Raw genomic sequence first — 72089 nt, 5'->3', positions numbered from 1 at the left:
TGCATCTGAATCCTCATCTCAGGCTTTGCTTCTGAGGAGTCCATCTTAAGAAAAACGACAGCCTAAAATACTTAAAGACCTTAGAGAATACAAGGTACTTAACAAAACAGGCAACAGCAGACTTTTATTTGTTTCAAAGTGTCTTTATTTTAGCGTTGTTTTTTATTTTTAATTCATTTTTTTTGGATGGATGTAGAATTATTCTTGTTTCACATTTCCTTCTCTTGTACTAACTTAAAGATGTTGTTCTGTGTCTCCCAGCCACCATGATTCCTAATGAGAGGTAGGGTATAAAATGCACAATTTGTTCTCACTATGCAATCTATTTTTTTTCTTGGCTGTATTCACTTTTTCTCTTTTTCTTTGTTGTTCTGAATACAGAAAATTGTATTCTTAGGGTTGATTCCTTTGTTTCTATCCTCCTGGTGGGTCATTGCATTTTGGGGTGTAGGTTCAACATTGCAGACAACATGCACTGGGGTGTCTGGTTATATACAGTCTTACCTTCAAAACACATAGACTTCCGTCAGGACCCTTTCAGGTTTTGTGAGATTAGGTTTTATTCTTTGATGAGAAGAGTTCATTTTGATTTGGAACTTAGTTTTTGGTGATGACACTTCCTTCAGGACAGGGTCCATAATCCAAAGGTTTGGCATTTCCAGGGCATAACTGAATGCTCAGAGTTTTCAGCCTGGTCTCCTTACTATTGATAATTCAGCATTCCACTTTCCCCTTGCACACTGTCACCTCTGACGGCACAAAACAGGTCTCAGCCCTTAACCAGATAATCTCTAATAGAATTCATGGAGTTTCATAATTACCACAGCAGCCATTAAAACTTCAAACATCCATCAAAATGCATGAGCAAGATCACTAAGAATTGACAAGTAAGAGGCCTTCATCCTAACTGAGTAATTTTTGAAATGTCACTGTTCAGAAATTCTGGTTAATCATTTTTTCTTACATTATAAGACTGTAGCTTATGCTAATTTCTTAAATTACTAAAATATTCCACAGCAACGAATATGAAAATGTCCAGCCATAGCTGGAATTATGTAATAGTTTCTTTCCTTCCATGAAACTTTCCTCATTCCTCTCTAATTAAAAAAATAAAAATAAAAAAATGCTATAGGAATACCCAATAGTGGTAGAGGATGATTTGAATTGTCATCTTCCCAGCCATTTTCCTAACATCAGCTACTGGTAGTAGTTAGTTTTGACTCAGATTTAAACTTCTATAATGAAGCAGAGATCTACACAAAAGATCACTTCCCATGGGGAGATCTCATCCTGTCTTGGCCCAAATTCCTGTGTAGGTTGTCTGTCTGGTCTTATCTTTCTAATCTGTTATGTGAAACTGTGAGCAATAAAAAATATGGCTTAGAGAAATTAACTTTTAAATTTCTCTAAAATTTAATTTAAAGAAATTAAATTTTGGTATTTACAACTGCAGAGAGAAGCATTTTTCTCCCATATTAATTTGTATCCCTAGGATATGGCTCTCACTGGACATATTTTAACAGAAAAATATGTTAAACTGCATGTCATAAAAATCAGGGTTGACAACATTCATCATAACAATTAATCAGTACTTATTAAGCACCTACCATAGAACAGAACAGTATCAAGTCACAGGTTGTCCCTGTGGATAGATCTTGAAGTAGACAAGAACACTAAATTAAAAGCTAGGGCTTGGGAGATTTTGTTTTTTACTTTGTCATTGATAAGCTTGGTGGTTTAGGCATGTTGCTTACTACTTCTGAGTCTCAGCTTTTATATCTATATAATTAAACAAATAAAGAGATTTTGAGAGAATGAGGGGAAATTATGTATAGAAGCCTCCTAGAAACAATTTCTTAGCTCATTCCAATAACTACAGTAACTTCATTCCAATAACTACAATAACTTCTTATTCTTCATGTTAGTGATTGGTTTAAGAGTATTCATGCAATTGATCAAAGAAATATAAGGGGCTTCATTGAAGCTAATAAACTAAACATGAATTAAAAGTTCTGGAAATACCAACATAGTCTAGGTGTAACCAACATGGCCTTGGTAAATAGTCAATTGACATGCAGCTTTTGATAATAACAGTGACGAGAGAGAGATAGACAGATAGATGAAAATTAAATAATGTTATATCATCTCCTTTTTAGTGTCTGCCATGTATGCAAAAAACCAACAGTGTTAGTAATTTTTCTTTATGATAAAAGTATATATGTTTTTTCTTTATTTGACTGATGCTGAGAGGGATTGGGGGCAAGAGGAGAAGGGGACGACAAAGGATGAGATGGCTGGATGGCATCACTGACTTGATGGACGTGGGTCTGGGTGAACTCCGGGAGTTGGTGATGGACAGGGAGGCCTGGCGTGCTGCGATTCATGGGGTCGCAAAGAGTCAGACACGACTGAGCAACTGATCTGATCTGATCTGATATATAAATTTATACTTAACCATAGATTCTCGGGTAAAAATTTTTAAAACATTGGCAATAAAGATATTTAAACTTGAAAAGAAATCCACTGAGATTAAACTAAATATTTCCCACTCCCAATAACAGGTCTCATGCATACACTTGTGAGCTTTATAACTAAGATAGATTAAATTTAAGAAAAATTCCCCCTATCACAAAGATGATCATATAATGATTACATCTTTTCTACTCACTGCTGCTGCTGCTGTTAAGTCGCTTCAGTTGTGTCCTACTCTGTGTGACCCCATAGATGGCAGCCCACCAGGCTCCCCCATCCCTGGGATTCTCCAGGCAAGAACACTGGAGTGGGTTGCCATTTCCTTCTCCAATGCATGAAGGTGAAAAGTGAAAGTGAAGTCGCTCAGTCCTGTCCGACTCTGAGCGACCCCACTAGGTAGTAGCAAAAGTAACGAAATGACCTGTAACTTATTGGCCTAAGTGACTTCCCTTCATGTATCCCTTCAGTGACAGGGGACCCTTTAATCGAGCGATTCCTCCATTCCCTAGGTCTTGTATGTTCTTTACTGCATTCTTTATATTTGGCTAATAGACATCAAGTGAAGGAAAAAAGAGGCAGCGGGGTGAGGGGGGAGACTATGGGATCACGTGGGAGGTTCTGGGGCCACAGCTGAAAGTAGCATCCTGGTTTCCACTTGTCAGGAATGCCACACAGTTATGTCAACATAACTTTTAGAAATAAGGGGCTTTCTATTTAAGAAACCATCTCTCAGTGTGGCTTAGCAGCTACCTACAATGCAAATGTACAAAATTTTCAAACTTACCATTTGTAACAACTCTAGAGCAGTACACATTCTCATTGGGATCCTGTCCATAAAGTGATGGGAAAGAATGATAATCTAAGGGACTAGAAAACTCTGACATCCTATTTTTCAGCATATCAAAGAATAATAGTTTGGGACTAAACTATCTCTAAATGAATATATCAAATTCATTCAGTCTCTAAATGAACCTAAACCAAGTGCATAGATGAGCACTTGGTTTTTCCACAATGAGGAGTTGTCCATCACAGAGTTATAGTTGGTCTTCCAGGATCAGAGGTGAAGATAAACTTGTTAAAAGCATCACTGTTATAACAGGCGACCTTGAACAACACAGGTCTGAACTACACAGGTCCCCTTATACACAGATTTTCTTCACTAAACATGTACTATAGTCCTTCACTCTGTGGTTGGTTGACTCCATGGATGCAGGAGTTGCTGATATGGAGGGCCAATAGTAAAGCTGTACTGGGATTTTTGACTGCATAGAGAGTTGGCATCCCTAACCACCACATTGTTCAAGGGTCAGCTGTAGTATCTTTAAGTATTATTGGGTGAGAAAGAACACCTCTTTCTTAAAGACCCTCTATTTTTACTTTAGATCTTTATGGAAATCAGACTTTATGAAATGATGTCACAGTGATTACTTATGCTAATTTTTTAAGAATGGGCTTTCCGACATGCCTTTTGAAAGAGTCATCATTTTTCATCCAGGAACACAGAAATAATATGATAAACTCTAAATATAATCACATATTATTTTAACATCTTAATTAAATTAAAAACCTCCATGCTCCACAGACAGTCCATAAGTACTTAACTAATTAAGCACCTCACTATTAAGCATTAATGTGCTTGGTATGTACTTGGCAAAATAAGGTATAATCATTTGACATGGTGGCATAATCTTTCCTAAAATATAATCAAGTGTTTTATTAGAGGATTGTTCAGGAATGATTAGGGTAGGAAAGAGATAGAAAAAACAAACTGGATAATTTGGTAAGAGTTGAATAAAAGGGCTATTTGCAAAGCATATAAGGGTTCAAGTAAACCAAAAAGAGATAGTGCAGAACCTTTAAGGCTAGTAACATTGAAGATCTCATCATCCCAAACCCTGAAAGGAAAAGTTATGCTTATTGAAACATGGACCAGATGACAATATGAAGAGGTCACCTAAAGGTCTTTATAGAGAGGCAAAGCTATGCTCAATTATTTGACAAGGATGGAGCCAAGGTAATCAGTTCTATAACTGACTTTTCAGAAAAATATACCTTCTCAAATTCAACTACCTGCAGTTAAACTTTAAATATATCAAAAATTGTCTATGTTGGAAGGTCATTGTAGGTTTCAATGTTGTTATTTTTTTAAAGTTAATTTCATATTCAAAATACAATTTCATGGCTTAATTTGAGCTCGGATCCCACTCTCTTCTCACTCTTTCATTTCTTGATGGTGTCTCACATTGGCTCAGTTCTGACCTTGGGGAAATGTCCTAACCTCCCTCAGTCTCAGTTACCCTATCCATAAAAGCAAGTAATGGCATAAATTATCTTGTGAGACTGCGTAAGGAACAAATGAGGAACAAACCTATAAACCACTTAAGACATACCTTCCATACAGTAGATACTTAGAAAGGGCTGACTGCCGGGAGCCGGCATATTGCATATTGAGTGCATATTGCATATTGCATATTGAGTGCAGCACTTTCCACAGCATCATCTTTCAGGATCTGGAATAGTTCAACTGGAATTCTATCACTGCCGGGGGCCAGCGTGAGGAACTCCGCCCATGACAAAGGTCATGAGGAAAGAGGCTCGGCATACGCAAAGGCGGGATCGAGCCTCAGGAGTCCCCCTGGAAATTCTCGAGCATCTACCCCCAAAACCAGAGTCTGCCTACTTTCTGCTTTGTGCTTTCACCTACACCTCTGACTTTATGGGGGCTGTCCCCCACTACTCTCTCTGAAAAAAAGAGTTAGCTTACAGCTTCAATTAATAATTCCTGGGTGTGACAGTGTTTCAACCTACAAACTCCTTTGGAAATCCTCTAGCCTGCCTGAATAGGTTTTTCCAGCCACATGTGATTGTTCAGAGCCTCCCAACTGTGAGAGGCAGGAGATGTTCTAAACTGTCTAAACACAGATTCTTTTGAGTAGTTAAAAGATTGATTAGAAATTGTGTTGGTGAAGGGTTTTTCACTTATTCAGCCAATGTTTGCTGCTAAGTCTCCATACTCCTTACCTACTGTGTCCTTGGCAGTGTATTGATTGATATAATGGGTGTATAGAAATGTAAAATGCAGCTTTGTCCAATGCTTTTTTGGAAGCTGGTGCCTGACTTTGGAATAATCACCTTTAGAGAAAAATAAGTTTCTTAAAATATTAACAGGCCTCCTGGCCAGAAGATGATGTCAATCACCTGAACTTTTGCATATGATAAGTTTGAAAGCCTGGCTTCAATTAGGACCAGGAACTGCTGTCCTTGCATGACTCCACCCCTTCCCCCCTTATCCTCTATGCACAACTTAAGGTATAAAAACTACTTTGGAAAATAAAGTGCGGGCCTTGTTCTCTGAAACTTGGTCTCCCCATGTCGCTCGCTCTCTCAAATTCTGGCTGAGTCTCCATCTAGAGTGCGGAACCCGCCATGCTTGCTAATTATGCCTGGGCTTCTAAGATCCGACCGGGGAGGCCTCAGTGTCTCCTCTCCTTCGGGAGAATGGAAGGACGCCTGCGGCCTACATAAGTGGTGCAAACTTCTTGTCTTGAAGTTTTATTGGTCTCCCACGTAAACCAAGCTACTCAGCCTCTTTTCTCCACTGAGTTTTCCTACTGAGCTATCCTCATTCTATTTCTCTTTATATCCTTAATTAACGTTTAATTAAGCAGTTATTTCCTGACCCTCGCCTACGCCATGTCTCCTTCGAATACCCTGGATCAGCTGGGGCTGGACCCCGGCAGCTGACTATTTTTGATACTTGGCTTTACAACTATAGCTCTCTGGTTTGCTTATCTGAGGTACTTAATTGATTACATTTCCTTATCCAGTGTATTTTTTTTTAAGAGGTGCTCACAGATTCTATATTCCTTAACCACCTTGGTGTTTGTAAATGTCCACTTCATCTTTATCCTTGAGTCACTTTGAGGTTGAATTAATATTCCTTGCTCATACCTCCTATGATTTGAAACTATTGGCACATTACTACTTCATCTTCTTGCATTGAATGTTGCTGGGTGAAAGCTCTAAGCCAGTTTGGTTGTCCCCAAACTAAGCAGAGGGGAACTCTTTTTCTATCTAAAAGTTTTCAGGATTTTTTCCTATCTTGATATTCATTAATTTATCCAGACTATTTATTATAGCTGGGCATTTTGAGTATTTTCCTGCATACCATGCCATATTTTCTCATGTAGATTGGGGGTATGTCTTCAAACTAAAATATTTTTTTGGCTAACAAAGTTCAATAACTCCAAAAATTGTCCTAAAAATTCCCTGAATGATTGATTACTGCTTATCCTTTCAAAATAATTTTCTGTCACTCAACTCCCTCTGTTGCTAGTTCAGTCAAAATGACCTCTATCTTCTGCAAGTAATCAGGTAGTTTACATGGAAGCTCACTTCCTGCATCCCGTTTACTGATCACTTCCTTCTTCTCTTTCAGGTTAAGTGACACTTGCTCAAAGAGCTATTCACTCATTTCCCACTCTGCAGGTTATTTCACTGATAATTCTTTGTCAAAACATCCTGTCTTTGGCATTTATAGTGTATATTTCAGTTATAACTATTTAGTTACTTGAAATTAATTGTTTAATTTATTCCTCCAAAGAATGTAAACTTAGTGATGACAGGGACTGTATTATTTTATTCATGCAGAATCCCAGCATCCTACCACTCACAAAGAATTTTTGTTAAATGGGTGGATGGGTATATACTTGCATAGATACATGGATGAATGAACCCAAGAATTCAGTGAATACTTTTTAAAAATCTGTCTAAAGTCTGGAATTTCTTTTTAACACTTATATTGCCATTTTGCATTTATTTTTACTTGATTACTTAGAAATCATTAATTTCTTCACACCCCATTTACTAGTATAGCTTCCTGTGCACTGTGATTTTTTTTTTTTTAATTCAAAGCACTACACCCCACGTAGACAAAATGCACTATTGAGCTGAGACCTCTTCCATTCAGTTCTGCCCAGCTCCTTACTCCATTCCTGTTTCCACCCCATACACATTATTTTGTGCTCATTCCACTCCTGAATACCTCAGGATCTGAGCTGACACCAGCCTGCTTGGTCAGCACCCTAACTAGAACTAAGATTTTCAACTTCCTCACCTTAAAGAATAATTTAGAAACTTGAAGGTAAAAAATAGCCATCTTCCTGTTCCAGGCTTTTCTTTCATTTGAAAAGGTCCATGACCCCCATTTTCCTTCATTTTGAAATGCAAATTACCATCCCTTTCATAGTTGTTTTCTTAAAAAAAAAAAAAAAGGGCTCTGTGTATATTAAGACAACCTAACCCTTTAAATGCCTGGGTGATTATATCTACATTTTTGACTCTTATCTACCATTTCTCTGGGTCCGAAATGAAGGTTAACCCACAGCTGTCAGGTGAGGAGAAATCACACCAGACCACTTATATCTTTCTTCTGTACTAAAAGGAAATCGCTTTTTTGAAAACTAGGATAATTTTTGTGAAAACGTCACCTTTCAGAATCATGTTTTAATAACACTAATAAAATAAAAGGCATTAATAAAATTAAATATGAAAAAAATATGCTGGTTCAGTTCAGTTCAGTTGCTCAGTTGTGTCCAACTCTTTGTGACCCCATGAATCGCAGCACGCCAGGCCTCCCTGTCTAACACCAACTCCCAGACTTCACTCAAACTCACGTCCATTGGGTTGGTGATGCCATCCAGCCATCTCATCCTCTGTCGTCCCTTTCTCCTCTTGCCCCCAATCCCTCCCAGCATCAGAGTCTTTTCCAATGAGTCGACTCTTTGCATAAGATGGCCAAAGTTTTGGAGTTTCAGCTTTAACATCAGTCCTTCCAATGAATACCCAGGACTGATCTCCTTTAGAATGGACTGGTTGGATCTCCTTGCAGTCCAAGGGACTCTCAGGAGTCTTCTCCAACACCACAGTTCAAAAGCATCAATTCTTCGGTGCTCACTTTCTTCCCAGTCCAACTCTCACATCCATACATGACCGCTGGAAAAACCATAGCTTTGACTAGACGGATCTTTGTTGGCAAAGCAATGTCTCTGCTTTTTAATATGCTATCTAGGTTGGTCATAACTTTCCTTCCACAGATTAAGCGTCTTTTAATTTCATGGCTGCAATAAACATTTGAAGTTATTTTGGAGCTGCCCCCATCCCAAAAAAGTCAGTCACTGTTCCCACTGTTTCCCCGTCTATTTCCCATGAAGTGATGGGACCAGATGCCATGATCTTCGTTTTCTGAATGTTGAGCTTTAAGCCAACATTTTCACTCTCCACTTTCACTTTCATCAAGAGGCTTTTTAGTTCCTTTTCACTTTCTGTCATAAGGCTGGTGTCATCTGCATATCTGAGGTTATTGAAATTTCTCCCGGCAATCTTGATTCCAGCTTGTGCTTCCTCCAGCCCAGTGTTTCTCATGATGTACTCTGCATAGAAGTTAAATAAGCAGGGTGACAATATACAGCCTTGACCTACTCCTTTTCCTATTTGGAACCAGTCTGTTGTTCCATGTCCAGTTCTAACTGTTGCTTCCTGACGTGCTTACAGCTTTCTCAAGAGGCAGGTCAGGTGGTCTGGTATTCCCATCTTTTTCAGACTTTTCCACAGTTTCTTGTGATCCACACAGTCAAAGGCTTTGCCATAGTCAATAAAGCAGAAATAGATGTTTTTCTGTAACTCTCTTGATTTTTCCATGATCCAGCGGTTATTGGCAATTTGATCTCTGGTTCTTCTGCCTTTTCTAAAACCAGTTTGAACATCTGGAAGTTCACGGTTCACGTATTGCTAAAGCCTGGCTTGGAGAATTTTGAGCATTACTTCACTAGCGTGTGCTGCTGCTGCTGCTGCTAAGTTGCTTCAGTCGTGTCTGAGTGCAATTGTGCAGTAGTTTGAGCATTCTTTGGCATTGCCTTTCTTTGGGATTGGAATGAAAACTGACCTTTTCCAGTCCTGTGGCCACTGCTGAGTTTTCCGACTTTGCTGGCATATGCTGGTTGCTGCTAAGTCACTTCAGTCATGTCCGACTCTGTGTGACCCCATAGACAGCAGCCCACTAGCCTCCCCCGGCCCTGGGATTCTCCAGGCAAGAACACGGGAGTGGGTTGCCATTTCCTTCTCCAATGCATGAAAGTGAAAAGTGAAAGTGAAGTTGCTCAGCCGTGTCTTGACTCTTAGCAAGCCCATGGACTGCAGCCTACCAGGGTCCTCCATCCATGGGATTTTCCAGGCAAGAGTACCGGAGTGGGGTGCCATTAGAAGAATGCAAATAATAATATGGTTTTCTCTACTGGTTCTGTCTCTAAACCACATGCATGCTGATTTAATAATAATTTCATTTGTATTGTTAGATATCACCCAAATCATAGTGTTCATTATTTTTATGTTTAAATCAAAATAGCAAATGATCATGTATCTCCCTAATTACCTTCTAATTTAGGTTTCATGCAGATATCATGACTCTGTGACTTATGATTGTTTCACATGTCTTACAAACTGTAACATAGGATTCATGATATGTACAAAATGATAAATGAAGTTAGTAAATTCTGAAACTCACCATGGCATTTTAGCTTAATAGCAAGTATGGGCACTATAGATCAAGATGGCTGGTTCTACATCTTCACTGCACATTTACTAGCTACCTGACCTTGGGCAAGTAACAGTTTGATCATTTCCTGGAAAATGGTAATGACAATAATACTGAAGTGTGAAGACTGAGTTTGCTAAGAAGATTACTTGAGATTAAAAGAAAGTGCTATTCACATAGAAAGTTCACAATAAGAGAGTCCCATTACTTCCATTAAATATGATTTCTTGCTTATGTTATCCCAGTCTACCATGTGGAAAATTAAAGTAAATACAGTTTATTAATTCAATTTCAATTTCTCTTTACTCTTTTTTAGGACAACAGTGATTTTGCTTTAAAAAAGGTCAGAAAGGAAAATAACCCACCTGAGCTTACATTCAATATTACTCTTTCTTCTATAAAAAATATAAAGTGTAATAAGAAGGACTGGTTAAAAGGGGGTAAGAGCATAGTGATATCATTGTTTCTCTCAAAGCATATTTCAATCAACATGACTGACAATATTTTTAAAATTATATAGAAGATTATTGTTGTTCTGTTGCACATTCATGTCCGACTCTATGGGACCCCATGGACTGCAGCATGCCTGTCCTCTCTGTCCCTCACATCTCCCAAAGTTTGCCCAAGTTCATGTCCATTGCATTGGTGATGCCATCCAGTATTATTCTCTGATACCCTCTTCTCCTTATGACCACAATCTTCCCCAGCAGCAGGGACTTTTCCAATGAGTAGGCTGTTCATATCAGGTGACCAAAATTTGGAGCTTCAGCTTTAGCATCAGTCTTTCCAGTGAGTATTCAGGGTTGATTTCCATTAAGACTGACTGACTTGATCTCCTTGCTGTCCAAATAACTCTCAGTAGTCTTCTCCAACACCACAGTTCAAAGGCATCAATTCTTTGTGCTCTGCCTTCTTCATGGTACAGCTCTTACAATTGGACATGATCACTGGGAAGACAGTAGCCTTGACTCTACAGACCTTTGTCTGCAGAGTAATGTCTCCACTTTTCAACACACAGATTTGTCATAAATTTCCTGCTAAGAAGCAATTGTCTTCTGATTTTGCAGCTGCAGTCAACATTCACAGTGATTTTAGACCCCAAGAAGAGGAAATCTGTCACTACTTCCACATTTTCCCCTTCTATTTGCTATGAAGTAATGGAGCTAGATTCCATGATCTTAGTTTTAAGCTGGTTCTTTCACTCTCCTCCTTCACCCTTATCAAGAGGCTCTTTAGTTCCTCTTCACTTTCAGCCATTAGAGTGGCATTATTTGTGTATCTGAGGTTGTTGATGTTTCTCCCACCTATCCTGATTCCATCTTATAACTCATCCAGCCCAGGATTTATCATGATGTGCTCAGAGTATAGATTAAATAAACATTGTGACAGCAGACAGCCCTGTCATAATTCTTTCTCAATCCTGAACCAATCAGTTGTTCTCTATAGGGTTCTAACTGTTGCTTCTTGACCCACATACAGGTTTCTCAGGAGACAGTAAGATGGTCTGGTGTTCCTATCTCTTTAAGAATTTTCCACAGTTTTTTATGGTCCACACAGTCAAAGGCTTTAGCATAGTTGATGAGACAGAGGTGGATGTTTTTCTGGAATCCCTTGGTCTTCAGTCAAGTGTATACGAGTAGCTGTGCTCCCCTCCTAAATCCTCCAAACATTGAGAAGACAGCAGAGTTTAAAGTGGTTTATTCTTGGTCTTGATCATTTTCATTTGCTTTGAGAATTTCTTAATATTTAGTGTCTAGTATATAAAATTTGGAGAGAAAAGTTTTATATAAGATTTCATTAATATAAAGTCTTATGAAAATAAGACCTTAATTTTGATAATGCCAAGTCCATAATGGGAAGCTATATCAATCAAACCTATGATAATTCTGATGCCAAAAATCAAACTAACAATGAAAACCAAACCAAAACTTTTCAGAACATTAACCTTTTAAAAACAACATTGAACCTACAGTGGCCTCCTAATCTTAACAATTTTGAGATGTTTAAAGTATCACAGCAAGTAGTTGAATTTTAGGCATATTTTTCGGAAAAGTCAATTACCAAAATGTGTATTCTATTACGATTCATCATCAAGGAGAACCTCTGTTATACAACGTGTCTGAGAAAGAAAGGAAAAGTGAAAGATAGAGCTAGAGACACTGAGAAAGCAAACAAATCTAGGACTGTATTCAAACTAAAAGAAGATCATGTCAGGGAGAGGGAGCATTGCAATACTTATAACTGCCAGTGTGCAGCAATATTTCCAACCTGAACGGGTCAGTGTATCAGCTCAAGCAGTCCATCAGAAATTTTACTGCTGAATCATCTCTCCTGAAGCATGTGATGGATCAAAGACACTGAGGAGGAGATAAAGGTAAAACAAACAAGCAAAAACACAAAAACTATGGCAACTTCCCAGGATACGTTGAAATATACTTTGTTCTTCATAAGACCCTTCAAAGTAGGTCAACATCCAACCTAAGACACCATAATCAACCATTGGTGTATTTTCATGATTAGTACGATGTAATGGAACCAGCCCAGAATTTAGAGTCAGATTATCTGGGTTTCCCTGGTGGCTCAGAAGGTTAAAAAAAAACCTGACTACAATATGGGAGATGTGGATTCTATCCCTGGGTTGGGAAGACCACCTGGAGGAGGGCATGGCAACCCACTCTAGTATTTTTGCCTGGAGAATCCCCATGGACAGAGGAGCCTGGTGGGCTACATTCGATGGGGCTGCAGAGAGTTGGACATATCTGAGTGACTAAGCCCAGCACAGCACAATCTGGGTTTAACTTCTTGCTACAGTTTATGAGCCCTTTAAAAAAAAATCCACCCAAGCATATTTGAGAAAGTTACTTACCCTTTATTAAGGTAATCATTCCTTAACTGTTAAAAGAAAAGAAATTTCATGCAGTTCATGTGAGAATTTAGTTGAGATCATATCCCATAGGAAATGCACATTTCTCCCATAATGAGGCACATGTAAGTAACATGGACTGAGGTATCAGTAAATGGTTATCAACCATTAATGGTTAACTTGAGGTTGTTATATGTGGTTTTATTGTAAAATATTTAAAATAAACTTTATAAAACCTATTTATAAGAGAAAGGACTATTTCAAAATCAAAGTTTGCCATCACTATTGATCCAAATATTATTCTAGGAACATCAAGGTCAATGAATTGACCACAAATTAAACAAGTTAGCTACTTTAAGATTTACAATTGCAAATTTCACTTCAATCAATCTTAGCTAAAAAAGAAAACTTAAAGAGATTGTAGAGTTCAATCACTTAAATTTCTGGGGAATAAATTAGTCCAAGAAAAGCATTATGTGGCATACTTCATGTGATAAACTAATGTTTTACAGAAGATATTAGAAACAATTTTTTAAATATTTTATTGTTGTAAATTCACATAATATAAATCATATTATTTTAACCATATTTAACTTTACAGTTCATGGCACTAAGTACATCCATATTGTTGTGCAACTCTCACCAACTTCCTTCTCCCAAATTCTTCACCTTCCTTGACTGAAACTCTGTCCCCGTTAAACACTAACTCCCCATTTCCCTTCCCCACCTCCACCCTGAGGCCCCAGGCATATATCAGTGTACTTTCTGACTCTATGAATTTGACGTTGGAGGGCTCTCATATAAGGGGAAATCAAACAGTATGTCTGCACATTCTCTGGTGACTCAGATGGTAAAGAATTACCTGCAATTTGTGAGACCCTGGGTTCAGTCCCTGGGTTGGGAAATCCCCTGGAGGAGGTCATGGCAAACCACTCCAGTATTCTTGCCTGGAGAAGCCCCATGGACAGAGGAGCCTGGTGGGCTACAGAGCATGGGATCTCAAAGAACCAATACAACTGTGTGACTAAGCACAGAACAATGTATACTGGTGAAGGTCATGACAACCTATTCCAGTATTCTTGGTTGGAAAATCCCATTAACAGAGGAGTCTGGTAGGCTACAGTCAATGTGGTTGCAAAGAGTAGGACATGACTGAAGTGACTTACCACAATGTATATTGGAGGGTCTTCCCTGGTTTCTCAGCAGTAAACAATTTGCCTGCAAAGCAGGAGATGCTTTCAGGAGATGTGGGTTTGGGGTCAGGAAGATCCCCTGGAAAAGGAAATGGCAACCCTCTCCAGTATTCTTGCCTGGAAAAGCCCATGGTCAAAGGAGCCTGGTGGGCTATAGTCCATGGACTCATAAAAGAGTCTGATATGACTTAGCAAATAAACAGCTACACTATGTATTGGAATGTATTTTTTAAGGTTAATTTAATATATGGCCTACAAACAGATTGCACCTTCCTTTTTTCTCCCCCTTGTGCTATGCAGTAGGTTCTCATTAGGTATCTGTTTTATACATAGTAGTGTATATATGTCAATCCCAATTTCCCAGTTTATCCCACGCTGCCCCCCACCCATCTTGGTGTCCATATATTTGAGCTCTATGTCTGTGTCTCTATTTCCACTTTGTAAATAGGTTCATCTGTACTCTTTCTAGATTCCACATATATGCATTAATATACAATATTTAATTTTCTCTTTCTGACTTCTTTCACTCTGTATAACAGTCTTTAGCTCCATCCATGGCTGCAAGTAGTTTCATTCTTTTTTATGGCTGAATAATACTCTATTGGGTCTATGTACCACATCTTTTTTATTCATTCTTCTGTTGATGTGCATTTAGGTTGCTTCTATATCCTGGCTATTATAAATAGTGATGCAATGAACATTGTGGTGCATGGATCTTTTTGAATTATGATTTTCTCCTAATATATTCCCAGGGTGGGATTGCTGCATCATATAGTAGTTCTATTTTTAGATTTTTAAGGAAACTCCATACTGTTCTCCAAAATGGTTGTATGAATTTACATTCTCACCCACAGGGTAAGAGAGTTCCCTTTTCTCTATACCCTCTCCAGTATTTATTTTTTGTAGATTTTTTCAATGATGGCCATTCTGACTAATATGATGTGTTACCTCTTGTATTTTTCTAATAATTAGTGATGTTGAGCATCTTCCCATGTGCCTCTTGGCCATCTGTATGTCTTCTTTGGAGAAATGTTTATTTAGGTCTTCCACCCTTTGTTCCTGGTGACAGAAGGAAGTATAGAGCTCTTCAAAATATCTCTTTTAAAAAGTTTTCTTAAAAATAAACCCATATCTGTTTAAAAAGTTCTTTAAAATTTACATTGTCACCTTAAGCTCTACCTCTAGCCTGTGTGCTTTTCCTCTAGAAATAACCACTGTTCTGCACTTGATATATATCATATCAGATATCAGAATGATGTTTTTTTTGGATTTTGGTTGCATATATAAGTACCTATAAAGAATATCATTTATTACTGAATGAAAAGTAAAAAAACTGGTTAATCGTATTGTGTGCATAAACATAGACTTTTGCCACCTAAAGTTTTATACAGTTTTATAAAAATTATTTCTAGATAATAATTTTTTTTGCTATTATGAATTTTGCCTTTTAAAAAACTTCATATTCTACAACTTATTCCCAATTTAAGAAATAGAATACAGTTTTTAAGTATGGATCTTTCATCTATCAAACTTTTTGAGATTTTTTTTGATATCTTCTTTAATTATATAATTTTTGAGCTTTATTCATTCATGGATTTATTTCTCTTGATTTATTCAACTGACCACCTCCAGTACATTGCTGAAAAATAAAATATCATTAACAGGAATTGCTACCATGTTACAAAATTAAATAATTTGCTTCGAATATCAGTTGTTTCCATTAAGAACTATAGAAATAGAAATAAAGAATGGTGGGGGATATGTAGCAGTTGATTTATTTTGACAAGTTAAGGATCTTAAGCCTTACATCCTAGTTAACAAAAGGTTTTGCTTTCGATTTCCTCAGTCCCAAGAGAAATCTGAGTAGCTCAACTGCTCTTTGCAACTATCAAATCATTGTGGTCAAATTGATTATATGATTTTTCTCCTTTAATGTTGAGATTTATATTAATGGATTTTTTATTGCTTACAAGTAAATCTAGTCATGTATCTTTTTCTTTTTGAAATATTTTTTAATTTCTTTTTCAATGTGCTTACGGGATTTTATACTTATATTGAGTGATATTTTCTATAATTTTCCTTTCACAGTTTAATCTCTTTTTTGTTTCAAAATTATATTACATCCAGTAAATGAGTTCATGAAATTTCTGCTTTTATTGTGTAGAGAACTTATAAATGTTAGGACGTGTATCTCTCTTGATATGAGCTTGCTACTAAAAATTGTTTGGAATTTAGGGTAGGGAAATTTTAATTAGGAATGCCTTTGGCATTTAAAAATTTCTTTTAAAACAATATTTTAAAATGACATTCTCAAGGAAACATCTTTCCTTCTGATCTCTCAAGCTTAATTATAGATGCAAAGTTGTTATTGTAATCACTTGTGATTTTTAGTTCTATTTTTCATATAGTATTATGTTTTAAAATTATCTTTACTACTTTTTTTTGTCACTTCTCTTTTCTCTTAATTAATATTGAATTAAATGTGTTCATCAACCTCTCAAACAATCAGGTATTGTTATGATAATCTTGTCTATTTGATACTCTTTTCTTTTTTATATTTTTTCTGTCATATTAATTTATCTTGTTATTTTATTGATACTGTCTTCTTTAAGTTCATCCAAGATTTGCTCTTCTAACTTTTTGAGTTGATACATTATGAAATCCAAAAAGCAAAGGAGAAAAGGTGACATCAGCTATCTTCATTATGAAACAAAAAGAAACCCCACAGTTAGCAAACGCACAACAAAGCATTTTTTTCTCGTGTCATTGCCAAAGCACAGAAAGTCATTTGAAGTTTTTTAGCTTATGAGGTTAAATGTAGTGTGCATTTTCTCATTTGGAGTTTTGTGACATGTGAGAGTAAATGTACTGGGTAGTTTATTAACCAAGTTTTCATCATATTTTATGAATATTTTATTAATACACAATTTTTAAACTGTTTTTTGTTATTTTCAATAATGTAGAAAATATAGCTCTGTATTTTTTCATAATGACAATCTTCAGTAGTTATTTTAGTTATTCTGTATACCTATAGTTAAAAATTCTTCGGGTTATGGAACTGAAAGATGGTATGACTTCCAAGGTCATTGAAGAAGCTCCATTCAAATATAAATAAAGTCAAATACATTTGAAAAGCATTGTTTAACCCAATAGTCAAATTTTCAAATATAGCATTTAAGTTTTTAAACCCCAAAGGAGCAAAAATAATCTACGGAAAAACAAAACAATGATCTATTCAAGAAACAAATACATTTCAAAATCTCCATGTGCTTCAGAGAATCACAGTACATATTGCCATATCAAAGATTTTGGGAATTCCTATTGTAGGTTGAATGAAATAGTTAAGTAAACTCTTGTTTAACTTTTTTTAACTCAATTTTTTTAATTGAATATAAAGCAACATTTCAGAAAATTATTTGCTAAAACACAAATGCTACATGGAAATGCTGAACTAAATCTCTGTACACATTGTTTCTGTGATCTCTAAGATGACCAAATAAATAACATCCTCAATTCCTACTGGATGTTTTATAAATTGAGAAATAAGACAAATGGGTACACTAACTGAATCCTAGAATTAATAAGACATATTTACCAAATTACAATAGTGTTGGAGTAAGACAGGTTTCTAACATATGAAGAGAACAGGCTAGGACAAAACGAAGACCACAGATCTCTGTGAGCAAGTGGGCTTCCAAAGAGTTTAGAAGACTGAGGTTGAACCAAACTTCCAGTTAAGTTATTCTTCTAAAATATACCAACCAGGTAAATCATCCCACTGTTCCATTCCAGAGGAGGAGGATTGAGTCAATGGGAGGAGAAAGACCATGTGTAATAAAAACTGGACTATCTCAACAAGGAGGAAATAGAACTGGGGGAGAAACTTTTCTTAATATCCCCCAGCTTTTAGTTCTGTTGACCTATTGGATAAATCCTTACTCTACATCATTTTTTGTCTACACAGCCCTCTTGTGTAGATTCCCTCCTTCCCACAGGAGAAGGAACCCATGTTACATCATCCATGGGTCACTGTTTCCTTGGGGAAATTCCTCTCTCCACATTTCCTGTTTATCTGCATGCTCAGTTGGTAAGTGGTGTCTGACTCTTTGCTACCCCATGGACTGTAGCCCACCAAGTTCCTCTGCCCATGGGACTTTCCAGGCAAGAATACTGGAATGAGTTGCTATGCTCTCCTCCAGGGGATCTTCCCAACCTAGGGATTGAACCCACATCTCTTATGTCTCCTGTATTGCCCATCAGGTTCTTTGCCACTGAGCCACCTGGGATTTCAGCTTTATTTTTCTATTAACCTCCACACTTCAGAAATGACTCAGAATAGCTCATTAAATCCAAGACTAGTCTTTAGTCAGAACTGAAAAATATTTTCTAACTCTATTTCCATTCCAACTAATATTCAGCTACATTCACTAATATCTCAGAGTCCCTTCAATTAGATTAAATGGCAATTAATACTCTAATTACAAAATGCATAAAGACATTTATCTCTCCTCCAATAGTAGCATTGTAAGCATGGAAATAGCAACCATTCCAGTATTCTTGCCTGGGAAATCCCAAGAACAGAGGAGCCTAGCAAGTTACAGTCCATGGAGTCACAGAGAGTTGGACATGGCTTAGCATCTAAACAGCAAAACAAAGCATGGTGCACTAGTCACAAAGTTTTATTTGAGAAAACTTTTGTTCTTGTGGTAGGATAAACAATGATCCCAAAGATAAACACATACTAGGTCCTAATCTCTGGACCTATAAGCTTATTACTTACATGGCAAAGGGACTTTATAGATTTTATTAAGAGTCTTGAGATGGGGAGATTATCCTTAATTATCCAAGTAGACCCAAAGTAATCACAAAGAGTCCTTGTGAGAGGAAGGTTCCTAATAGAAACTTCCTTATGAGCAAGAGGTTCCTCTGAACCTTATGATCAGGAGGTTCCTAATAGGAACAAGAAGTGATGATGGAAGCACAGACTGGACTGATGCACAATCTGAAGATGAAGGAAGGGTCCATGAGCCAGAAAATGCAGGCAGCTTCTAGAATCTGAAAAAGGCAAAGACACAGATTCTGTCCTAGGGCCTCCATATGGAACGCAGGTGTACCAACATCTCAATTTTAGCCCACCAGACTCAGACTTGTGACCTCCAAAACTATAAGATTATAAATTTGTGTTGCTTTAAGCCACTAAAGGTTTGGTAATTTGTGACAGCAGAAATAAGGCACAAATACATGTTCAATCCAGTATATTCAAATCACTTCCTATAAACTATGGGTTCATTATTATTCTGCATTGTAGATTGATCTTATTAGGCTCTGAAATCCCTTGTGGGAACAAAAAGCATTTTTAGTATGTACCCCACAGAAATATCTGTGATTGTCTCTTGTTAAGGAAATGTTTAACCTAAGATGTATGCCTCCTGGATCTAACTTTCTCCTTATCTTACTGCAAAATCACACTGAACAGATTTTCTGAATGGAAGCTGGAAGCCACTACTGATACTTCTGAAATCTCTGTCTTTATGGACTGTGAGAGCTAAAGAGCCTGCTGTGTGCTCTGTAGATCATTGTCTTTAACTCCATATTGAATTTTAAAAATTTCTCAGTCATGTTCCCCCAGGAAGCAGATGATTCTTGTACCATCACACAAACTATTCTGTTGAATTCAAAAGTGGTCTTTCCAAAGTTTTCCTCCTGGACTTTAATGCAGGACAAAATTGGGGCTCTTGATGTTACAAAGTCATGCTAAGCTTAACACTAACAAAATAAAGCTAGAGCCTCACTGCTGTGTAGTGAACAGGAACACAGCTTCTGGCCATTTAAATCCCTCACTCATAAACCTGTCCAAGGAACTTATTAAAAAACCCCTTTCGTTTATCCTAAAATATTTCCCCTTTCTTTTAGCTTTAGTAAGCTAAGGGTCTTACTAAGCTAAGCTAAGGTAAACAGTTCTTATGTTGCCTCTCAGGCTGCAACCTGAGGCACAGCCAGGTGGGAAATCTTGTTCAGGTCTCTCAGCCTTACCCCAGCTTTAGATTAGACAGATTGTATATCCCTCAACTTTTGCTGCCAAGGAATAAGAGGAATCCTTTACTTGTTTTATGAAGGTGGAGGTCCCCAGAGAAATAGCCATGGGCTGTGGACAGAGTCAATATAAGCACAATCAGCTGCCACGATTAAATGTCAGTGTCCATCTTAAACCTCACAACTGTAAAATCAAACCTAGCCTATGATCAGTATCGACAGTCTGCTAAATTCACAGTTTGCTGTTCACACAGGGAAGTCCAAAGTCACGCACAACAAAACCTCTCCACGTGCTAAGCCTATAAATTCCACTGCCTCTTTCATTTCTTAGTTTTCTCAGAAAATAAAACCAAATGTTGGGGGCTTTGAGAGATAAAAGAAAGACCACCTGTATTACCCTTTCAATTTCTGAACCAAGAGAGAAAAAGAAAAAGTAGCATAATACAGGGCTAAAACATCACCTTTATTGCTGAACAAGTTTAGTTTGGAAGACAGAGCTTCATATGAGGTTGAAATGCATCTGGTACCTGAGACCAAAAACGGATAATCATGTACCTCCAGCCACAGCAGGGCTGGCTCATGCAGGGGGCCTGCCTTCTGGGGAGAATAAGAGGGAGAATTCTGTCTGCAGACTGACTGGCTTCCTTAGAGGAAAGGAAAACAGTGCCAAAACAAGCACAGATCACTCTTCTCAAATTCACCACCTATTTGTCACTCCTTCCCAAGCCCCAGGGATAGAGTGAGCAGGAAGATGAAATGGAAGAGTGTGATGCTATCATAAAATTCTGTTGGAAAAAATATCAGCAGAGTTGGAGAAGCTCTCCTCCTGATACTGTTGCTATAGGTATACAGGCAGGACAGTGTTTTCAGAAAATATGGTACAAAACACTGGGTTATGTGGCCCATATCTGCTACTCTGCTATTCATCTTTGATGTATCTGATAATTTCATTAGTTAGTCATTCAGAGACAAAGTCAAAATAAACCTTATTTGTTTGTGTGTGTGTGTGTGTGTGTGTGTGTGTGTGGTATAATGGTGTTTTTAAAAATGAGGCCCCAAACCAATAGCTTTAAATCCACTACATGTCAAGTACAGAATTGGCCATAAACTTGAAACAAGTGTTTTCTAGAAGACTGGAGAATATATGGATGAGAATGTTCAGGTCTTCAACTAAACTGTACTCCCTTGGGGAACAGCTTATTTGCATCTACTGAATTTTGAAATGAAGACTAGAATTTGAAGCCCAATCCCATTAATTATTTTCTGTGTGATATTTAAGTTATCTAACTTCCCCATGCCTTATACGGTTTCCAAAATGTAAAAAGGCATTAATAATAATACCTATTTTACAGCTGTTTTGAGGATATCATCTAAACCCAGCAAAGTCCTCATAAGTAACATTTGTTTTCTTTCTCTGACATTATTAACCTTCAAGTACACATAGCTGCACGTGCCTGCTGCCCGCTGCTTGCAATCTGAGTTCACGCCCAATGCTACAGAGAGCAGTTAGTTCACTTACAATGTCCTAAAGACCACAGGAAAAAAGGGTGAAGTGAAGAGATCTGATCTTGTGGTTTTATAACCTATATACAATCTAAAAATATCTTTACTACTCTACTAACTACCGAAATCCCTGTCTCACTAATTACCAATTGGACTGAATCTTTTTTTAGAATAAGTACCTTATGGATAGTTTGGTTCAATTAGCCTTTAAGTGAAACCCATAGGAAAATAGCAAATAGTAACAAAAGCATAATAATTCCTGTTTGTTCTGAAAAATCTGCCTTAGTGCCTCAGAGCACATATCTCAAAGAATCAAAAGCAGTTTCTATTCAAGACTGCACTGAGGGTGATATAGTTAAAACAAATATGAACATCTCAAACTAGTAGAAAGATCATAAATATAATTATCATAGAGATACTCTATAATGAATAACTTCAAAGGAATGTATACTATAGTATATAAGAAATTTACCTATATTCCTATATCTTTACCCTCTATTATCTCTTGGAACTCTTTTTTTGTCCCACTTATGTGATTAAATGAAAGAACCTTTTTTTTTTTTTAAAGTAGCTTATCTTCTATTTGCACATTTTCACTCATTTTTCCTACCTCATTCTCTATTGTTACACCCAGTGGTTTGTCCTTTCTTTACTTCATGTTAAATTTTGCAGCAAGTGCTATATTTTAACTTCACATAATCACTGTCTGTTTGGTGGTCTCTAAGCTTCCAAAGTTTTATCTTGCAATTCGTCTCCAATTCTGTGTAGTAAAGAGCAGAATTTGGGCCTCAGGCACAATCAGGGCTTATGTTTTCAGCCTATGGAGCTGTCAATTTCCTCATCCTTAAAATAGGGGCCCCCATGAGATTTAACAAGATAATGTTAAGTTCTTATCACTGTCTCTGGCACAAGAGCAGTGCTCAGTACATATTATCCTGTTTTACTTTGTTAAAAAATGTATTTGTAAAGTTTAAACTCATTATTTATAATGAGCTATGTAATAGCAAGAAGAGATAAGAAAGCCTTCTTCAGCAATCAATGCAAAGAAATAGAGGAAAACAACAGAATGGGAAAGACTAGAGATCTCTTCAAGAAAATCAGAGATACCAAAGGAACAATTCATGCAAAAATGAGCTCAATAAAGGACAGAAATGGTATGGAACTAACAGAAGCAGAAGATATTAAGAAGAGATGGCAAGAATACACAGAAGAACTGTACAAAAAAGATCTTCACCACCAAGATAATCACGATGGTGTGATCACTCACCTAGAGTCAGACATCCTGGAATGTGAAGTCAAGTGGGCCTTAGAAAGCATCACTACGAACAAAGCTAGTGGAGGTGATGGAATTCCAGTTGAGCTATTTCAAATCCTGAAAGATGATGCTGTGAAAGTGCTGCACTCAATATGCCAGCAACTTTGGAAAACTCAGCAGTGGCCACAGGACTGGAAAAGGTCAGTTTTCATTCCAATGCCAAAGAAAGGCAATGCCAAAGAATGCTCAAACTACTGCACAATTGCACTCATCTCACATGCTAGTAAAGTAATGCTCAAAATTCTCCAAGCCAGGCTTCAGCAATATGTGAACCATGAACTTGCAGATGTTCAAGCTGGATTTAGAAAAGGCAGAGGAACCAGAGATCAAATTGCCAACATCTACTGGATCATGGAAAAAGCAAGAGGGTTCCAGAAAAACATCTATTTCTGCTTTATTGACTACGCCAAAGCCTTTGACTGTGTGGATCACAAGAACCTGTGGAAAATTCTGAAAGAGATGGGAATACCAGAACATCTGATCTGCCTCTTGAGAAATTTGAATGCAGGTCAGGAAGCAACAGTTAGAACTGGACATGGAACAACAGACTGGTTCCAAACAGGAAAAGGAGTATGTCAAGGCTGTATATTGTCACCCTGCTTATTTAACTTCTATGCAGAGTACATCATGAGAAACGCTGGGCTGGAAGAAACACAAGCTGGACCCAAGATTGCCGGGAGAAATATCAATAACCTTAGATATGCAGATGACACGACCCTTATGGCAGAAAGTGAAGAGGAACTCAAACGCCTCTTGATGAAAGTAAAAGAGGAGAGTGAAAAAGTTGGCTTAAAGTTCAACATTCAGAAAACTAAGATCATGGCATCTGGTCCCACCACTTCATGGGAAATAGATGGGGAAACAGTGGAAACAGTGTCAGACTTTATTTTTCTGGGCTCAAAATCACTACAGATGGTGAATGCAGCCATGAAATTAAAAGACGCTTACTCCTTGGAAGGAAAGTTATGACCAACCTAGATAGCATATTCAAAAGCAGAGACATTACTTTGCCAACAAAGGTTCATCTAGTCAAGGCTATGGTTTTTCCAGTGGTCATGTATGGATGTGAGAGTTGGACTGTGAAGAAGGCTGAGCGCAGAAGAATTGATGCTTTTGAACTGTGGTGTTGGAGAAGACTCTTGAGAGTCCCTTGGACTGCAAGGAGATCCAACCAGTCCATTCTGAAGGAGATCAGCCCTGGGATTCTTTGGAAGGAATGATGCTAAAGCTGAAACTCCAGTACTTTGGCCACCTCATGCGAAGAGTTGACTCATTGGAAAAGACTCTGATGCTGGGAGGGATTAGGGGCAGGAGGAGAAGGGGATGACAGAGGATGAGATGGCTGGATGGCATCCCTGACTCGATGGAAGTGAGTTTGGGTGAACTCTGGGAGTTGGTGATGGACAGGGAGGCCTGGCGTGCTGCGATTCATGGGGTCGCAAAGAGTCGGACATGACTGAGTGACTGATCTGATCTGATGTTTTATCTGTTTCTGATAATTTTATTAGTCTGAGATTTTATTATTCTGAGACATAATAAAAATAAATCCTTTGTCAAAATAGATTGTCAGAAAGTTTCGATATGAAATATTATCAAAATATCTTTGCTAGGAGAGACAATATATCATGATGATAAGGTAGAGACTTTAGTACTACACTTCCAGGTCTGAATCCCCAATCTACTCTTTGGCTCTCTGTATCTGTTAGTCAGCCTCTCTATATATCTGTTGCTTTGTCTGTTAAAAAAAAAAAAAAAAAAAGTATAATAAGCAATTTATAATTTTGTTGTGAGAATTCAACTTTTTAATGTACTAGGCACAAATAAGCCCTTGATAAGCATTTCAGATGATTCCTTTGCTGGAAGGAATGATGTAAAGATTTATTATTATAAAAATGAAGACAGTCTTTATATTTTCTAATTTAGAATTGCATGCAAAATTCAGCAAGTAGCACATTACTAAAACTTAAACACTATAAAATATATTTTATGGAAATTTCCACATTATCTTGGAGTTCAGAAGATTTTATGTGATAATGGTATCAATATTTGAAAGCTATCATTAAACTAATACTTGTAACATCTGCAATGTATGCTTTAAATTGCTCTCTCTTCTTAAGAGAGCACTGTATAAAGGTTAGGGGAAAATGTTCCAAGATTGATTGTATTCTTCTACAAAACATTTTCTCTATTTAGAGATAAAATAGTTACTCCACTCCTTAATGTCCCCTATTTAATATTCATTTTATGTGTATAACAATGCAAAAGTACTTTCATGATATGTCACTGATGTTTAGTATTTTATATTATGATCAGACATTTAGGATGAGGGGAAAGACAAGATTACTAACTTGTTAATAATTCCAACCATGGCAACACACACGCTCATTCACTCACACACACTCTCACACAATGTATTCTCTCATTTTGCATTTGTAGTTGAAATGAGAGAGATTAAGAAGTAAAGTATAAAACAATATTGTCTAATAGAAATTATATATGAGCCCCAAATGTAAATCATATCTTATTTAAAAAATTCTACTAGGCATATTAAATAGGCAGGAAAAGACTTGTGAAATCATTTTAATATTCTGTTGTAACACAATCAATGCAAAATATTATCTCAAGATTTAGTCAGATTTAATAAATATTACAATATTTGTCTAACTCAGTAACAAATATATTACACTAATTAATTTTTAATTTATTAAATCAAATGATTAGTAAACAAAAATACTAATATATTATTTGTTTTATACTAAGTCTTCAAAACCCAAGGTGTTATTTATATTCAGAGCCTATTTCCATTTTAATTAGCTGCAGTGCTGGTGCTCAGTAGTCACCTGCTGCTGCTGCTGCTGCTGCTGAGTCGCTTCAGTCGTGTCCGACTCCGTGCGACCCCAGAGACGGCAGCCCACCAGGCCCACCCGTCCCTGGGATTCTCCATGCAAGAACATTGGGGTGGGTTGCCATTTCCTTCTCCAGTGTGTGAAAGTGAAAAGTGAAAGTGAAGTTGCTCAGTCATGTCCGACTCTTCGTGACCCCATGGACTGCAGCCTACCAGCCTCCTCCATCTATGGGGTTTTCCAGGCATGAGTCCTGGAGTGGGGTGCCATTGCCTTCTCCGCACCTGTAGCTAGTGGCTGCTAAATTGAACAGCAAGGATTAGAAAGAAAAAAAAAAAAAAAAAACAGCTTTTCTGAAGAGAGATATAGATGAAAATGCCCCCAGTGATCATAGCCTAGTCTTCTTCAATCCCTTCTCTCTCTGTTTCTCAGGAGAAAAATTCCATTGAGATTTTCAAGTTGTTCTCCTAAATCTCATATTGTCTGTGAAAATCTCTAGTTTAAAACTGGAAGAAAAAAATATGTATCTGGAGAAAGGCCAAATCTGATATATTTTAAAAAGATGCAACATCTAACAGGATTTTATAGAACATACACAAGACATATCAGGTAACTTTCAGAAAAGCTTAAAGATAGAAAAGGATAAGTTTTCAAAAATATATAAGTAGTTTTCAACACTTATGCTTTCCAACAGAATTCCAGATGATGTTTTATAATTGGAATCCATATATCCTTTGGGCTTTCAGTGTCACTATTAGTATTTCATAAATCCCAATATCTCAAACTCTAGTATTAAATGCTATCATTATTTGCAAATCTGAAATGTAGCTTCCAATCCAGGGAATCAACTACAACCAGCTCTACTGCAAACAGTGTAAAGAAAACCACTTTTCATGCGGGTCATTGTCAGTTTTGAAACAAGGGCAGCTTAGAGTCTTGACAAGTGTGCTGACCTCTCCAGAAAAAGAAAATTTGCTTGATAACTGTTTACGTCCTGAGATACTCCTTTTATTCCCTTTTATAATGAGGTTTCTGCCTGGAATATTTCTTAGTTATCTGATCTTAGGAGGGTAGAAACTTCAAACACTGCATTTAACTGTTATCCTTAAAGCAAGGACCAAGGCAGACCAATGGAACTCTCGGAGCATTCATCTTAAGCTCACAGTTCACCTACAAAGCAAAATGTATAACAAGCCTTTAAGTCTGCACGTGTCTCCTCCACATAAACATGGGAAAACTCATTATCCTCTTAAAATCACATAACATAAATGTTTATGTCTCACCAAATATATGGAGTCCAGGTCTTTCTTTTAAATTCTGCAGCCAAGTAGCCCATTGATTCTTTGGGCATATTTCTCCCAGACGTGTTGATACTAGGGTGTCTAATCATTTCAATTTCCCAGGAACAGTTGTTAACTCTTGGCAAATATATCCTTGACAGTATTAACCTAATTCCTAAGTCTTTCACTTCAGTTCAGTTCAGTTCATTTGAGTCGTTCAGTCATGTCCGACTCATTGTGACCCCATGAACCACAGCACACCAGGCCTCCCTGTTGATCACCACCTCCCGGAATCAACCCAAACCCATGTCCATTGAATCGGTGATGCCATCCAACCATCTCATCCTCTGTCATCCCCTTCTTCTCCTGCCCTCAATCTTTCTAAGCATCAGGGACTTTTCCAAAGAGTCAGCTCTTCACATCAGGTGGCCAAAGTATTGGAGTTTCATTTCAACATCAGTCCTTCCAATGAACACCCAGGACTGATCTCCTTTAGGATGGACTGGTTGGATCTCCTTGCAGTCCAAGGGACTCTCAATAGTCTTCTTCAACACCACAGTTCAAAAGCATCAATTCTTCAGCACTCATTTCTTTATAGTCCAACACTCATATCCATACATGACCACTGGAAAAACCATAGCCTTGACTAGACGGACCTTTGCTGGCAAACTAGTGTCTCTGCTTTTTAATATGCTGTCTAGGTACGTCATAACTTTCCTTCCAAGGAGTAAGCATCTTTTAATTTCATAGCTGCAATCACCATCTGCAGTGATTTTCAAAGCCCAGAAAAATAAAGTCAGTCACTGTTTCCACTGTTTCCCCATCTATTTCCCATGAAGTGATGGGACTGGATGCCATGATCTTACTTTTCTGAATGTTGAGCTTTAGCCAACTTTTTCTCTCTTCTCGTTCAATTTCATCAAGAGACTCTTTAGCTCTTCTTCACTTTCTGCCATAAGGGTAGTGTCATCTGCATATCTGAGGTTATTGATATTTCTCCCGGCAATCTTGATTCCAGCTTGTGCTTCCTCCAGCCCTGCGTTTCTCATGATGTACTCTGCATAGAAGTTAAATAAGCAGGGTGACAATATACAGCCTTGACATACTGCCTTTCCTATATGGAACCAGTCTGTTGTTCCATGTCCAGTTCTAACTGTTGCTTCCTGACCTGCACACAGCTTTCTCAAGAGGCAGGTCAGATGGTCTGGTATTCCCACCTCTTTAAGAATTTTCCACAGTTTATTGTGATCCACACAGACAAAGCTTTGGCATAATCAATAAAGCAGAAATGGGTGTTTTTCAGGAACTCTCTTGGTTTTTTGATGATCCAGCAGATGTTGACAATTTGATCTCTGGCTCCTCTGCCTTTTCTCAATCCAGTTTGAACATCTGCAAGTTCACGGTTCATGTACTGTTGAAGCGTGGCTTAGAGAATTTTGAGCATTACTAGTGTGTGAGATGAGTGCGACTGTGCAGTAGTTTGAGCATTCTTTGGCATTGTCTTTCTTTGGGATTGGAATGAAAACTGACCTTTTCCAGTCCTGTGGCCACTGCTGAGTTTTCCAAATTTGCTGGCAGATTGAGTGCAGCACTTTCACAGCATCATCTTTCAGGATTTGAAATAGCTCAACTGGAATTCCATCACCTCCACTAGCTTTGTTCGTAGTGATGTTTCCTAAGGCCCACTTGACTTCACATTCCAGGATGTCTGGCTCTAGGTGCGTGATCACACCATCATGGTTATCTGGGTCATAAAGATCTTTTTTGTATACTTCTTCTGTGTATTCTTGTCACGTCTTCTTAATATCTTCTGCTTCTTTTAGGTCCTAAGTCTTTGGATGTCACCAAATCTACCCAGTCACACATGTTATGAAAGCAACCCTTTATTTGGCTCTTCCACTTGTATTTATTCTTTCATTTAGTCAAGTTATATTTATTGACTAGCCATTTATTCATTATAAAACTGATTTTCAAAAAACTGTTTTATGGATTATAGATTTCATTGCATAAAGATAGAAAATAAGAAAATTTAAGTAATAAATAAAATCTCATAAATAGTGATATAAGAACAAAACAATGTGGGGAAGAGGGGGGGTGGGGAAAACAATATGTAAGTGCAGAAACTTCCTATAGTACCTGCAGTACCAAGGCATCCAATATTTTCCATTACGTTTCACTAATCCATGGGAAGCTAATCCTCTTTCTAGATTCAAGTGGACACTTACTTGTCTTGGTCAGTTATGATAATCCCAGATCAGATCAGATCAGATCAGTCGCTCAGTTGTGTCCGACTCTTTGCGGCCCCATGAATTGCAACACGCCAGGCCTCCCTGTCCATCACCAACTCCCGGAGTTCACTGAGACTCACGTCCAATGAGTTGGTGATGCCACCCAGCCATCTCATCCTCTGTCGTCCCCTTCTCCTCTTGCCCCCAATCCTTCCCAGCATCAGAGTCTTTTCCAATGAGTCAACTCTTCGCATGAGGTGGCCAAAGTAGCACTTACCAATACCAAGGAATATAAAACTAAATCCAATTAACTCAGAAAATTCCCCTAGCAACTATAATGCATCCTGGTTTGGACAGTCCAATCAGCCTGAAGGATTTACATTGCTGCTGCTGCTGCTGCTAAGTCGCATCAGTTGTGTCTGACTCTGTGCGACCCCATAGACGGAAGCCCACCAGACTCCTCTGTCTTTGGGATTCTCCAGGCAAGAACACCGGAGTGGGTTGCGATTTCCTTCTCCAATGCATGGAAGTGAAAAATCAAAGTGAAGTCGCTCAGTCGTGTCTGACTCTTAGCGACCCCATGGACTGTAGCCTACCAGGCTCCTCCATCCATGGGATTTCCCAGGCAAGAGTACTGGAGTGGGGTGCCATTGCCTTCTCCCATTTACACTGCAATACTTTGTAAAAGTATTTTTCTGTTCTTATTAGACTTCAACATAGAAACATATTTTTAGCTGCTATTAGTAGCCATCTTGTCAGTTAAAAAAGAAAGTACAAACACACACACACACACTAAGAAAACACACAACAGACTATGAAAACAGATTAAAGAACAGAATCAGAAACTAATTCATAGTACAAAAGGCAGCCACTATATATTTTTTAACATTCTGTTGAGTGAGATAAATTATGGCTTTATTGTCAAAGCCAGTTGTTTTTTGAATTTTTGTAATATGTTACATAAGTGGTACAGACTCTCCCCTCTAAATAACTATTAATGTATGTTTTCTTCTCCATGGTATGTATTTCCTTTGTTCTTTACCTGGATTACTACCACAGCTGGCACATTTGAGATTTTTTTCCTCAAAACACCTTAGCTTGAGATAGCTGCTTCTCTCCTCTGTTTCTATAATACCAGAGTACAGAACTAATCTGTTCAGAACTAAGTACCCAACTAATTGCAATTGTGTTTATGTCAATTTTATTACATCTAAATTGAAGGAAAGTGATTAAATTGTGATTAAAAACACTCCTATCTTTAATATTTTTGTTCATTTAAACAGTCATATTTTAAACTCTAAAACTTGATAGGTTATACCTCCACGATAGTCATAGCCTGTAAATTTTAGCTATACTATTGTACACCAAGGAAAGATAAAATTTAATCTTGCCTCACAGTTGCCACTTATCTATTTTGACAACCAAATATAAAACCTAATTTTTCTCCTGAATGTGACAGTTTTCTGTCTACTGTGAACACAGATTTGAAATTATTTTCTTGTGACACAGATTTGAAAAGTAAGTTAAAACACTTTTATTTCTCTTTTGGGAAACAAATAGGTAATTTTGAAGTTTTTAATAATGTATATTTAAAAACAGAGGTTTTTTCTTTCCCCAAAAGGTAAAGTTTTAAGTCCCCTTCAATATATTCCATACAATTATTGCTTTTTCAAGTACCAACATTTCTTCTAAGTCACATACTTTCGTAAAGAAAATCTATTGCACATTACAATTTTTATAACTGTAAAGGATACTCCAAAAATGTTTTCCCCTTTTATATGATTTTGACATGCTGTGACTCATATCTAAACCAATTACTTTTCTTTATCCATCTAGAGTTTATCTCTGAAATTCTGCTGTGTTCTCAAGTTCATATTGAAACTTGAATAGAAATCAACCTGAAAATGAGAAAACATGCAAATGAATTTCTTCCTGAAACATGCCCTATAAAAATCAGGTTCTACAGTTGCATAGCAATAAAAATTAAAATGGGGAGGAGGAGGAAGGCCAGGTAATTTGTGAAGGAAGCAATAAAAATAATAATTCAGGCTGGACAGAAAGAAAATACAATCCAGTTCTCATACCATTCTAAACTGAATTTCAGTTGGAACTTCAAGATCTGTTTCTCTACCTACAGAAACATATCTGCAGAAAGGTGGTGATTCCTTTGCTGTATGTGTTTTGTTGTGCTTACCTCAAGGAAGCTGCACTTCAACCACAGGCCAACTTCTCCGTTTAGGAAGACAAATGAGAATTCCACAGGAAACAGAGGAGATTAGAACCCCCCAAAGAATGTCAGGAACATCATGCTTATGCCTGATAAGTGGCTATTGAGTGAATTAAAAGCACTAAGACTATTGAAATGATTTAGGTAACAATGAGGGTAGATAATATTTACAGTTATATTTCATATTACATACATTTCTCAATTTTTATGTCTAAATGATGACCAGCAGTAGTAATGGGAAAATAAAATCAGAGGCATGGAATGCTTCATCTCTAGGAAAAATAGCTTTAAGTTTAATTGATAATTCTATTATATCTTATTACATAATTAACATATTTAGACTTACTAAAAGAGATTCCAATGTGACATGGTTAGCAATCATAAAGAGCAGAAAATGTCTTCACAAAAAATTCATCTCCCATCCCAATATTCCCTAATCCCAATTACATTTTCCTGAATCAATTTCTTTTAAAATTATTTCTTTTTCTGTTTTCTAAAGGCTTAAGGCTTTATTTCCTGCTTTATCCATTTCAATAATATATAATTCCTTGCTCATAAGAGCTGAAAGTGAGACATTCATCTTACTTAAAAAATCTAAGTGAAGTGTCTCTACCTTTACAATTGTCCCATGGTTATACCAGGGATGTGCAGGTAAAATTTTAACAATGTTTTCACTGAGGAGAAAAGAAAGCCCCTATTTATAGCCTTTGCTGATTTACATGATGGGACTATTTTGCAAATACTTCCACCATGGTTAATTTCAAGTTATCAGAGAATTGACTTGAAGAAATCCTGAAAATTTAGCAATTAGCTCTAGCAATCCGTACAGGCCAGCTATATTACATCACTAGACAATAAATCTATTTACATTGTCAATTACCTTTTTAACACTCAACAATACATTTCTATTTACTGATGAAAGATCTTTATTATCTTGACTCAGTCCTTTCATCCTCCCTTCCACCTTGAACTTTGATGATCAATTTCTTTAAAGATAATATGTACATCTAAATACAAAATCATGAAGTCTTCTGTTTCAGTCCTTAAAGCTGAAAACCTATGAACAACAGTATATTAGTAAATTTATGTAGCTATTGATTGTTATAAAGCTAGATAATGTGTTAGTATTCCAATATCCTGACACCGGGATACTCTAAAAGGCATGTTCTTGGCATCAAGATCACTGCAAGCCCCATTTGTAACATGCCACCAACTGCTTGAAATGATGAAACACCTTAATTTTCTCCATATATAGAACATGATTTTCCTAAGTAGGTCTTTTGCTTTTTGGTTTTGTGTTGGATTTAATTTTTCTTTTTCCTTTTAATTTGTTATATGTTGTGTGTCTATGGGTAAAAGTATAGCATGTGTTTATGACATTTTCACATTATCTACCTTTATAACAGACTATTTTGTAACCTCTTTTTTATTGCAAAAGCCTCTTCTCAGGACACTGTTTCCTCCTGTTCTCAACCTATGGTTTTTCTCTCTTTTGTACAATCACATCCAAATCCATCTATATTATACTGTAACTGAGTATCTGACAGTGGCTGGAGAAGACTCACAATTACTCTAACTGTTCACCTTCCAGAGTCATGACCACAATTTTTTATGAGGCTTCAGAGATCAGCAGGCCTACTATGTTGTCCTAAAGTCAGCCACCCCCTCAATCTTCACCACTGCTACTTATGTCTTTGCAACTGTTGCTACCTCATTATAGGAGCAACAGAATAGAAATCAAGTCCCAAACATTACAAAATACAAAATCCTAAGAGGAAATGAGATTAAATGAAAATAACATAACCCTTTCCTAGATATAGTAGAAAAATTCTTAAAAACAAAAAAAAGCAAAGTAAATCACCAGTAAATACAAAGATAATACAGCATAAATGCATAGGATTTAGTTTAAATAATCAAGGGCATTTATTCCTTGAAAATTAGTGCATTTCAACATAGAGAAAGAATGGAAAGAATACAGGGAAAATATAATCTCAATGAATGCAAAGAAGCCATTTGAAAATAAACTATGAAATTAAAAAAAAAAACTCAAATAAAGAGTGTCTAGAGAGAGAATTTAAAAAATCAGAAATCAGCTAACATCTTGATAGGTGATGAAGTGGTGAAATATTGAACAGTTTACTCTGAAATGAAGAATGAGATAAAGATGATCTTTATTGCTCCTGTTCAATATTCTTCTGAGGATCACTTTGAGCATAAGATAAGGATGGAAAGGTATAAGGATTGTAAAGAAAGAAAAAAATATTAAAATTAGTTATAAATGTCATAATTTTCTACAGAGAAATACATAAAAGTACAAAGAATACAATTGCAGATTTAGCAAGTTCACTTTTTATATGTTTAATATAAAAAATAAAATATAGTTCAATATAGTAACAATAGAAATTAGAATGTAAAATTTTCATTAGTGTCAAGTCAAATATCTCTGTAGAAAAAAACATGCAAAAATGTTAGCAAGAGAAATTTGATAAATGGAGGATGTACCATAGCTATAAATTGAAGTCTTAAAACTGTAAAGATAATAATATTTTAAGTGACCTATATAAATTAAAAGTGACCTATATAGATTTTTAAAAACCAGTAAAAATTCTTGTAGTTTTGTGTAAATGTGTGTGCTGATATCTGCAAATTTACAGACTTATTCAAAAGGCCAAGAAAATCTTTGAGAAAATACAGAAATTTAAGGAACATAAGCAGTATAATATAGACTCTGTAGGTAAGTATTCTAATTGCACATAATAGAGTCCAGAAAGAAACTAACGTGTGTAAACACTTGTTACAAAAGTGGCACTAGAGAACAATAGGAGAATAAACAGTCATAAATAAACAGCTTTGGGTCATTTACATACCTATATAATCTTTTAAGCCATATATGAAATCAATTCTAGATGAGACTATAAAAAGTAAAACAATAAAGCTTCTAAAAGAAAATATAATGATATTTTTGAGACTCATAGCTAAGGCAAGATTTCTTAAATATTACACACAAAAAAGCACTAACAATTAAGAAAATGATTGATAAATTGGGTTGTTCATCAAAATAAGCTACTAAATAATGAAAATGTAAATCACAGAATGAAATAAACCATTTTTAATTCACACAATCAACAGAGGAGTTATATACAAGATATATGTTATATATAAATCAGTAAAAAGGTGACACAAATACACTGAAAAAAAATGGTGGGAATCTTGAACTGACAATTTACAAGAGAAGATTTCTGAATTGCCAATAACCATATGACAAGGGGCTCAATCTCATCAGTAATCAGGAAATGCTAACTGAAACCACAAAAATCTTCTATTTCATACGCCATTAAGTTTTTCCACAAAATGAAGCTTAGAATGAAAGTCAAGCTGTTACTGAAAATTAAATGTCTTCCACAATGTAGTTTGGAAACTCATTTTATGTACATTAATATTTCTTTAGTATTTAGTGCCCTCCATTTTCTCTTTTTTTTTCAAGGCTGCCATTGAAAAAGTATTATTCTTGTTTGAACAGGTCCCCTCTGACTTTCCCTATATCCTCAGATGTTTTATGTTTGATTCTTTCATGTTCTTTATAAAGTTTATTCAATTTATTTTTGGATCTCATAATTTTATGGCTGTGGTATCTTCTTAAATCTATGTACATTGCTTTATTTTATAATTTCTTTTACTTTTCCCTCTATTTTCTTAATTCTCTCTTTTTCCTGCAATGTCAAATTGTCTGTGGGTTTATCTTGGTCTTTCTTTCAAAATACCTGTTTTCATCATACCCTAGTTTCTGGGAAAAACAGACCATGAGATGGAGTTTATTGTACAAAGTACACCACATTAAAGAGTGCTTTGGGGATCAGCACTAGCAGAAGAGAAGAAAAAAAAGCAAGGTTGCACAGAGGAAAAAGCTGATCTGTAGTACAGGCTTAAAAGACAGTCTCCACTGCCCAAGGAACAGCTCTGGAACTCATTTAGAATATCCCCAGATAGGTGGAGATAGTCAGTTACGGGATGAGGACCACTCCAGAAAAGGATGTGACCCTAGGTGAGACACTCTGCAACTGGGACAATCACAGGAGAGGCTGGCAGCTAAAGTCCAGTGACCACAAACCTCTCAGCATCTGAGACCAGAGATCCTTGCTTGAAGGAGGAGTATCTAGGAAGTTCTTCACAATGTCCTCCACATCTCCTGGTCTAGTGAGCCTTTGTTTTACTCTTATATTTTAAAACCAAATCCTTTATTCTACAATAGGTATCATCAAACTACAACCCAAAGCCAAATCTGGCCTGGCCCATTGTCTGTTTCTTTAATAAAGATATATTGAGACAAAAACCACACTCTTTTATTTCTGTATTTCCTACGGCTTCTTTTCAGCCATCAACAGAGTTGAGTAATTACAACAAAGACCTTATTCCCACAAAGCCAAAAATATTTTCTATGTGACTCTTTACAGAAAAAGCCTGATGATCTCTGATCTAAAAAGCTACTACGCTTCCTCTATGATTATACAAATAGGGCTAATCTCCTTCAGACATCTTCCCTAAATTTATAATAATATCAGCAACTGATTAAATTGAGCACTTAATGAGAACTTTTGAGAACTTTAAATGTACTATTACTTTTATAAGCCCCACTGAACTTCAGACACTCTGGCCTCAGAATCCAGGCCTTAACTACTAGAAGGTCTGTCTATATGAGCAGATTTAATTAGAGTATAACTCAGTATTGCTGAGCAGAAGTGTTCATAAAACTTTAGGCTCCCATAAAACAAAATTTAGAAGTAAAATCGTGTATACTAGAATTACCTTTTTTGGAAAAGTGCCCCTGGGTTTTAGGTCTTGGAATAAATGTCTGGCTACTTTTGGTCTGTGCCTGTATGGAGTATGATGAGCATTGTTGAGTTGGAAAACAGCTGAAGTTGTCCTGTATCTTCTACCTCCAGCCTCTCTTTTTACTCTGAATCCAGTTCCTATCTTCTGGGATCTTCCAGAGGATTCTCACACTTGCTTCCTTCATCCCATTTCAGTACTTGTCACACTTGTCACACATTTCCATTAGCCTTCTCCTTCCAGAAAAGCACTATCCTCTGATAACCCTCCTACACAGTACTGGTAGGAGTTTCATTGGCTGGTTCCTTTTCAGTGTGGTACGATTAAGTAAATGCTTAATGTAACATTTAGATTTGAACCACAATGCTCATTTTTGAAAATAAAATACAATTGATTTACAACATTATGTTAGCTTCAGGTATACAACACTGATTAAATATTTTTACAGATTATACTGAATTTAAAGCTATTAAGAAATATGGAAATAAAAGCAAAAATAAACAAATGGGACCTAATTAAATTTAAAAGCTTCTGCACAACTAAGGAAACTATTAGCAAGGTGAAAAGGCATCCTTCAGAATGGGAGAAAATAATAGCAAATGAAGCAACTGACAAACAACTAATCTCAAAAATATACAAGCTCAATTCCAGAAAAATAAGCAACCTAATCAAAAAATGGACCAAAGAACTAAACAGATGTTTCTCCAAAGAAGACATACAGATGGCTAACAAACACATGAAAAGATGCTCAGCATCACTCACTATCAGAGAAATGCAAATCAAAACCACAATGAGGTACCATCTCATGCCAGTCAGAATGGCTGCTATCCAAAAGTCTACAAACAATAAATGCTGAAGAGGGTGTGGAGAAAAAGGAACCTTCTTACATTGTTGATGGGAATGCAAACTAGTACAGCCACTATGGAGAACAGTGTGGAGATTCCTTAAAAACTGGAAATAGAACTGCCATACAACCCAGCAATCCCATTGCTGGGCATACACACCAAGGAAACCAGAATTGAAAAAGACACATGTACCCCAATGTTCATCGCAGCACTGCTTACAATAGCCAGGACATGGAAGCAACCTAGATGTCCATTGGCAGATGAATGGATAAGAAAGTTGTGATACATATACACAATGGAATATTACTCAGCCATTAAAAAGAATGCATTTGAATCAGTTCTAATGAGGTGGATGAAACTGGAGCCTCTTATACAGAGTGAAGTAAGTCAGAAGGAAAAACACCAATACAGTATATTAACACATATATACAGAATTTAGAAAGATGGGTACAATGACCCTATATGTGAGACAGCAAAAGAGACACAGATGTAAAGAACAGACTTTTGGACTCTGTGGGAGAAGGCAAGGGTGGGATGATTTGAGAGAATAGCATTGAAACAGCATATATTATCATGGGAAATTATCATGTATATTATCATGGGAAATAGATGGGGAAACAGTAGAAACAGTGACTGTATTTTATGCGGCTCCAAAATCACTGCAGATGGTGACTGCAGCCATGAAATTAAAAGATGCTTACTCCTTGGAAGGAAAGTTATGACCAACCTAGATAGCATATTCAAAAGCAGAGACATTACTTTGCCAACAAAGGTCCGTCTAGTCAAGGCTATGGTTTTTCCAGTGGTCATGTATGGATGTGAGAGTTGGACTGTGAGGAAAGCTGAGTGCCAAAGAATTGATGCTTTTAAACTGTGGTGTTGGAGAAGACTCTTGAGAGTCCCTTGGCCTGCAAGGAGATCCAACCAGTCCATTCTGAAGGAGATCAGCCCTGGGATTTCTTTGGAGGGACTGATGCTAAAGCTGAAACTCCAGTACTTTGACCACTGCATGTGAAAAATTGACTCATTGGAAAAGACTCTGATGCTGGGAGGGATTGGGGGCAGGAGGAGAAGGGGACGGCAGAGGACGAGATGTGTGGATGGCATCACTGACTTGATGGAGCAAACTCCGGGAGTTGGTAATTGACAGGGAGGCCTGGCGTGCTGAGGATTCATGGGGTCGCAAAGAGTTGGATACTGAGCGAAGTGAGCTTAACTGATGTATATTATCATATGTGAAATAGGTCGCCAGTCAAGGTTCAATGCATGAGACAGGGTGCTCAGGGCTGGTGCACTGGGATGACCCTGAGGGATGGGATGGGGAGGGAGGTGGGAGGGAGGGTCAGGATGGGGAACACATGTATACCCATGGCTGATTCATGTCAATGTATGGCAAAAACTACTACAATATTGTAAAGTAATTAGCCTCCAATTAAAATTAAAAAATAAAGTTATTAAGAAATAATTGCTATATTCCCTGTGTGTTCTTGCCTGGAGAACCCCAGGGACGGGGGAGCCTGGTGGGCTGACATCTATGGAGTCGCACAGAGTCGGACACGACTGAAGTGACTTAGCAGTAGTAGTAGTGCTATACAATATTTTGGAGAAGGCAATGGCACCCCACTCCAGTACTCTTGCCTGGAAAATCCCATGGATGGAGGAGCCTGGTAGGCTGCAGTCCATGGGGTCACGAAGAGTCGGAAACGACTGAGCGACTTCACTTTCACTTTTCATTTTCACTTTTCATTTTCATGCATTGGAGAAGGAAATGGCAACTCACCCCAGTGTTCTTGCCTGGAGAATCCCAGGGACGGGCGAGCCTGGTGGGCTGCACAGAGTCAGACATGACTGAAGTGACTTAGCAGCAGCAGCAGCAGTTTGTAGCTCTTAATCTCCTTTTTATCCTACCCTTTCCCTCATACCACTTCCCCTTGGTAACTACTAGTTTGTTCTCTATATCTGTGACTCTGTTTCAGTTTTGTTATATTTATCCATTTGTTTTATTTTTTGACTCTACATTTAAGTGATCACTTAGAGTACTTGTCTTTCTCTGTCTGACTTATTTCACTAAACATAATACCCTCCAGGTCCATTCACTTTGTTACAAATGGCAAAATGTCACTCTTTTATGGCTGAGTAATATTCCACCATATATTGTATATACAATGTATGTATATAACATATCTTTTTCCATTTGCCTGTTGATGGACACCTTAGGTTAATTCTGTCTTGGCTATTGTAAATAATGCTGCCATGAACATTGGGTTGCATGTATCTTTTTGAATTAGTGTTTTTATTTTCTTTAGATATATACCCAGGAGAGGAGGCTTCCCTGATAGCTCAGTTGGTAAAGAATCCTCCTGCAATGCAGGAGACCCCAATACAATTCCTGGGTCAGGAAGATCTGCTGGAGAAAGGATAGGCTACCTACTCCAGTATTCTTGGGCTTCCCTTGTTTCTCAGCTGGTAAATAATCCACCTGCAATACAGGAGACCCTGGGTTTGATCCCTGGATTGCGAAGATCCCCTGGAGAAGGGAATGGCTACCCACTCCAGTATTCTGGCCTGGAGAATTCCGTGGACTATATAGTCCACGGAGTTGCAAAAAGTTGGACACAACTGAATGACTTTTAGTATAATATCTACATACTATTTCATGTCATATGAAACTAGAGGCAATCTTATTTCTTCCCTTCTAATTTGGATGACTTTTATTTCTTTTGCTTGTCTCATTGCTATAGTTATAACTACGAATACGTGAGTCTGAGTGAACTCAGGGAGTTGGTGATGGACAGAGGGCCTGGCGTGCTGCGATTCATGGGGTCGCAAAGAGTCGGACACGACTGAGCGACTGAACTGAACTGAACTGATCTTAAATAGAAATAGCAAAAGTAGACATCATTGTCTTGTTCCTGATTTTAAAGGAAAATCTCTTAGCATTTCACTATTGAGTATGATGTTAGCTGTGGGTGTGTCATATATGACCTTTATTATGTTTTGATATATTCCCTCTATAACAACTTTGATCACAATTTTTATTGTGAATGAATGTTTGACATTTTCAAGTGATTTTTCTGTGTTTATTAAAAGGACCCTGTGATTTTTATCTGTCCTTTTGTTAATATATCACATTTATTGATTTGCAGATGTTGAACCATCCTTGCATCCCTGGGATAAATCCCACTTGATTATGATTTTTTTTTTAAATCACGTAATATATTGTTAAATATGATTTGCTAATAATTTTTGAAGATTTTTACATCTATATTAATCAGAGATATTGGCCTGTTGTTTTTCCTTTTTGTATCATATTTGTCTAGTTTTGATATCAGAGGTAATGGCATCCTCATAGAATGAATTTGAGAGTATTACTTCCTATTTTATTTTATTATTTTTTTTGAATAGTTTGCAAAGGATAGACATTATCTCTTCTTTTAATGCTTGGTAGAATTCCCATCTGAAGCCATCAGGTCATGAACTTTTTTTGATGTGAGTTTTTTTCTTTTTAATAACTGATGCAATTTCAGCACTTGGATCCATCTGTTCAGTTTACCTACTTGTTCCTGATTCAGTCTTAAAAGGTTACATGTTTCTAGGAATTTATCCATTTCTTCTGGGTTATCCAATTTGATGGCATATTACTGTTCTAGTATGAGTTCATGGTATCATGGTATTTTAGTATGATATGTATATGTTATATATATATATATATCTGTGATACTGGTTGTAAGTTCTCCTCTTTCATTTGTTATTTTGCTTATGTGGGTCCTCTTTCTTTTTATCTCAATGAGCCTGACTAAAGACTTATCAATTTTGTATATCTTTTAAAAAACTGGCTCTCGATTTTGTTGTTATTTTCTATTGTTTTTTTCTGTATTTTATTTATTTCTGATCTTTATTATTTCCTTCCTTCTGCTGACTTTTGGCTTTGTTTTTTCTTCTTTTTCTAACTCCTTTAGATGGTAGACTAGGCGGTCTATTTGGTAGTTTTCTTCTTTCTTGAGGACAGTCTATATTGCTATGAACTCTGAACTTCTATCTTGTAACTTCTTTTATTGCATCAGTGCCATGTGCAGCCTGAGGCAAAAGAAAAATTTCAGTAATATTGATCCTATCCTTATTTGAAATTTAGATATTTTATTCATTATGGATATTCTTATATTGATATTATTTTATAAATATTACATTATAATATTTTATCATTATTATTGTGTATTTTGGTATCTCTTTAAATATTATGCCCAAGTCAAGCACCTAACTTGCCTCAACCTTGCTCTAATCTTGCTTGACATAATTCTCAACCCTTGATTGTATGATATCCTCATTCAGGGATAATGAATGTCATATAACTATAAATAATTATATTAGAAGATACCATAGAAATAAGCTTCCCTTGTGGCTCAGCTGGTAAAGAAGCCACCTGCAATGCAGGAGACTTGGGTTCGATCCCTGGTTGGGAAGATCCCCTGGAGAAAGGAAAGGCTACCCACTCCAGTATTCTGGCCTGGAGAATTCCATGGAATTCTCCATGAGCAACACACTGAGCAACTTTCACTTTCGTCGTAGAAACACCTGTAGCCAAAATTTGTGTGCCAAACTTTTTATATTAGCTAACATAACACATTTAGACATTTGTTGTTATAGATTAAAATACTTCTCTTTCCAAGAGCTCTGAGTTAAAGTGCAAAGCTACCACCCAAAATATAGTGGTAAATAATTCATTATATCATAAGTAATTTATATATCTGAAATTTTCTGATACAAAAACTAATTGGTGGAGAATAGGAGATAAGAGCTAATATGAATCAGAAAAGAAGAAATCCTCTTAAGCAGAAAAGGAGAATCAATCTTATAGCTGTAGTGCTAGATGCCAAAAATGAATATGAGGTCAATCATTGACTCTAGACAGGGCAATATGGAAGCTTTGAAAATGAAATTTGTGAATAATAAAGTCAAGCTTCTACTTATGCCTGCAAAAAATTTTCTTGCTCTAATTACCTCAAAAGCATAAACTGGAATACACACACAGACACACCAAGATCTCAGTGAATGCATATTGCTAAAGTAAATGAAACAAAGGGATTTTTGCATTTTATTTACATTTTGAACAACTTTCTGAATACATTCCAAAAATTATATAAAATAGAATTCTATTCCATAATGAAATCAATAGCAATAGTCATAATAAATATTGAATAATGAGAACTGCCAAAATGATAGGCATCTTTATTTGTGATAAATATTGGCATGATGGAAGCTGTACATTTACAAGGGGAACTAACCAATCACAAAATATTGCATGTATAAATATCCAAAATAAAATTATCATTTTCCAGGAATGAAAACATTTCAAAATTATAATGTGCACAGCTCTGAACTGATTCTATAAATAGATTCCAGAAAATCATTTATCAGATGATTATATTTGTGTTGCTACTCAAGCTGCCTGAGTACTTTAAAGATTGGAGTCAACTTTGCTCAAAATTCAGTTGATAATAATAAGAAGACCTACATTTCTAAAGATGACTAAAAACTTGGTGTAACAAAAAATACAATTAAAAAATACAATGGCAGTTTCCAATTGAATGATATTGACACAGAAGGCAAATTAGAGTTTTAATTATTCATCAGGCTTAATTTCATATGTGACTCTCAGTTATAATAATCTAAAAATTCTCCATCTATATCATAATTTGAAATTTTGATTGTCATCAGAATCACTCCTGTTTCTCCTCTGAGAGGCGATACACTACATGATTAAGAGTACAGATCTTAGATTTGGGCTGACTGAAATTACACCCTAGATTTGTGACTTTTAGCAATGTATTTCACTTCTTGGATCTCAGTTTCCTCATCTACAAAATACATAAAAATGAACATTTTAATTTTCATAATTTATTAATTTTACTTAGAAACTCTTTGAGGAAAACCATCATTCAGACCTCATTTATAATCATATCACCAGAGCCATTCCTAGGTCAGTGCTCAGGAAATATTTGTTAAAGTAGAGAGGAATGAAGAAATGGAGAATAGAAACTGAGTGCTATCCACTCCAATATTCTTGCCTGAAGAGTTTCATGGACAGAGGAGCCTGACAGGCTACATACAGTCCATGCAGTCACAGAGTCGGACACAACTGAGCAACTAACATGACAAACAACAGGAAGAATTACAAGCAGTGTCTCCTTTAATTTAACAATGGCAAAGCTGCTAGAAATCTCAAAAAACAAGGGACCATGTGATCCCAGACTCCACTGTAGCACAAAGTTAGAGAACTTTTCTTTTTCTTTAAGGAGCTTCTTTTTGTTAGTCCACAAAGTTAGTTCAAGCATCTTTCCTTACATGGACCTGAATTTAGCTTTTACATCTTTTTTTTTTTTTTTCATGGCAAAGCTAGGGAAAGAAATTTTTGATACTGGCTTACTTTATTTGCTAAAGTTTTTTCAAACCTAAAGATGAAAATATCATTAAAACAATTTAACCCCACTGAAATAATATGGAGGAAAAAAAACTATATGCAAAAACAATACAGTAATAATAAACACAATGGCAATATTATCTTTATTTCTTTTGAGAAAGCTTGTTTTCCAGTGAATATCAATAAATGAACACAGAAAGTGGTCCATCTTAATCTCAAAGATATATGACTATGATATATATGAGATATTCCCTCATAGCTCAATCGGTAGAGAATCCACCAGCAATGCAGGAGACCCAGGTTCAATTACTGGGTCAGAAAGATCCCCTGGAGAAGGAAATGGCAACCCAGTCCAGTATTCTTGCCTGGAGAACCCGATGGACAGAGGAGCCTAGCTGGTTATAGTCTATGGGTTCTCAAGAGTTGGACATGAGCTAGCAACTAAGCACACAGCACATGTTATGTATATATGTTATATATATTATATACATATTATATGTTATATATAAGAAAACTTAGAGTTAAACTGAATCTCAATTATCATAAAATTTACCACCTCTTAATAACTGGATAAAATGATTTTAATCTCAGTGGAAATTTCTCTTACTGGGAGGAAGGATATTTCACCTTTGGAACAAAAGTGAGCTTATCATTTTGAGAAAATCAAATAAACAGATGATAATTTCCCCAGAAAAGTTTTATGTTTTGTAACACCAATGAATAGAATAATTTTATTGTAAATTCTTTATAATAAGTTAATATATTTAAGTTTCAGTATACCTTTTCATGGTTTCTTCTAAAGGCTGAGCAGGGAATGGCTATAAGAAATAACAGAGCTGTCTTTTTCTCTTCAAAAATAATTTTCTTCTATTTATTATTTTATTATGAGTACAATTGTGAATTGAACTGTGTAGTTTCTTCAGATATATTCATAAGATTGGAAGCATCAATGGGAAAAAATAATTATGTCACAAACTGTGAAGAGGAGAAAAATCTGAGTAATAATAGATATTTCTTAGGAATGAGTGACCTTACTTATAATTCTTTGAGTAACAGTATATATATGTTTATTGACATAAGCTGTGGATATTCTATTTCATAGGCCACAAGATAGAATTTATATGTTTTATGTTTTAAACTTTATTTTATTGACCTATAGTTGATTTACATTGTTGTGTTAATTACTGCTGTACATCAAAGTGATTCATTTATACATATATAATATTCTTTTTTGATATTAATATTCCATTTTAGTTTCTCACAGAATATTGAATATAGTTCCCTGTGCTATACATTGTCCATTCTATATACGGTGGCTTTAGTTGTTAAGTTGTGTCCGACTCTTGCAACCCCATGGATTGTAGCCCACCAGACTCCTCTGTCTATGGAATTTTCTAGGCAAGCATACTGGAGTGGGTTGCCATTTCCTTCTCCAGGGGATCTTTCCAACCCAACGATCGAACTCAGGTCTCCTGCATTGCAGGGAGTCTCCTGCATTGCAGGCAGATTCTTTACCTACTGAGCCACCAGGGAAGCCCATTCTGTATATAATAGTTTACTTCTGCTAATACCAAACTCCCAATGCATCTCTTCCCTTACCCCTCCCCCTTGGCAGCCACAAGTCTCTTCTCTACCTCTGTGAGTCTGCTTCATACATAAGTTCACCTGTGTCATATTTTATATTCCACATATAAGTGATATTGTACAGTATTTGTCTTTCTCTTTCTGACTTATCTCACTTAGTATGATAATGTTGCTACAGTGACATTATTTCACATCTTCTTTATCAGCTCATCTGTCAATGGAAATTTAGATTATTTCTATGTCTTGGCTATTGTGAATAGTCCTGCTATGAATATAGCAGTGCATATTTCTTTTGAATTATAGCTTTTTAGGACACACAAACTTAAGTTATATTGACATTGCTCTGACATAATTTATTCTTCAGTATCTAGTATCATTTTGCTCCTTCATATCTATTATCTATCCTACTTTCTAACCCAGGAGATTGACTTATATAAATCATATCTACACTTCTCTTCCATTTGAGGTTAGCCAGTGGAGAAATCTAGCAATAATTTAAAGGAATAGAAAAAAGTAAGGTAAATGTATTATTGTCCTGGCTTCACCTTTCTAAATGAGCTCAAACTGGCTAATCCCTGAATCAAAAGGCTCTCTAGGTAGCAAATGGTATCCTATGATCCCCCTCTGGGTTCCAGTTACATCCCTTTGTCCCCTTAGATCTAGGAGTGGTACCAGTTCATCTGCTGTTGAAGCCACTTTATTGCAGTAGCCCTTGTGATCGTCCTACACCTACTCTTTTATCTAGGTCAATAAGCACATCAAAACTAACCTCTTTTCTGTGGGCCATGTATTTTCTGTTGAGATGAGACTGATACAGAAAAGATACCTCTATCAACTATCTTAATATTCATATTCATTCCTTCTAAAGTAAAATATTTAGATGACTATTTAGATAACTTCTCTTCATTTATAAATTCATATTTCTAGTATATTTATATGGAGGAAAAAAGAGCTGTATACAGATTCTTTTCAGTACTTAGCAATATTTTCTTAAACTACAAATTAACTTTTATATTAACCAACATTGGATCATTTATCCTGACTTGGAACATCTTGGTGATCCACCCAACCTGTATCTTAACTATCCTAGAACACCTCAAATCATTTCCAGTAATCAACCCTATTTTTTACTCCAAAGTTGAATCTAGATGTGTTTCTATAGCATTCCTTTGGTCAAAAGGATCAAGATATTGTATGTTCTGAAAACTGTTAAATTTGTAAGCTGTCTGTAAGAAAAACAATACAGATTATAAATGTAAAAATATGAATGATTAAATATTTATTAAAAATAAGAAGATTAACAGGTTTTTAAAAATTAAAAGCTGACTAAAATTAAAGCAGAAAAATATAATTTTAATGAACTGCTTGATTCATCTCTACATATTTCTTCATTTTCAAAATCTTTAGCCCTTCATCAGCATTTGTATGAAATAATTTTGTAGTGTTTTCTATAGAGAGAATAAAAATATACTTCAATCTTTCATTCAGAATATGAAAAGTTAAAATAAAAAAATGTTGATTTTACTATTGATAACCACTTTCTGTTTTTAGTTTTGCTTCTGGTATGTGCCTTACAAATTAAGAAATTCTGATAAATTCTGTTTTGTGTGCTGCTGCTGCTAAGTCGCTTCAGTCGTGTCCTACTCCGTGCGACCCCATAGATGGCAGCCCACCAGGCTCCTCTGTACCTGGGATTCTCCAGGCAAGAATACTGGAGTGGGTTGCCATTTCCTTCTCTGATGCATGCATGCATGCAAAGTCACTTCAGTTGTATCCGACTCTATGCGACCCTAAGGACAGCAGCCTACCAAGCTCCTCTGTCCACAGGATTCTCTAAGCAAGAATACTGGAGTGGGTTGCCATTTCCTTCTCCATCTGTTTTGTGTAATTTCAACCAAAAAGGAAAAAATATGATTTATTAAGACTTATTTATTCTATAATACAAAATATATTATAGACAAGAATAATCTTCCACTTTAACAACTTAAAGATGACAGCTGTATCCTGAGCTAACAATTTTACTCTTCTAGTGTTGAGAGAATATTTCATAGATTATTTTTTATTTTCTACATTAAAAAAATTTTCCCACCATTATCCATGCCCTTGCCATGACAGATATCTTAAAATATATTAATATTGCACTTCAGCCTAAGTACAAGGGACAGTAAATTGGAAAGGTAGCTAAGTGTTAACTATACCCACTAAGTTTAAAGCAGACTATAAATCACATGAACAAATGCCACTAATCCTAATCTACATAAAAGTGAGTATTAGTTGCTCAGTCATGTACATCTCTTTGGGACTCCATGGACTGTAGCCCACCAGGCTCCTCTGTCCATGGAATCCTCCAGGCAAGAATACTGGAGTGGGTAGCCATTTCCTTCTCCAAGGGGTCTTCCTCACCCAGGAATTGGACCTGAGTCTCCTGCATTACAGGCAGATTCTTTATCATCTGACCCACCAGGGAAGCCCCAAACTTCCAGTCGAATTCTCCTTAGCAGGATCCTCCAAATATTCAGAACTTGAACACTATTAGAAATAAAGGTGTGACACAGAAAGTCAAAGTTCAGATACAGCAGTCTTAACTAATTTGGATTAAAATATTTTATTTTGCAAAATTTTCAAAAAAGAAAACATTAGGATATGAATACATACCTAGGGCCTGTATGTGCCTTACTAAAAATTAGACAATTAATGAGACTGATGCTTTGTTATCTTGATATTAAATCCAATTCTATCTCCAGTGATTGCATCTGGCCCAGGTTTGGGCTGACAGCCTACTCTCTAAACTGACCAATCAAATAAAGAGAAGTATTATTTTACATGTTTGGAAAAAGTCTCTACTTTTTTCATGGAGATGTCAACAAAGTTTGTAACCATTGGAAACTGGCCAAAGTAAAGTTAATGCTGGCCAAGTGGGTTTGGAAGAAACCTCAACTCTTGAGGGAATGTTCAAAATATGCTCATACCAACCCTTGAGATTACCCTATCTTGGATTTTTACTTTATCAGGAAAATACCTTTTAACTAATTTGCATTAGCATTTTCAGTGAATTAGCACAGAAATTATCCTACTACAATTAATTTATATCATATCAGGTTTAATGTTTGAATAAGACTAATTTGCATTTACACTCAGATATAATTCTTAAATGTGGAATTATTTTAAAATCAGTGTAAATTGTGTTGAATTACATGACTATCACAGATGGCATAAATTATTTTTTCTCAAATTACAGGAAAAATTTTAAGATTTCTGTTATTTCTCAAGTATAATAATACTTAGTTTTAAGGATATTCAAATATATGAAATAAAGTTAATCTATTAGAATTTACAATGATATACTATTCAACATTCCCCTAAGATAAACATTTTAACTTGTTGAGAGTAAAATATAATTTTCAGAATTTTTTTAACGAATTTTCAAAGTTCAAGACTAAAGCATAGGCCTCCCCAAAGCACTGATATAGAAACACATATCAAAGCATCTTCCTATTGATCAGAAATGTTCTCTATTACTCACCATATTTCTTGCCACTGATGAAAGATTGACTACCACCCCATCCCCTAGAGCGTAAGGAGAGATGGTGGAGTATATGGTTGCTATACCTCTCTGCTAAAAAGACTGGGGCATAGAGATCTTTAAATTAAACTATTTTTTAAAGCTTTACTAAGATATAATATCTGTGGCTTTCCCGATGGCTCAGCAGTAAAGAATCTGCTTGCAATACAGGAGACCCAGGAGACCTGGGTTCGATCCCTGGGTTGGGAAGACTCCCTGGAGGAGGAAATGGCCCCCCACTCCAGTATTCTTGCCTAGAAAATCCCATGGACAGAGGAGAAAATCCCATGGACAGTCTATGGGTCGCAAAGGGTCAGACACGACTGAGCAACTAACACACATTGATGAGAAATGTTTTAAAAGTTTACAAAATTCAGTTAGATGTATTTCAAAGTATAAAATTGAAAAATAAATTCCTTTTATTGTTAGTAAAAAACAAAGACCAAAAAAAAAAAAAAAACCTACATAATTTCCTTAAGACTCAAAGCTCATTTAAAGTTGTGTTCCTGATTAACTACTGTCTTTTGATTTACATATCAGTAACACGTTGGAAAGTCCCAGGCAGGAGACAGTCAAGCATATAATTTGACTTGAGAGACTAAAGGGTTTCCTTGGTAGCTCAGCTGGTAAAGAATCCTCCTGCAATGCAGGAGACACCAGTTTGATTTCTGGGTTGGGCAGATTCCCCTGGAGAAGGGATAGGTTACCCACTCCAGTATTCTTGCCTGGAGTATCCCCACAGACAGAGGAGCCTGGCGGGCTAAAGTCCCATGGGGTCACAAAAAGTCAGACACAACTGAGTGACTAAGCACAGCAAGGAAAGAAAAGGAGAAAAAAGAGTTTTGACAATTCCCAAGGGAACAGAACGAAAGATGTTGTCAGAAAACATTAACATTCCTTTTGAAGCAAACAAAAAATCCATAAGCAGAGAGAAGTAAAAAAATAATACCAAGAGGAATACTGACCAGTTAGAATCAGTAAACCAGTTCTCTTTTATATTGAAAATAGTTTATACCTTGAAGTTCCCTGGCTGAGCAAGGAAGAACCATTGCAAATGGAGACAGAGAGAGATACTGATTCATAACCTTTGATACCACATTTCTATTCCATATGCTATAAGAATGACAACTTGCCATCCTCTACAAGGATTATTCATTAGCCATTGTACTTTCTGAACCTGAGAGGACTTCAGAGTGGAGATCAGAAATGAGGCACTCTGTTTTCTGGGAAAAACTGGCACAACAGGCCTTCAGATAGACATTTTTAAGATAAAATTTTATGAATCCAATTTCTTGCATCTTCTTCTACCTAGGAAAGTGCTAAGATCATTAATAGAGATACCTACTCTTCATGACTAGCAGAAATCTTCTATCATTCTGTGTGCTTTATCAAACATAACTCCTTAACCAAAATCATTATAATTTACTGACCTTCCTTGCTACCTCTTCAAAGTAGTTCCTCACAGCTATCCAAGAGGCTTTCTCCTGGGCTGTAGTTCTCAGAAAGCCTTGAAATAAAACTGAATTTACAACTCTCACATTGTGTATCTTTATCAGTCAGCACTTCACATTTCCCCCAAAAGTTTCCTATAGCTAGGAAACTGTGAAGGCAGTTCTCATCATGGCTTCAGCTTCCATTTTTCCTTATTCTCACTTCTAGATTGGCAAAAGAGTACATCAAGGCTGTATATTGTCACTGGGAATGCCAGATCACCTTACCTGCCTCCTGAGAAACCTGTATGCAGCTCAAGAAGCAACAATTAGAATCAGACTCAGAACAGTGGACTGGTTCCACATTGGGAAAAAAGAACATCAAGGCTGTATGTTGTCAACCTGCTTAATTTAGCTTATATGTACAGTACATCACATGAAATGCCAGGCTGGATGAAGCACAAGCTGAAATCAAGATTTCCAGGAGAGATATCAATAACCTCAGATGTGCATATTATTCCACTCTAATGGCAGAAAGCAAAGAGGAACTAAAGAGACTCCTCATGAAAGTGAAAGAGGAGAGTGAAAAAGCTGGCTTATCACTTCATGGCAAATAGATGGGGAAACAATGCAAACAGTGACAGACTATTTTCTTGGGCTCCAAAATCACTGCAGATGGTGACTGTAGCCATGAAATTAGGATACGTTTGCTCCTTGGAAGAAAACTTAACTAATACAATTATGTAAAGTTTAAAAATAAAATAAAATTAAAAAAAGAAAAACAAAAATGCGAAGGAAAAAAAAAAGAAAACTTATGACCAACCTAGACAGTATATTTCTTTATTTATTTTTTCAATATCTTTTTCTTTTTTTATATAAATTTATTTCTTTTAATTGGAGGCTAATTACTTTACAATGTATCTATGGCCATACCACCCTGAATCCACCCAATCTTTTCTGATCTTGGAAGCTGAGCAGGGTCGGGCCTGGTTAGTACTTGGATGGGAGATAGTACATTTAAAAGCAGAGACATGACTTTGCCAAAAAAGTTCTGTCTAGTCAAAGATATGGTTTTTCCAGCAGTCGTGTAAGGATGTGAGAGTTGGACCATAAAGTAAGCTGGGTACTGTAGAATTGATGCTTTTGAACTGTGGTGTTGGAGAAGACTCTTGAGAGTCCCTTGGACAGCAAGGAGATCCAACTAGTTAACCCTAAAAGATATCAGTCCTGACTATTCATTGGAAGGACTGATGCTGAAGCTGAAACTCCAATACTTCAGCCACATGATGCGAAGAACTGGCACATTGGAAAATACCCTGATGTTGGGAACTATTGAAGGCAGACGGGGATGACAGGATGAGATATTTGGAAGGCATCACCAACTTGATGGACATGAGTTTCAACAAACTCCAGGAGTTGGTGATGGACAGGAAAGCCTGGAGTGCTGCAGTCCATGGAGTTGCAAAGAATTGGACACAACTGAGCGACTGAATTGACTGAGTTGTATGTGTAGGTTAAAACTCTTAGAAATTTATACTAAGCATGTCAAATTTTACTGAAATTAAAGTGTGCATGTGTGTCTTTGTATATTTTCATATTCAGAGTATTTCTTTTCAGCTCTGCAGGTACCATCCTTGTCCAAACTACCTCACCTCTTTTTGTAATATATAAATAACTGGACATTGATGCTTCTGCTAACAAAAATAAAAATACCAGTTCTAAACTGGGAGCTAATTTAAGTGGAATGTTTCTGAGTTTGTTTTGGGTATCCTAAATTTAAAACATTGTCAGACATGCATAACAAGGTATCTGGCCTTTCTTCATCAAGTTCATAAAGAACTGACTCTTCTCACTTAAGTATCTCTTAGCAGGAAAAAATTTCCTCCTGTCAAAATAATAATTAATGGGTTTTAATATGTAAAATTGATTAGAAGTAAAAAACTCAGCAGTTTTCTACTCTTTTCTATGCCTCTGAGGTCTGAGAAAAAAATTTACTGTAAAATACTAGGACACACATTTGAATTGAGCAGTTTGTGACCTAGATATGGTGATGTTTTTATCAAATGAGCAAGGAAGCCTTATGCACATTCAATATGTTACCAGTGTTAAAGGCAGAGAACTACAAATTGGATATATTTGTTACAGTGTGATTTCCCATTTTTATAGCAGCAACCACATTATCATGGAAGATGTGAAGGCATTTATAGGCCACTTGCATCTCTATGTAAAACATCTCATAATGCTCCTATATTTCAGGCTAAGCACATTTTAAACTTAAAGAACTTTTACATAACATGCAAGTTCTGCAAATATTTCTAATAAGAGTTTTGTCACTTGGAATTCAAATTACAAATTCAACTATTGCAATTTAGTGACTCATTATACACAGAAAGAATAGTAGGTGTGTATTTACCACCTTGACAGAATAATTGTGGATGATGAGAAAAAAAAATCAAGTGTACAAACTAATGATCATTTAAATTTTTTTGAGGAAAATGTAATTAGTTTATTTTCAGGTAACTTTTAAAATATCATTGTCAGATGAAATTATAGCTTGTCAGTCATAATGAAGATTTAGTTGAATGTACCTTCAAGATTTCAAATGAGTTTAATGTGTTAGCAAGAAATTACATGGGTCAATAATTAATGAGAAATATGGTTAATATAAAGCTATAAAAATATGTGCCACTGATTTAAATTAAGAAGCTTAGAAATCAATAAAGCCTAGTAAATTGAAATTTCTAAATTATATATTTTGAATAATTTGCAGAAAGGGTTTTTCAAGAACTCCAATAGAGTGCAATCAAGCCTCCTTAGAATTAAGGCATTATCCACAATATCTTGAGTTAACTGTAAAATTCATGTTCTGTGCTCTCATCCAAGCATTATCAATTAGCACAGACACTTATTACTTTTTTCAGATTCTCTATCAGTCCACTTCAGTCGCTCAGTCGTGTCCAACTCCTTGTGACACCAGGGACTGCAGCACACCAGGCTTCCCTGTCCATCACCAACTCCCGGAGCCATCTCAGTCCGAGTCAGTGATGCCATCCAACCACCTCATCATCTATCGTTTCCTTCTCCTCCTGCCTTCAATCTTTCCCAGCATCAGGGTCTTTTCCAATGAATCAGTTCTTCCCATCATGTGGCCAAAGTATTGGAGTTTCAGCTTCAGCATCAGTTCTTCCAATGAATATTCAGGACTGATTTCCTTTAGGACTGACTGGTTGGAGAATTAATTTAAAATTGTATTATGCATCCCCCCAAACAACTGTACAGTTCAGTTCAGTTCAGTCGCTCAGTCGTGTCCGACTCTTTGTGACCCCATGAATCGCAGCACACCAGGCCTCTGTTATTGTCAAGCAAATGAGGTAAGTGGCCACTTTGGCCCCTAGGATTCTGTGGCATTCAATGCAATGTTTCTTTGATGTACCCTTTCTCATCATCTCAGGAGCCACAATTTCTATCATGCAACAAACACATACTCTAGCAGTACTCCTAACAGTAAACATCACTTGTTTCTTTGCCCTCATATAATTGCAGCACATTTTCTAGCTTTGGAGGCCTTCTCTTTACAACTCTTTAACCCTAAGTCTTGACCTGACATGTTCTTTCAATACTGGTCTCAAAATCTATTTCCTCTGAAAGCATTTACTATTTAAACTACATTACTCCATGGATATTCCAAATATTTGTTGAAACAAACTGGAAAAGATAGTTTTTAAAAAATCATCTTATATGCATTCTCAATTCTATTGATATTTGCATATATGCAAACCAATTATTTCAAATTACAGATACTCTTACTCTTCTTTAGTTATCTCATTAATGAATATAGACCTACTCTCTAAATAACTGAACACATAAAAATCAGCATAAATCATGTACATATATGTATAAGGCAAATTTCATAAAAGTGATGTTCCCTCTAAATGACATTGAAAATCATTAAATATGAATTTATATTGAATTTGACATGTTGGAAATCATACAAAGAAAAGCTAGGTGATATATAATATCTTTTAATAGAGTATTAGTGCTGCTGTTAAGTCGCTAATTATTATTAATTTTAAATAGATTATTATATATTAGATTCATATATATATATATGAATGCACTAGTTGGTTGGCACTAAGGTAAAAAAATAAAGGATGAAGGTAGTGACAGTTATTTGATTCTCCACTTGACCCAATCCAATATTTAGAGTAGTATTCCATGGCATAATTGTATAAATTGTTAATCGGTTCCAGCAAAGTCATATAATTATTTTTTTCCTCACCAACTCTCCTCCCATTCATACATTTTCCCTTTTATGTACTTCAGCATATATATCATCAGCATATTTCTTAACAGGGAATGGCAACCCACTCCAGTATTCTGTATGAACAGAGGAACCTGAAGAACTATAGTAAATTGGGTCACGAAAAGTCAGACATGACTGAGTAAATGAGTGAGTGAAATAGAGCTTATAAAAACAAATATATCCCCCAAAATATTAACATATAGAAGGAATGGGAGAGATGAAATGGGAAAGGCATGGGAAAAACATAATATTGAATCATAATAAACATTTTTTTAAATTAATCTTCAGCTTTAATGAGTCTCCTTTGAGCTTTGAAAAACTTTTGCTTTCTTCTCCTTTCATTCTTGCTAGTGTTTCTTGCCTTGCTCCTCCCTGGTCTGGAGATGAGATTGTTTATGTAAGTTTTCTTGTGGAAGCTAACTCTGTAAACTTGTTCATTCAGGAAATTATAGATTGTCCCTATGGTTTCATCTTTCCTTTGGGTGTGGCTCATAGTTCAGAAAACTAGACTAACTTGCCTTGAGATCAAATACAGGTTTGCTATGGGACACCAGAGTCTTCACTGCTTCAGCCATCAACTTGAATGTTTCAAAGACAGATATATACCTGTGGCGGATTCATTTTGATATTTGGCAAAACTAATACAGTTATGTAAAGTTGGGGAGGGAGGAGGGAAGAGGGTTCAGGATGGGGAACACATGTATACCTGTGGCGGATTCATTTTGATATTTGGCAAATCTAATACAGTTATGTAAAGTTTAAAAATAAAATAAAAAAAAAATTAACTTTAAAAATAAATAAATAAATAAATAAAAGTGTGTGATCACAGTAAAAAAAAAAAAATAAAATAAAATAAAATAAAATTAAAAAAAAAAAAAAAAAAAAGACAGATGCTCTTGATTGTCCTCATAATCTATTTAATCTTTTCTCTCCCACCTTTGAATTCCCTTTTCTGTTTAAATTCAGTCTCTACCCTCATGTCACTAAGGGGAAAGTGATCTCCATTCCTAACCTTGGGAGATTTTTCTCATAAATCAAAGCTAATCATTGATATCTCATTTTCTTAACCACTATATTCTTACAATTGGACATTTTTACCAAATTCTGGCCAATAACTTGTAAGCAAAGTCTATGAGAAATTCTGGGAATAGTTCCCTTTATTTTTCTCTCTGGACTGATATATGAATATGGCATCTATAATGGCTGAAAATTCCCTAATATAGCCTGAGAATAGCCACCCTTTGGTAAAGGGCAGAGCCAAGAAGACTGCAGAAATGTAAACCACCACACCTTATTACCACTTCCTCTAGACTGTTCTGTGCTGTGTTTAGTCTCTCAGTTATGTCCGACTTTTGTGAACCCCTTGAACTGTACCCTGCCAGGCTCCTCTGTTCATGGAATTCTCCAGGCAAGAATACTGGAGTGGGTTACCATGCCCTCCTCCAGGGGATCTTTCCAATCCAGGGATCAAACCCAGGTATCCCTCATTGCAGGCAAATTCTTTACCATCTGAGCTACCACACAAAAGACTATCCTTCTCATTCTTCAAGCCATTTTTAAAGTGGTTTTGCCTGTTACAAGCAGTAGAGGGCATTTTAACTGATACAAGTGAATAAGCCAATAATTCAAATCTATATGGTAAATTTGCAGGGTTTCTAGTCTTAGCTGAATCATAATGATAAGAATCCCCAGGAATCTACATTTTGAAAACTAGAACTCCTCAAAGTGTCCGTATTTATTTCTGGCCCTTCCCAGGTATCTTTCTCACACAATGTGTTAATACATCAGGCTTTCATTCAGGGCACAGCCTTTGCTCAGGAATGTTCCTCTGCTCCTCATTCTGCTTGTCCAATTCCTTTTCCTGCTAAACTGCACAGAGAAGCATCCATATTGTTGGTGCCATCTGGAAATCAACAGTTTTTATGCAAAGCTTGCTGTCACTGAATGTTGCCAAAGTTTTCAATCCTCCAGCTGCATGCTGTGTTCTATGCAGAAAAGCAAAAAAATCATTCTCCTTCTCAATTCTGAACCATACTTGGTTTCCCTGTTCCCATGCCATTCTGATTTTGCCTAAAATAGTTCTACATGCTTCTTCCTTTAACTTCTTCTTCAGTTCAGTTCAGTTCAGATGAATCGCTCAGTTGTGTCCAACTCTTTGCGACCCCATGGACTGCAGCATGCCAGGCCTCCCTGTCCATCACCAACTCCTGGAACTTACTCAAACTTATCTCCATTGAGTCAGTGATGCCATTCAAACCTCTCATCCTATGTCGTCCCCTTCTTCTCCTGCCTTCAATCTTTCCCAGCATCAGGGTCTTTTCCAATGAGTCAGTTCTTGGCATCTGGTGGCCACAGTATTGGAGTTTCAGCTTCAGCCTCAGTCCTTCCAATGAATATTCAGGACTGATTTCCTTTAGGATGGACTGGTTGGATCTCCTTGTAGACCAAGGGACTCTCAAGAGTCTTCTCCAACACCATAGTTCAAAAGCATCAATGATTTTTTGGCACTCAGCTTTCTTTATAGTCCAACTCTTACATCCATACATGACTACTGGAAAAACCATAGCATTGACTAGATGGACTTGTGTTGGCAAAGTAATGTCTCTGCTTTTTGATATGCTGTCTAGGTTGGTCCTGTGGGGGAGCATGGTGGGCTGCGTCTATGGGGTCACACAGAGTTGGACTGAAGTGACTTAGCAGCAGCAGCAGGTTGGTCCTGACTTTTCTTACAAGGAGCAAGCGTCTTTTAATTTCATGGCTGCAGTCACCATCTGCAGTGATTTTGGAGCCCAAGAAAATAAAGTTTGTCACTGTTTCCATTTTTTTCCCCATCTATTTGCCATGAAGTGATGGGACCAGATGCCATAATCTTAGTTTTCTGAATGTTGAGTTTTAAGCCAACTTTTTCACTCTCCTCTTTCACTTTCATCAAGAGGCTCTTTAGTTCTTCTTTACTTTCTACCATAAGGGTGATGTCATCTCCATATCTGAGGTTATTGATATTTCTCCTGGCAAACTTGATTCCAGCTTGTGCTTCATCCACCTGGCATTTCTCAAGATGTACTCTGTGTATAAGTTAAATAAGCAGGATGACAATATACAGCCTTGACGTACTCCTTTCCCTATTTGGAACCAGTCTGCTTTTCCATGTTCAGTTCTAACTGTTGCTTCTTGACCTGCATACAGATTTCTCAAGAGGCAGGTCAGATGGTATGGTATTATCATCTCTTTAAGAATTTTCCAGAGTTTGGAGAAGGGAATGGCACACCACTTCAGTATTCTTGCCTTGAGAACCCCATGAACTTCTCCCTCAATTCGGGCTCAAAACCTGACCATGTAGGGAAACAGAATGTATCATATTACTGCACTCATGATCTTTCTTTGTTCCTTATTAAAAGGAAATGTTGCAATGGATTCAAACAGATACCATAAGAAGAGTAACGGTGCTGATTTGGGCTATAGGTTGTAGTAGCTGTGAGTAGACCCCAGTCAAAGAAGCCCTGTTACAGTCAAAAATTAGAAAAATGGTCGTTATGGCTGAATGTTTTTCCCATTAAAATAGCAATTTGCTTTTTCTTGTTTTTAGAAATACTGCCTGCATAAGTACCTTAAGGCAATTTCCAAATCTGTCTTGAATTTAATTAGATTTCTAAAACACTCAAAGCAGCAACACTTGTAGAGATAATTTCTATTTAGGACACATTCTGAATTAAAAGCTGGCCACAAACTCCATGTTTATAGACCTAATATGGTCATAACAGCTGAAATAGAGTAATTTCACTCAAGCTACTAAAGCTATCTTTATGCCCACAATCAACTATTGTCCTCTCAACTCCATGACAGTTGAATATTTATGGACTAAATCCAGATAAAGGTGTATATTGTCTAGAATGAATTGATGACAAGGAAGGCAAACTTACTATTTATTGGAGCTATGAAAATGTGAGTGGATCATGTAGGGTGGCCTGGGGGAAAATGATCTATTTGGTATAGGAAAGTATATACCCTATCCAAAGGTAGGTAGCTACCACGTCTCAGCTGTGGCTCATAGCTGCTAGATTGAATTGTTTATTATCACACTCTCTAGTTTTTCAAAAGAAGCTAAAATTCTAGGTTTGTATGTAAAATCTTTAGACTTTTCAATATTGGCTACTTTTTTAAATGTTTGAAAACATTATGTGAGAATGCATATCAAAGTCACAATTAAATACAACTTCAGATTCACTCAGACAGCTCTTATGAAAAAATATAGAAAATAACAAAGGTTTTACATATATATATATATATATACACACACAAAGGCTTTCCAGGTGGCTCAGTGCTAAAGAACTTGCCTGCCAGTGCAAGAGATGTGGGTTCAATCCCTGAATTGCAAAGATCCCCTGGAGTAGGAAATGGCAATCAGCGCCAGTATTCTTACCTGGGAAATCCCATGGACATAGAACTTGGTGTGGGCTACAGTCCATGGAGTTGCAAAGAATTGCACACAACTGCAACTGAGCACACACACACACACACACACACACACACATATTTACACTGGAATATTACTAAGTCTTAAAAAGGAGTGATTCTGCTTACATGAGGTATCTAGAGTAGTTAAATTCATAGAGACAGAAAAGTAAATGGTGGTCTTCAGGGGCTGTGATGGGTATAATCAGGAATTATTGCTTAATGGGTTAGACTTTCCATGTGGGATAATGAAAAAAAAAATAGAGATGGTAGCGATGATGGTTGCACAACAATGTAAATGTATCTTAATACAGTGAATAGTATAATTTAAAATTATTTAAGTAGTGAAATGTATGTTTTTGTGTGGTATTTTACTACAATAAAAGTTAGGTGTACCTAACAAAATACATCTGCAGATGGGTTTTGGTCTAGGGTCTATTCTTTTTAGAAACAGAGTTGTAGTAATAGGTTTAACATAAAACTCATTGTCCTTGGAAGATTAAACAGTCAGATAATACTGAGGACATAACCAAATTGTCATATACCAAGTATATGGAGTATTTTCTCTATCAGATCAGATCAGATCAGTCGCTCAGTCGTGTCCGACTCTGCGACCCCATGAATCGCAGCATGCCAGACTTTTTAAAATGTATTCAATACACATTTGAAAAAATTGACTCCCTAATATTATCAGATCTCAGACAAAACTAGTTAAACTAGTTCAAAAAAAGCTCCTAACTCTGATATAACCATCTTGCGCATACACACACACACACACACACACACACACATATACACACACATATATCCATATCCATATATATATATCATCTCTTGAGGGAAATGCAGATCTGATCTGAAGATTGAGCAGGGGCCAACTTCTGATGGTAAGTTCAGAGTGTGCAGGGATGGGAAATGAAACAATGAGGATGGGACTCCAGCCACAAGGTGGTACTGCTATAGTTGGCACATCTCTTCTTTCAACTTTTCTGATGACCTGAGACCTGATCCTTTAACTTGTCTAGGGCCAGGAGTCTTCATGGCGATCCCAACAAGTTATAATCAAATATGTGTTACTCATATTATATCTACAATATTAGTATCAGCCACATTGTTCTAGAGCTGGGCTAATCAGAGTATCTCTTCTGGGAATCTCAAATTTGAAATCAGTTACAAGCCACCAAGTGGTTGAGACAAAATCACATTAAAGCTTTGACTTGCTTTCAGAATGGCAAGTGTGAATATCTTGAGGTTGACTATCAACAACTTTCCTGTGTTTTGGTTGTCTAAAACTCTGAATTGTGAGAGATATTCTACTGAACCATTAAAAAGCATATCTTTATTTTCCTATGAAATTTCTGTTTTTTCTTTAAATAGCTCAGATTGGTTTTGCTCCTTGAAACCAAAGAAAGACCGCTAACATCAATAGAATTATTAGCTGAATCGTTCTTCACCTTGACAATGACTTTAAAATTTACTAGAAATCAAAAAAGGGAGCAGCATAATTTAATGTCTTTAATGTTGCACACTAAGTACAATTGGGCCTCCATATCCATGGGCCTCCATATCCATGGGTCTGGCAATTAACCAACCACAGATCAAAAATATTTGGGAAAAAATCCAGGAAGTTTCAAAAGGAAAAGTTGAATCTGCCTTGTGCCAGCAGATATTTAATAGTGTTTGTAATGTATTAGATAATATAAGTAACCTAGAGATAATTTAAAGTGTAAGGGAGGATATGTGTAGGTTATATGCAAATACTATGCCATTTTGTATAAGGAACTTGAGCACCCTTGGATTTTGGTATCTTCAGGACTCCTGCAATCTGTATTCCACAGATTTGAAGGGATGATTGTGTAAATATTTGTTAGGCCAAATTAACTAAAACTTAAACAGATATTACAATTGTTTTCCAATTGAATAAAAACATATGAAAATATATGTGTTAGGATTAAGATGATATGAACATATGGTTTTTTCAAACATCTCAGACAGATATCTAAACTTAAACGTTTCATAAAATAAAGAAAAATCAAGTAAAATGCTCTTTATTCTTATTATATTAGCAAATGTAAAATATAACTCCATACAAATGTTCAAGGAAAGAAACATACTCAGGTATGTCGTAACCAGTAGAACCCTTTTGGAAGCAATTGAACAACTCCTAAACAGATTATTTTAAAATGCCTATGATTTATTTCTATGCATCATTTCAATTTTAAGAAATCTAGCTTAAAAATATAACATGAAGTATGAAAAAAGTTGCATTCCCAAGTCTATTCATTCCCCAAACAATACAGAAGTCATCAATAAGAAAAGAGTCAACTAATCTCTTCCCAAAATGTATTCCATAGTATGCTAATTAATGTTATTTGAACAAAGTATTCTATGGCCAAAAATATTTAACAGATTCTTTTAAATGGAAATCTTCACCCTAAGCCTTCTCAAACATTAAATGCTAATATACACTATAAGATCCCAAGAGAGACATTTTCTCAAAAACCTTATCATTAGGGCATTAAAAGATGATATATATGAAGAGTAACTAAGTCCATGGACTGCGTGTTAGTCATTAAGTCATGTCTGACTATGCAACCCCATGAACTGTAACCTTCCAGGATCAACTATCCATGAAATTCTCCAGGCAAAAATACTGGAGTGAGTAGCCATTCCCTTCTCCAGGGGATCTTCCTGACCCATGGATCCAACCCAGGTCTCCTGCATTGTAGGCAGATCCTTTTACCATCTGAGCCACCAGGGATAATTAATTTTCTATTGGAAAAAGAGATGATAAGGAGTTGGAAAAGGAAGAAGTAACAGGTAGAACAGAAATGTTACTTTGATGACAAAATAATATTTTTCTGTTTTGGGGACTTTTTGTGTTATGTTTACAAAACTATCTGAAGAAAGCAATAAAATATTTAAGCTTTTATTAGTAACTTTAATACACATAAAATAATTACTTTATTTTTTTTAATTTTATTTTATTTTTAAACTTTAATTACTTTAAATAATTCCTCAATATAATCTTGATGATGGAAAGAGCTGAAAAAACATTCCAAATGAAACATTAACTTGCACTACTTTCTGTATATATGTTTGTGTGTATTTTGTTTATATGTATCTTATGTGTGTGTGTGTTCATGTAGTTGTGAAAGAAAAGGTAAAATATATTCATATCTGTATATCAGCTAGATAAAGGAAGACATATGTTTTCCTGATCCTGACATATCAACAATTTTGATAATTTCTTGAGATAGCAAATATTTGAATTTCACTAAGGATATCAGTGTACTATAATGAGAAAAACAATTTTTTTTTTTGCATCAAGATATATGAAATTGTACCACAATTTAGTCCCCTCCAGGAAAGAAGATGTAAGACATTTTATATTTCAATAGATGCAAAGAACAATGTGTTCTGGAATGAATGTGAAAAGACTGATTCTCAAATTGCTCATGAATTCAGACTTTTTAATTGGCAATCACACTGTCATCTTGTACTGATGACCTAAAGTTAGCTATGTCGTTTTCTTTTTTGCCTGAATTATAAGTCCACTTTGTCTCAGACTGAGGAGGAAGTAAGTCACTGGAATAGGGGATGTATCAAGCCACAAAGATTCCTCCTTCATCCGTCTTTAAGGACAGTTGCAGGAGAAAGGCTCATATATCCTTTCTATATATTAAAATTATTAAATAAATCATTATATTAGTGAATTATTAAATAAGTTATTCAGTTCAGTTCAGTTGCTCGGTCGTCTCCAACTCTTTGAGACCTCATGAACTGCAGCACACCAGGCCTCCCTGCCCATCACCATCTCCCGGAGACTACTCAAACCCATGTCCATTGAGTCCGTGATGCCATCTAACCATCTCGTCCTCTTTCGTCCCCTTCTCTTCCTGCTCTTAATCTTTCCCAGCATCAGGGTCTTTTCAAATGAGTTAGCTCTTCGCATCAGGTGGCCAAAGTTTTGGAGTTTCATCTTCAGAATCAGTCCTTTCAATGAACACCCAGAACTGATCTCCTTTAGGATGGACTGGTTGAATCTCCTTGCAGTCCAAGGAACTCTCAAGAGTCTTCTCCAACACCACAGTTCAAAAGCATCAATTCTTCAGCACTCAGCTTTCTTTATATTCCAACTCTCACATCCAAACATGACCACTGGGAAAACCGTAGCCTTGACTAGATGGACCCTTGTTGACAAAGTAATGTCTCTGCTTTTTAATATGCTGTCTAGGTTGGTCATAACTTTCCTTCCAAGGAGTAAGCATCTTTTAATTTCATGGCTGCAATAACCATCTGTGGTGATTTTGGAACCCCAAAAAATAAAGTCAGCCACTATTTCCACTGTTCCCCCATCTATTTGCCATGAAGTGATGGGACTGGATGCCATGGTCTTCGTTTTCTGACTGTTGAACTATAAGTTATTAATAAACATCAATTAAGACAAATTAAAACCATTGAAACACATTGAAATCTGTCAGGCTTTCTTTTTAAGATGATGAAACTGTTCAAAATTGACTGTGGTTATGGTTGCAAGGATCTGTGAATATACTAAAATCCATTAAGTTGTATACTGTAAATAGGTAGATTATACCATCTCTAAATTTTATCTGAAAAAAGTTCTTTGAAAAGAAAACATGATGAGAACACTGAATCTTGAGACTCATTCTGGAAGTTGTGTAAACAGAAAAGTCTCAACTTTGGAAACAAAGGCACAACAGCATTAAAACTACTTATTTTACTCACTAACTTGTTTATTGAGAAGCTAACTCTAAAATTATCCACCAGTGAGGCATCTGTTCTGACTGATCCTAAACACTTTTGTCCAACTTTGTTTATCTTTTATTTGAAACCAAAAAGCATTTTTGTGGGTATATATAGGCAATTTTAAAATAAAACTTTGTCTTCTGACCATACTAAAGTGGCTTTATTATAACTAAGACATGAAATACTTTTAAAATAGCTTGTAATGAGGATCTTTTAAAATTTGTAATCAACCTGTAGCATCATACTTCTTAGATAAATTTTCTCTGATATCATATATCTAAAATGCTTCATCTTTCTAAATTCCATATATATGTGTTAGTATACTGTATTGGTGTTTTTCTTTCTGGCTTACTTCACTCTGTATAATAGGCTCCAGTTTCATCCACCTCATTAGAACTGATTCAGACCAAAATAGTCATGAGGTTTCAACTTAAGTGGTGTGAAGGCTAAAAAACATTGGGAGGCACTTGAAATAGTTGATGAGCATTAACTGTCTTTACCACAAATATATGAATACTTTATAATAAGATCTTGCCCATATTAAACACTCAATACAGACTAGCTATTATTATTATAAATAGCACTGTGATTAATATGTTTACTTCCAAATATCTGCCACAGTTAGGTTATTTCATTAAGATTCCTGGAAGAACACTTATTATGTTAAAGGGTATGGGTATTTGTGGGCTTTTTATAAAGATTGTCAAATTCATTTTAAGAATGAGGTTGTTATAAATTTATCACAGGCATTTGTATGTCTATTTCATCAGATAAATATGTTTATTATGACAATAATAAATATGTTTCTACAACATGAAAAAAAAATAAAATGCTTTAAAAAAATCTCATACTCTCAGTTATCTCATTTCCTGTATAACATGTCCATTCCATCCTCAGCATACTTAGAAAGAGATGCTCTAACAAAGAAGTCATTATGTCATTATTCTTCATCTGTTATATTAAGTTTATCCTATTTTTTAATCTGTGTATTAATAATCTTATCAAGTAACAATTATGTTCTTTTACTGAGAGAAATACCACTTATCTGTTGTTTGTTGTTCAGCTGGTCAGTCGTGTCCAACTTTTTAAGACCTCATGGACTGCAGCATGCCAGGCTTCTTTTCAGTCCTTCACCATCTCCTAGAGTTTGCTCAAACTCATGTCCATTGAGTCAGTGATGCTATCCAACCATCTCATCCTCTGTTGCCCCCTTCTCTTCCTGCATTCAATCTTTCCCAGCATCAAGGTGGCTCTTCACATCAGGTGGCCAAAGTACTGGAGCTTCAGCTTTAGCATCAATCTTTCCAATAAATATTCAGGGTTGATTTCCTTTAGGACTGATTGATTTGATCTCCTTGCAGTCCAAGGGATGCTCAAGAGTCTTCTCCAACACCACAGTTCAAATACACTATGATTCATATTATTAAATCATGAAATATATTTTAGAATGTACCACACTTTAAAATAAAGTTTATTTCATGATTTAAATATATGAAACATAGTCTATAGTTTTTTGAGACTCTGAGTATTCAAATCCACTTAATAGACAGAGTAGGCAGAAAATATGCTGAACTAAGATAAGTATTTTGCTTAAGAGGCAATTTGACTTTTCTAAATCTGTCAGTCCATATCCTAAATTTTATGAAATTACTACATAAAATTCTGGATTTAATAGTAATTAAATCAATCAATCAACTCTTTGTCAAAAGTAAGTCAGTCTTTATTAATAACTTGGCTCCCAAACTTAGCTGCACTTTACAACTTTCAAGATCAAATCAATCATAGGGCAAAACTAATATACAAATGTATATTTTCCAAAGATTTTATGATGTAACTCTCTTTTCTTAGACATATTCTGAATCTTTGCTAAAATATATATAATTATTTGTGATCTGACCTAGAGTTTTAAAATTAACAGAGATGAGTGCTTTGCTGATAGTAAAATGATTTTAGAGTCAGGAGAATATACAGCTAGCTGTCTTGATAATGAGAGTTCTCACCAAACAAAACTTTCAGTTCAGTTCAGTCCAGTTGCTCAGTCATGTCCAACTCTTTGCAGCCCCATGGACTGCAGCATGCCAGGCCTCCCTGTCCATCACCAGCTCCCAGAGTTTACTCAAACTCATATCCATTGAGTCAGTGATGCCATCCAACCATCTCATCCTCTGTCATCCCCTTCTCCTCCCACCTTTAATCTTTCCCAGCATCATGGTCTTTTCCAATGAGCCAGTTCTTCACATCAGGTGGCCAAAGTATTAGAGTTTCAGCTTCAGCATCAGTCCTTCCAATGAATAGTCAGGACTGATTTCCTTTAGGACTGACTGGTTTTATCTCCTTGCAAACGAAGGGACTCTCGAGAGTCTTCTCCAACACCAGAGTTCAAAAACATCAAGAAAACTTTGGGCCTCATAAATCTTAAGGAGTCATGATCAGTCTATTTCATGGATCTTCAAATGATGAAAAATTCAGCTTATTAAGATGAGCATTCTAGATCCACTCTATCCAGGACTCACCCTTTCTTTCTGTGTCTACATTCTTAAGTAGTCTTCAGCCCTACTCAGAATTTCATGCACACTCAGAAGAAATCCATTCTTTCAGCAAAATATACAACTACCTGTGGTAGTTAATTTTATGCATCAACTGGGTTAAGTGATGCCCAGACAGCTTGTAAAATGTTATATCTGGGTAGTTCTGTGAAGGTATTTCTGGAAGAGATCAGTATTTGAATAAGTAGACTAAGGAAGAAAGTTCAGTGTCACCAATGAGATCTGGCATCACCCAATTTGTTGAGAGCCTCTGTAGAACAAAAAGAGAAGGATGGGTGAATTTTTTGTCTTTGATTGAATTGGGACAACCATTTTCTTATGCCCTCAGATGTCAATATTCATGGCTTTTGTGCTTTCAGACAGACTGAGACTTATACTGTTAACTTCTTTATTCTTAGATTTTCAGAGTTGGACTAGGATACACCTCCAGTTTTCCTGGGCCTCCAGCTTGCAGATGGTAGATTATGGGTTTGCTCAGCCCATGTAATCTCAGCCTTCCATAACTGTATAAGCCAATCCCTCATAATAAATCTACATATACTCTAACTCTATCTCTCCTATTGATTCTGTTTCTCTGGGGAACTTTGATTAGTATAGCACCTAATAAATACAAGGCATGCTAGCAGTAAACATGACCAGTAGAGCATCATGAATCTTACATTCTAAGATGATGAAGTGAAGCAAGGTGGATAAATAAGTAATCCAACACATATACAACAGGGAATCAGGTAGTATAAGTGCTGTGATGAAAACTTGAAATTATGTGTAATGAAAGAGTTTGTGTTTAGGTGAAGGTTGCTTCACCTCGGATGTCAAAGAAGACATTTCTGAATGAAATAAAAGTGTTAAGTTAGCTGACTTTGGGAGAATAGCATTCCAAACAAGAGGAGAAACATCAAGAGCCTTGAGGAAGCATTTTTCAAGAACAAGAACTGCAATCCAGGCAGAGGGTAGTCAGCTAGACAGAAAGAGTTTAGGGAATCAAGGGGGTTATAGGCTCTAAAATCCATAAGTTGCAATCCTAACCCCTAGTACCACAAGTAATTGTTGTTGGCAGTAGAGTCTAGAGAAGATTAAGTTATTTAAAAGGAAGAAAACAAGGAATTAAGAAAAGGAGAAATGAAAGAAAGGAAGAAAGAGAATCAGGGGAAGGAAGGTAAAGCAAGAATAAAAAGAAATAAAAGGTATATAGGTTAAGGCCTTAAGATCATTCCTTTAATACATATTTTGTAAGTATATTTTTAAGACATTTCAGTTTAAATAACTCTAACCTGGGAAATCACCTTCTACTCAGGGTTTGAAATTAATACTAGAGAAATATGAGCAATCTTTCTTACGGAATATTTTATTCAAACATTTTGAATTCCATTTTCATGGAAACAGATGATGTTTACAAATGCTTAATAGGCATAAAAAAGAAAATTATGATTTTATGTTACTTAATATGAGCTTTCATTAACACAGAGATTTCTCAAAATTGCATAGAATTGGAAGTATTCGATTAAAGAAAATAAAATGACACCAAACAAGAAATTAAAACAGAAATTGATTTTGTTCTGATACATTGACAGCAATAGGACAGAAAGCACAGAACAAGCTTGGAGCCAGTTCTGCCTTCAAACAAAGGACTTGGAGAGTTTTTGAGTTCCGGGGTGGGCAAGTAGAAGTATTGGAGAACAGAGGTTGTTAGATGGGACTTAATGAACAGGATATGTTGAGTACATTGAGTTATTCTTTTTATTGATTTTTTAAAATTTTATTTTAATTGAAAGAAAATTGCTTTACAATGTTGTGCTGGTTTCTGCCATACAACAATGCAAATTATCCATAATTATACATATATACCCCTTCTGTCTTGAACCTCCCTCTGTTCCCCCGATTCCACCTCTCTAGGTCATCCCAGAGCACCAGGCTCGGCTCCCTGTGTTATATAGCAACTTCCCACCATCTATCTACTTTACACATGATAGTGTATATATGTCGATGCTGCTTTCTTCATTCATCCCACTCTCTCCTTCCCTCACTGTGTCCACGAGTCCATTCTCTACACCTGCATCTCCATTCCTTCCCTGCAGATAGGTTTATCAATACCATTTTCCTAGATTTCACACATATGCATTAATATATGATCTGCTTTTCTCTGTATTACTTCACTCTGTATAACAGGCTCCAAGTTCATCTATCTCACGAAAACTGACTCAAATTTTTCTGGTTCTTTTAATGGCTGAGTAATATTCCATAGTATATGTCTATATATACCATGACTTTTCTATGCAGTCCTCTGTTGATGGGCATTTAGGTTGATTCCATGTCCTGGCTATTGTAAATAGTGACGCAATGAATATTGGATTTATGTGTCTTTTAGAATTGCATATTTAGAATTTTTTCCTCAGGGTATTATACCCAGTAGTGGGATTGCTGGATCATATGACTTATTTTTTTTGTTTTTTTTTTAGGAATCTCCATACTGTTAATGGCTGTATCAGTTTACAGTCCCACCAACAGTATAGGTAGGTTCCCTTTGCTCCACATCCTCTCCAGCATTTATTGCCTGGATATTTTTTATGATGGTCATTCTGACTGGTGTGAGGTGATACTTCATTGTTTTTTTATTTACATTTCTCTAATTATTAGTGATGGTGAGCATCTTTTCATGTGTTTTTTGGTACATCTGTATGTCTTCTTTAGAGAAATGTCTGTTTGAGTCTTCTGCCCATTTTTTAATTGGGCTGTTTGTTTTTCTGAATTGAGCTGTATGAGCTGCTTTTATATTCTTGGAGACTAATCCTTTGTCAGTTGTTTCTGTCCACAATTACTTTCTCCCATTCTGAGGGTTGTTTTTCAATCTTGTTGTTTCTTTTGCTGTGCAAAAGGTGTTAAGTTAATTAGGTCCCATTTGTTTTATTTTTGTTTTTATTTCCATTACTCTAGCAGGTGAGTCAGAGTGGATCTTGCTGTGATTTATGCCAAAGAATTTATTACCTATGTTTTACTTTAAGAGCTTTATAGTTTCTTGCCTTACATTTAAGTCTTTAATCAATTTTGAGTTCATTTTTGTGCATAGTGTTTGGAAATATTCTAATTTCATTCTCTTACATGTAGCTGTCCATGTAACATCTTTTAAAATATACTGTTTTTTCTCCACTGTATATTCTTGCCTCTTTTGTCAAAATAAGGCACCCATAGGTACATGGGTGTACCTTTCTATCTTGTCCCATTGGTCTGTATTTCTGCTTGTGTGCCAGTACCATATTGTCTCGACAACTGTAGCTTTGTAGCATGGTCTGAAGTCAGGAAGGTTGATTCCTTCAGCCCTGTTTTTCTCTCTTAAGATTGCTTTGGCTAGCCAGGATCTTTTGTGTTTCCATACAGATTGTGAAATTTGTACGGAAAAATTTTTTGTTCTAATTCTATGAAAAATACCATTGTTGATAGGGATTCCACTGAATCTATAGATTGCTTTTGGTATTGTAGTCATTTTCAAAATATTCATTCTTCCAATCTAAAAATATGGTATATGTCTATATCTGTTTGTGTCATCTTTGATTTCTTTCATCAGTGTCTTATAGTTTTCTGCATACATGTCTTTTGTCTTTTTAGGTAGGTTAATTCCTAGGTATTTTATTCTTTTTGTTGCAATGGTGAATGGAATTGTTTCTTTAATTTATCTTTCTGATTTTTCATTGTTAATATATAGGAATGCAAAGGATTTCTGTGTATTAATTTTATATCCTGCAATTTCACTATATTCAGTGATTAGCTCTATGAATTATTGTTGAGTTTGCAAATATTTGGTGGTTGGGGGCTGATTAGGCTATTTGTGCTTGCTAATTAGTGTTCATGGATGTCAGGCTCCTCCCTTCTTATAGAGACTGGGAGATAGGGGTTCTGTCTTCCTTGATGATTACATTTCAAAGGAATGGCTCCTAGGTCCTTGAGAAAGAAGTCTCTGTGTTATAAAACAGGCAAGAGTCTGGGAGAAGATTTAATATACATTTCTAAAGGGGAGAAAGTTTACAATTCCAAGTTTTCTAAAGTCACTATTCTAAGGGAAAGGAAGTCAAGGACACACATTCAGTTAGAAACCTATCTAAATCTAAATGAAACTGAGGGGAACATTGCAGCTGTCTTGGTCAACTATAATGTGGATTAGATTAAGTGTCCTAATTAAATTTATTGTTTAAAAATAATTCTATATTTAATACTCTATAGCTGTGTAATTTTAGGTTATGATATGCACTTTTTCTCAAAATTAGGTATATCAGAAAACTTTTTACACTTCTCAATTCTTATATTTAGAATGGAGTATTTTCACAAAAGAGTCTTCAGGTAAGAGATTCATGACTTTGAAGATCAGGCTACTTGTGACCCAAATCTGACATTTAAGAGCTGTGTGACCTTATGTGAATGACTTAGTTCTTTCTTGTAAAATGGAGATAAAAATAGCCATTTTCCATAGCCTTTAACTAGATCTGATAAGATACTACTGAAAAACACGTAACTGACTAGCACACAGAAGACTGCCACCAAATTCAAGTCACCTCCACTTATTATCTATGGAACTGCTGGAAAGAAAGACTAGAATAGAAAATATAACAGTTTTTTACAAGGGTAAAAGAGCTGTGTTGTCCCCTATCTCTTTTTCCCTCCAAACACATGTAATTATATCCTGTACAATTGAATGTTTAGAGCAAGGGCCTGAAGTCATCAGTTTGGGAATTCCACAGTGACTTTTGTGACCTTAATTGAACCTCTAGGCCAAATTTTCTCCATTTGTCAATTAGACATAATATTGGAAAATATCTCTCCTTCACAAGGGTGCTTTTAGCATTACTGAAAAAAAGAATCTTTTCAAAGCACACAAAATGAAAGTACTCTATTGTTATTAAATAGGTGCTGAATTGTTTATCATTCAGTGTCAGTTATAAAAGTCTATAGCTTTAGGAAGCAAAGACTCTCTTGAGAATCTTAGCCAAAAAAAAAAAAAAAAAAAAACGGTTTAATGGCAGTTGAATTACTTGTAAAATTGGGGGGAAAAAAAAAAAAGATCATTGAGAAAAGTCAGTATTCCTATGGAAAAAGAAGGAGCTATTACACCTTGTTGTTGATATTTTTCTTCAGTTGCTAAGTCATGTCCCACTCTTAGTGACCCCATGAACTGTAGCCCACCAGGCTCCTCTGTCCATAAGCTTTCCCAGGCAAGAAGACTGGAGCGGATTGCCATTTCCTTCTCCAAGGGATCTTCTTGACCCAGGGATTGAACCTGCCTCTCCTACACTGTAGGCAAATTCTTTACAACTAAGCCACCTGGGAAGCCCGTTATATTATTCCTTAGTAGAATATATATAACACTGGAAGGAAATGTAGATAGTCTCATTTCTTGACCATATCTATATGAGGCAAGCACTACACAGGGACATAGCCGAGACATTTCCTTTTTTGTGCAATACACTGTCAAAGTGTATATCTTAAAAAACATCTAATTTTGTATTTGGAAAGTCAGGGTCTTTAACCACATTAAGAAACTAATACTAATTAATTTGTGACATGTATATTTAATACATTGATAACTTATGCAACCTATAAATATTTTAAAATATACAAGAGGTCAACTGAATATTGAACAAAACCTCTCCCACAATTACAAGATTTGCTTGGTAAGCTATAAAATTTCAGCTTGAGAAAAGATGAACTTTTTATCTAGGATACACAAATTTTGTTATGAAAATTCATGTTTTAAATAAGATCAGTACTTACTGAAAAGAGAATGCAGTTTATATCTTTCTATCAGGTTATCCTTGAAA

The sequence above is a fragment of the Bubalus kerabau genome, chromosome 9 (assembly GCF_029407905.1).
Source record: "Bubalus kerabau isolate K-KA32 ecotype Philippines breed swamp buffalo chromosome 9, PCC_UOA_SB_1v2, whole genome shotgun sequence".
NCBI lineage: Eukaryota > Metazoa > Chordata > Mammalia > Artiodactyla > Bovidae > Bubalus > Bubalus kerabau.
Note: the sequence above shows the minus strand (reverse complement) of the source record.